This window comes from Lepeophtheirus salmonis, chromosome 13, assembly GCF_016086655.4.
Source record: "Lepeophtheirus salmonis chromosome 13, UVic_Lsal_1.4, whole genome shotgun sequence".
Lineage (NCBI taxonomy): Eukaryota > Metazoa > Arthropoda > Copepoda > Siphonostomatoida > Caligidae > Lepeophtheirus > Lepeophtheirus salmonis.
Window position 1 is genome coordinate 6541000 of NC_052143.2, and position 72089 is coordinate 6613088.

The 72089-nt window shown below is 30.7% G+C and overlaps 3 protein-coding genes across 16 annotated transcripts; 1 reads left to right on the top strand and 2 right to left on the bottom strand.

Annotated features, from left to right (window-relative positions):
• Positions 1–19900: 19900 nt before the first annotated feature.
• LOC121128748 (voltage-dependent calcium channel subunit alpha-2/delta-2) lies at positions 19901–38657 on the top strand. 14 transcript variants are annotated; one of them, XM_040724343.2, is made up of 16 exons: positions 19918–20186; positions 20783–20873; positions 20951–21067; positions 26960–27161; positions 30261–30371; positions 34023–34161; positions 34219–34323; positions 34380–34899; positions 35164–35250; positions 35508–35573; positions 35938–35994; positions 36056–36384; positions 36450–37484; positions 37566–37861; positions 37969–38045; positions 38111–38657. In XM_040724343.2, exons 1-16 carry the CDS (start codon positions 20035–20037, stop codon positions 38219–38221), a joined length of 3495 nt encoding a protein of 1164 aa, XP_040580277.1. In that variant the 5' UTR covers positions 19918–20034; the 3' UTR covers positions 38222–38657. The 14 variants fall into 14 exon arrangements, with proteins under 14 accessions (XP_040580280.1, XP_040580277.1, XP_040580276.1 ...); XM_040724342.2 differs by lacking the exon at positions 35508–35573 and adding an exon at positions 35637–35723; XM_040724344.2 differs by lacking the exons at positions 30261–30371; positions 35508–35573 and adding exons at positions 28921–28953; positions 35637–35723 and having other exon boundaries at positions 19935–20186.
• On the bottom strand, positions 21136–23145 carry LOC121128751 (PAT complex subunit CCDC47). Its single transcript, XM_040724352.2, has 2 exons — positions 22687–23145; positions 21136–22625 (listed from the first exon to the last, which is right to left on the bottom strand). The coding sequence occupies exons 1-2, from the start codon at positions 22841–22843 to the stop codon at positions 21358–21360; spliced, it is 1425 nt and encodes a 474-aa protein (XP_040580286.1). The 5' UTR covers positions 22844–23145; the 3' UTR covers positions 21136–21357.
• Positions 38528–41003, bottom strand: LOC121128750 (ABC transporter G family member 20). Its single transcript, XM_040724349.2, has one exon. It carries the CDS (start codon positions 40920–40922, stop codon positions 38718–38720), a length of 2205 nt encoding a protein of 734 aa, XP_040580283.1. The 5' UTR covers positions 40923–41003; the 3' UTR covers positions 38528–38717.
• Between the last annotated feature and the right edge of the window lie 31086 nt (positions 41004–72089).

Genomic DNA, 72089 nt, shown 5'->3' on the forward strand with positions numbered 1-72089 from the left:
ATTAGCCTGCTCCGAAATGATTGAGATAGGTTCGTTTGAAGGAAAAGGAGAAGAGTTAGATTCATAATTCCACCAGCATCGATTTTCTCAAGGAAAAACAATCAATTCAGAGACTAAATAGCTATTGCCTACATACCACATTTTCACATGTTTCTCTATTCATCTCTGAACCCTGATGCCTGACCTGGTTGTACAACCATCTTTTGGTGGGCTAGTAAGATCTGGGATGGCACTTTAAAACTCCAGAAAGGTGTCTCATCAGGACGTCCCCTTCTGACAAGGACACTCAACATCATCCCCAAGTGAAAGAACAAACCCTGATAGAGCGTTTGATAGGTGTCGGCGGAGCTTTCCCTACCACCCAACGCGGTTTTTGTAGAATCCTGACTATTGATCTCCGCTTCAAACCCCTCCTCATTGTGTGTGTACATTATTTTCTCTCTTAGGTTCACCTGGATGAGCGAGAGAAGCGCTGTTGGGGCCTGATTAAGCTCTTCCAGAACCTCGAATGCAGTTTTTGAAGTCCCACCTGTTTGTACAGGACGAGTCCTGGTTCTTCTGTGACAGGTGCGAGCGGAAGGATGTCTGGGGGGACCTCACACGCGGTGTTCAGCAGGTGATGAAGTTAGTGAACGAAGAGGACCTCTCTGGGCAGTTGTGGGAGTTGGAGAACCACTCCTACGACGTTTTCCAAGTCGGAGAATACTATGTGACATGATTGAGTACCTTTTTTAAACTGTTGAATGCCATTTCTTGTCTTACTAGGGCAATCTCAATCACTTCGAAACAACCTAATATGATATAACAATACAACCACTTGATAATGTTGTATTACCCTACATAGACATGATATCGACATTTTAGATCTTTCATAGAAAACATTTCATCATACTGTAAAATATGATACTTATTTGCTTGAAATTACAATATGTTACATTCAATATTACAACATAAATACGCCTCACTAACCAACATCTGCAATACATAACGATTTATTTTAGCATGGATTCTCATGCTAAAATAGAACCTCTACGTATTTGTGTAAGTAGAAAAAAATGCATCGTCTTTAACCTTGCCATACAGGGGAATTATTTTAATTTATTAATATAATTATTTACTCGTAATTACATTTAAATGCGTCATGAATGGAACCATGTGAAACAAATAATTAAAGTAGATAATAACTATGTATTCAGCCTCTTATTGATTGTGAGATAAATATCTTTGAATTTCATTGTTTCATTTTTCCATGGACCGACAGATGAATTGGATATTATGGTAGGATGAACAATCCCTCACTTTTGGCCGGGAATGCCCATTTTTACATACTGTCCGAAGTATTCAGGATTTTTTAAATTCATAAAATATCTGGTTTTTACGGGTTAAGACGATATTTTAATCGACTTAAGATAAAAGTTAATTTTGACAATAAATTTTGGCTGGGATAAAAGATAAATTATTAAAAAAAAAAATATATTAAACGAAAATCAAAATTCGTTAAGATTTTATTATTCAAATTTTACTATGTCATAATATTAAGACCAACACTGATATAATCAAACAGATGTTCTCTTTGTTATAAATCAAAAAATGTTCCTCCTCTTTCATTATTAATATTTTTTATACGTCCTTACGTTTATAGTATCACACAACCTTTCATATCAAAAGGAACCATTATTTTTAATGGATTGTTCCTTATTTTTTTTTCATCAAGGGTTATCTCCTTGACAATGAAAACAGTGCTTACATGACGATTGCACTTGTTTTCGCATTTTCGACAATTTTTCTTGAATCTGTTACATCAAAATTGTCGGCATGGAATCATCGAAGCCAAAATTACGTGTGATTGTCAGTATCAGGATATAAACTGCATTCAAATTTTCAACCACCTTTTTTGTGTTTTATCTTTATCGAAGAAAAAGTGTCAATATGGCGTATTTTCTCCTTCCCGGTGTCCAACGTCTTTAACGTGCGCTCAAAGAATTCTTTTTGATGTCACTATTAAAAAGCGTGGTGGAAGTCTAACATCAATCGTAAAAATGGCATGGTATGGTTCACACATATGATGTATTGATGTAATAAAACAAATTCATAAAACTAATTGAATTCAATGCAGCATGGTTGTGCCCGGTTCATATTCAGCAGTTCTATCAGTCTCGGTTCTTTCATTTCAACGGTATCGGTTCCAGTCTTTGGTCTAGGTTCTTTTTTATAAAGGCTCAGTTTTGTAGCAGCCACTTAAAACAAGGGGCGTCACTAGGAAATTTGGGCCAAAGAAATTATATTAGACACATACTGGGATGCAGCTACGAGCGCAAAGGGCCTTAAGTTCCAGCAGACGCGCCAAAATTTAACTCGGTTACTTAATACAATGGTTTTCAAAGCGGGGCCGTAAGAAGAACGTAGGGGGTTAGTGCAGGAAGATGATTGACTTTTTTTGGCTAAATACCAGATGATTTCGGGCCTTTTTTAGTTTCTTTTTGTAGGAAAGGTTGCGTGATACAATAAAGGTAACGACGTATTTTATTTACATAAAATTATTTAGATGGAAATTTAAAAAGTTATAAATATTCCAAAAATACAGCAAACGAAAATAAGCTCAAGAACCGAGACCAACAAGTAATATATTGTGGTCTCAGTTCGACTTTGTCGGTTCCAGTTCTTGTGGTTCAAGAACTGGGACTGCTTGAACCCTTAGAACCGCTAGACTGATAAAGATACAACCTTGGGAATAATTCGTACAAAAAATTATAAATAAATACCCTTTCTCCTATACACAAAGCTAATATAATTCATATTTTATATACTTAATGTCATATTAGGTATCAACATCCCATACGCCAATGATATATTAAGGTCATTGGATGGAGTAACTCATGTTAAAACTATTTGATAAATTATTTGGAATATGAGTTAAATGAATGTAGTAGCTATTTATAAATATGTATCCTGGTTATCTTCTTTCGAAATTTCCGGAATAATCATTAAATCTATTAAATTGGAAAATCAAATAATGATGCATATATGATGTGACTGAAAGAATGTGAAAAATATGGAGATCCACATCTGTCTTTATTTGAAAAAATAAAAATAATAACGTCTGCGCTTAATATTAATTGTCAAATCAAAGTATACAAGCCTTTGTACTATCTGTGAAACCATTGATCAATTATAGATTTGAAGTGAAAGAATGAAAATTTAGTGCATATGATGTATTTAATTAATTGATATTTTTTGTTGAAACAGAGAATTAAGAAGTTTTGTGTGTTTTTTTTTATGAATTGCTCTGTTCTTATTTCGTACAAGAAAACCAATGCAGGTACATTTAGTTATATTCTTTTGGTTTTAATGAAAATCCCTTCAAATAAAATGTAGCTAGTCAAGCAAATATAATACCTTTAAAGGATAAAAATGATCTCTATATTAATACTATGTTCTATTAGTGTTGATTTTGAGTCAACATTTTCGAGTTTGTGTCGAGTCTAGATCGTGTTAGAACAAATATATCTATTTTCGAATTGAATCAAGTTCAAGTTTTTGAGGATTTATACATAACAGGTCAATTATTAGTGGACCATCGGGCAAAGTAGAAGTCACTTGATACTAGAAATTTGATTAATCCTTATTCGAGTTCAATTAAGATCGTATTTTCGAGAAAAACAATATTTTCAACAAAAATTCGAGTTTTTTTTTCGACTTCAAGTATTAAATCCTACACTATTATGTACTATTTAAAATTTTTGTTACATATTCTTTCATCATATCCTTTCAACCCCAAAATACATGTACATAGTATATTAAATCTCTTCTAATATACTTACTACATATGAATATATAAATAGAAACATATTTCAAAATTATTAATATTGGATTGATCAATCTGCGATTGTATCTACATATATTAATATAGTAAAGTTTATCCAGATGTGTGTATGTACTTCATACAGTTCATTTTGAGTGTATTTTATGCCTCTGTAGTGTACTTATCTAAGAAAAGACAAGGCAATCGAGCGTGTGTGTCATATTAAAAAAGGAAAAGGCCTATACATTATGTCCAGAATTTGATGGTTTTTTAAAAGCTTCAAAAATTGGCAAAACACTTCTTAAAAAAATCAAAAGCATTTATTTACCGAGCGGTATATTAAAATTTAATATACACATTGAATTTAAACATGAACAAGATTTAATTTATTAATTAAAAATAGAAATTCAACAAAGTTAATACTATAAATAGATGTTTGTCTGAGATCTCTTAATCATTTATTTAGACGTCCATAGTGGAAAATATGACTTCCAGGTGGGGGTGAAAAAGCCTGGCACCCACTTTGAAGGTGGTAGTCAATCCTTTGTCATGATGTCCCAGTGCTGGCTGACAGTGGCTTTGAGGGCATAACTATTTGGATGACGACGGATGCTACAGGTCTTCTTTCCCTTGAAACTGTTTTCATAGTATGCTTGTCTCAAGGGTTGAAATTGGAGGAGGTCCGTGACCTTGTATCGGGGTTGCATATTTGAGAGCTTAGGAGATACCCTTGTTAAACACAATCATTTTATTAAGTTCAGGGGGCAGGGGTATCTGGAGTACCCATAGGTTGGTGCAAGGGGATCACAAAAATACTGCTTTAAGATTGTTAGTTACTGCATTATTAGGGATCTACTTCACTTGTTTGCAACGGTAGGAGTATATCGAGGAAAGGCATTCTTTTCTTTGGTACGAAGCAATGCTCACATCAGAGACCTATTTAGATTCTCTGTCACAGATTATTCACCTTCATAGCTTGTTTTCGAGGAATCAGGTGTAGTACTGATACTGCCTGATGGCTAATAACTGACCAAACCTGAGATTTCGATAAAAGTTTCATAGTTGGAGTTGTTTTAAACAGTATGTAAAAATCATTATAAATCTTGCAGGCGTTTAGGTAAATTCATATTTTGCACAACTCTACTTTGTATAGAGTTGTATAAAACATGAGTTGATATCTCATTTTTATCATTGCACATATATAGCTAAAACCAAGATATATAGAGACAATGTAGTACAGAGACGTTCCTTTCAACCTACCAGTGCAGAAAAGGCATAATGACGTCACAAAGTAGGTTTTTAGTATTAAAAAATAGTTTGGTTACTAAATAAACTAAATATATATATAAATTACTTTGAAAAAAGTGATTCATAAAAATTAATAATCAGGGAAAATATATCCTTCTTCCATTGAAATGAACGTCAGTAGGATAATCTTGTTGATAAGATTTTACAACTAATTTACAATCTTCTTTAGTATTGTTAATTCATTAGTGTAATAAGGTGTTCAAGGAATCAATAACAATGGATGAAAGTATAAATCTAATTTTGAATTCATTCCTATATGGCCGAAAAGGTTAAAAATAACTTTAAAAAAAAATTATGTGTTGTCTTGAATTGTCCAAGTTCTCATGAGTCATCCTACTATTCATTCCTATTTGATCCTCGTTTGAGAAGAAATTGGGCTCAATTCTGTATGAGGAAGGATCCATTTAATCTTGATACTTCATTTATATGCAGAATGTATTTCAGTGATGATTTTAAAGAATGTTAAAACCTCAATCCAAGCCAAATATCAATTCCCCAAAATCTATTGAAAATGAAAAGTCTTTAAGAACTCTTAGAGCAGAAGAAAATGAAAAAAGTGAGATGTTGAGTCATTTATTGGAGACCCCGACAGTACCTTCTGCAATTCGCCATAAGGTTAAGGATATAGAAAAGTAACTAAAAGACTACGGCTTACCAGTTACGGGTAATAAGATTAACCTTAGGAATAGACTTGAAAAAACCAATGAAAATAGTATTAAAAAGAAGGTGTCTATTGAAATTTTGAATTTTGTGGAAGAAACTCAAGAATCAAAATCTGCTGTAATTAATGAATCATCTGAGGAATTAGTGTCCGATATTTTAGTACCTCAATCGTCAAAGAAAAAATGTAAAATGTCGACAAGAAATAATTCAGTTGAAAGTTCAAATTCGCCGGCTCAAAAGAGCTTTAACGCTTGAGAAGAAAAAAAAAGATCTCATGCTTCTCAGTTAGTCAAAGATGCCCTTCATTATAAAGGCCACAGTAAAACCAAAGTTAACTTTTTATTGGGGGAAAAAATAGTCTTGGAAATTTCAAACAGGACGAAATCATATACTTAAGAGTTTATCAGGTATAAAAAACTTATTTGCCTTCCTGCTCCATCTACTCCCTCAAGTTGGATTAAAGACTTTAAGCTTAGCATATATTTTTTGTGGAATGGGCTTGAAGTTATGAAAAATACATTTTTAGTAATACTAGATACGAACAATTTTGAAGTAGCGGTTTCATCCTTCGATAAAGTTAAAATTTCTGAAACAATTGAGTACAGTCATTCATTATATCAAGTCTTTGGTCTATTTAAACAGTTACAAGTTATGTATGCACGTCGATTACTTTGTCCATGGAAGCCGCCCATATACTCGGGCTTCGACAAACCTATGGTAAAAAAACCTTTTATTTCAAGCCATAATAGAAATTAAGAAGAACGGCTGTAAAGTGATACAAATAGTAAGCGATATGGGTTCCACCAATCAAAGACTTTGGGCAGAATTGGGCATATCAAAAAATAAATCATATCTGCGGTAAGTTTAAGAGTTAAATGTCGGCAGAGTATTTAAGCTAAATGGGACACCTGAATACATACATGAAAAAGTAAAAATAAGAGGAAGGAAGATTACTTTTTTTTATATTTGTAGTGAACAGTGTTGGATCTGTCTAAAAAAACTAAAATGACCGCAGTCCCATCAGTCTGGTCCCAATAAAATTTGCCAGTCCTAGGACCGGTCCTCATTGGTCTTATGTAGAAACTACAACAGATGAAATTACGTAGTGACTACTAACTACGTCATTTGAGTCGCTGAAGTTACATCATAGTTGATAACCTCTTTCAAAGACACAAGATAAATTCAGGAGATGTGTCACTAAAACCTATTAATATACGTTTTAGCTATCATTAATTGTTATCTTCGTTCTTATATTCTTCAATCCTAGCTATGAGTGAAGACAATAAAAATATAGCTTGGACCGTAGGACTGAAAGACCGATGTCTCAGTCATTAGGACCGTCGAATGGTAAAAAAAAGATCGTACTGATAAAAAAAAAATACTGAAAGAGGCGGGGGAAAAGACGGTTAAGGCAATTAGTCCATGGACAGTTCCACACTAGCAGTGAGTAGAGTTCATCACCTGAAATTTAAATGCTAAAATGATTGTCAATTAAAAAGGATTAGTAATCAAATAATATATTTTTTCAACTAAATTAAATTTTATTTCAATTATACCGTTAAACACTATCATTTTCTATTATGAGTTATCGATCAAAGCTAGTCCCAAACATTGGTCCCAAGTTCACACAAAAAATTACCAAATTTTATATGGATATACATATTATGAAATGAGTCCTAAAGTTACATAGTGTTTTACACTTTGTAAAACGAATCACGTCTTAATATAATTTCTACATGGTGGCAATATGGGAATTTTGTACCAACTAGTCCCGCACTTCTTCTAATTTATGTATACACAGGAGTATTCATAGAATTTTTTTTTACTCTGCTTCCAACATGGATAAAAAACCTTCATTGTTCCACCGAAACAATATTATCTCTTGCATGGATTTGAGATTGTGTGCTTTTTAGTGGAATATGTATAACCAAAACCTGTCAACTTGTATGAGCTGTATCCAATCACTTTGATTTTAGAATGCACTGGATCGTTTTTATCGTAAATATTAGAACTACTACAAATCCATACAAGACTTTATTTAACTGTACATATTGCAGCATTGTTAATATTGGTCATTTTAAGGGACTGGACAGGCATGTTTTATAAGACTGAGAACAATTTTTTTCATTAATATCAAGGCATTATTGGATCTCAAAATGGGACCAACGAATAAAAGGACTTAAACATAAATTTTTATATCAAAAATGTATTGCTCTATAGCCTAGTTTTATTATTATATATCTGACCCTAAAATGCAGCTAAGATATATTGTTATATCGATTTACAATCTCACATAGATGGTATAGATAAAAATTAATTATTACTATCAAATGAATAAGATATTTCTCTCTAATTTTTTTACTTTTTTTTGTCTAAATCGATCACAAAATAATAATTGTAGAAATCCACCATTTTTAGGGATTTTAAGTACATAAAATTTTGATTAAATTCAAATATCAGGTGCTTATGATTGACATTTAGTAGTATTCCAATCAAGTGTAAAGTCTTTTTATTTTCATAAAGCAATTTAATGGAGTTTAATACAGATTCGTTGAAAAATTTTCCCTTTTATATGATTAAAAAAAATCCTTTTTGAGCTTCCAATATGGTGTTTCCTTCAATTATGATGGAATTCATGAAGTCAGTAAAACGCTTTATTACAAACAAAGGAAGAGAAAATATATACTACTCATAATTAACTAATACCTTTATTAACAATTATATAGAGTCTGATTCAATATCCTGCAGGAAACTTTCGATTTTTTAATAAATAAAAAAAATAATAGACAAATTCTGGTGATGTGAATTTTTTTATGAGTACAATAATAAAATTGACTATTATCAAAATACGAGTTGTTTTCATGATATGTACTCTCATATTTCATATTATATATATATATATTCTATAAAATATGGCATGATTAAATGAAAATTTATGAAATGAATCAAATATTTTTCTCCATTGTTTTAAGGAAATAGTTAATTATGTATGCAGTACAATGTGTTTTTTGTTCCAGGATTATAAACGCATTTCAAAGTTGTATTTATTAAATATATATGCACATAATATAAATACGATTATTTGAAATATATTTTCCCTTACGTACATAAATTACAAGACTAATCATCCTTCTCTCAATTCTGGTAACCTGGAAATAATTAAACATTTATCCTTATTTTTTAACAAACTACTTTTATTACTCATCAATCCAATATTTACATCATCTTCTGACTCACAACAATGCTATGAATTTCTAAATAAAATACCTACATTTTACATACTCATTCTAAAGCAGGGGCTGCACAATAGGATAGGCCTAGGGCGGACATGCCTTACCACTGCTATTTTATTATATATACAAGAAAATTGAAATTGATTTTTATTAATTTGCACTAAAAAAATATGTTTTTATACGTGGTGCGTCAACATAACAACAATTTTAAACAAAAATAAAGAAAAAGGATAAAATTCTTGTCTATTTTTGACTTCATATACACATACGAGTGGTCTATTAAAATCTGAACATTTAGAGTTTTAAACCACAAAAAGATATAATTTATTAATTAACAATAGTACTTAAACAATGTTAAAACTATAAATAGATGTGTGTTTGAGCTTTCTTTATCACTAATGTAGCCGCCCTTAGTGTCAATGATGGCTTTCATGTGGCAGAAGGTCTGGCTCCGTTGCAGATTTAGTCCTCTATCATGGTGTCCCATGACTGACTACAGTAGCTTTGAGGGCCTTGGTGTTTGGATGAGGGACACTGTAGGCCTACTACTCTAAATGTGTGGTCAAGGGTGTTGACATCCGGGATGTAGGGGTCCCAAAAGTGTCAAAAGAGTCTTGAAACGGAGGAGATGGCTTTCTTTCATTCCTGGTCTCATAAGTGGCCTCTCGAACCTGACAATTATACATGTAATTAACGTATTTTTTTGAAATTTTGTTCCTGTAAATAAAAAATGAACATATATGAATATGTTTATATAACTTTTTAAGTTTGAATCCAATATTTAATTACAAATATGTCTCCAAATCATATATATATATATATCTTCTTATATCTAAATGTTATTGATATTGCCTAAAACACCCAAGAGACAGACAAAAAATAAACGATAATTTCAAATTAAGGGAAAGAAATAAGCTTGTCATCGATGTATTCAGGGAGTACTATAAATTATCAGGCTTGTTGATCGTAGTATCACAATCAGTCCTTATCGTTATATCGCAACAGAAATAGCAAAAAGAATGCGATCTGATTAATTTGTAAAAAATTTCATATCAGGTAATAGTGCATTACTCAAGGTTGTGCCCTTAGCAGTCTTGCAGTTCCAGTTCTGGAACAAAGTCGAACCGAGACCGTAATATATTGCTTATCGGTCTTGGTTCTTGTGCTTTTGTTCCTACATAGAATATATAAAGAAAATATAATATATATTATAAAAAATAAATTAGTTTTAATCAATAGGTCAATTTTCAGAGTTTTTTTAATTTTTTTTTGCAATTGCACAAAGCCGTTTGCCAATTACTTTTTTTACATTGCTAGGATGATAAAGTTGTATCTGAGTTTCAAATAGCTAAGGACTTCTTATGGATCTGGAAAAGGGGTTTTAGGCACCATACAGTCTAAATGCAAGAGGGAAGGGTTTGCTTAGATTATGGATGCAGGTCGCTACTAAACTTGGCAGGACCCTATCATATGCTAACTAGAATACTTCTTAAGCCAGGGTTTCCCAAACTTCACTATACAAAGCTCCCCCCTACCATAATACATTTTAAACGTAGACCCCCTTTATACAAGTTTTCAGGGGCCTTGTTGGCACTTGGGGTACTACACACTCTGCGTATAAGGTAGCTGCATCCCTGTTTATATGGAATATCATTTACTGGGGCCAAATTGTCGCCCTTTTTTAAGTGCCTGTTACCAAACTGATCATGTATAATATAGAACCGAGACCGGAACCAATACCAATGAAGTTGTACCGAGACCCAAACCGTTGAAATGAAAGAACCTTTCTATATTTTTATTTACCATTCGCACCTTTTTAGGGGTCAGAATGCGTGATAGCTCAATTTTGGCCTACCATGATATCCCCTAATATACATAAAAATAAATGTTTAGTTATAGGTTCAAAGAAATTGTATATTTGAATATGATCGGAATTAAATTGATCGGATCGCTGATCCCAAATGGCACTGATTGTTTTATTGCTATATCGGAGTGAATTTCTGATTGCGATTTTTTGCTGATCACTCACAGGCAAGCCTATAAATTATTATATACATGAACAGGAGAGTTAACCATTTTCGGGAATATACAATGTGAACGAACAATAAGTCGTATTTTTTCACAGGAAAATTATTTTGATAATAATTATTTAAAAATTGTTATCATTTAAATTTTCATTGTCACTCTTAATTTTAGGGTTCAAAAATTTTCCTATCCATTTCTAATCAAAGATTTGAAGAACTTTTGGAATCCTCAACATCATTTTTCCGATGCACTTAATCTTTCTAAATTATAAAATTGTGTGCATGGTGTAGAAATAAAAACTAACTTCGATAACACTCTCCCTAAGTTTTCCTAATATTGAAACAAGTGATCGAATAAATTTGAAATTAGACACAACTCATAGATTCTATAATAAATAAGTGTAATTCTAACTTAATGAAAAAAATTATATATGCTCTAAATTTAAACAGATTTCATATACAAAATAAATTTAAAAGGACCATCTAGATATCATCATATACATATTAAATATCCGCATTCTATAAAGAAAAAAGTCAAATTGATATAAAATATGAGTCAAAAATGTTTTAAAATGAACGATAAATTAAAAATATCGACATTTCCTTTCATAGCACAAGGAATCAGAGGGCTCCAATAAATATATTCAAATTCAGATTTCCATAAACTGTATGTAGAGAAAATCTTGATAGACTAAAAAGTAGTCCTTCTTTAAAAGAAATTATCTTGACTTTCATGAGAAGAAATGTTAGTCCCTTTTCTCAAAGCTCCTCAAAATTACAATGCAAAGAACTCTATTTAAGTTAATCATCCGTGTCTACGTGTCAAGGAGTAACTCATTAATGGACTATATTCAGTGATATTTTCTAGAAAAAAACCTGATCCAAAACGATGTTCTTCGTTATCTTCGTGAGTCAGACCTTAGTCACAAAAGAGACAGATTCCGAGGACTGGACTTATTTCACATTACCATCTAAATGAGGATGAGAGTCAGTCGAAACTCATCTTTGAACTCTTTCTGAAGAAACATGAAGACTTAGGCAAGGAGACGAATATGTGAATTGGCAAATGAATGTTTGAATACATGAAATAGATTCCTGAATAAAAACGAGAGCTTTGGTTTTTCTATATCAAATAATGTTCAATACTAAGATATAATTGTATTATGTATCAAACTCCACTATCCTCCTGGATACTTCCTCCGACCCATTATTTTCAAAATGAACCTAAAGCAAATAATTCAATTACAAAAAATTAGAATATTAATCCCAGTGACATCCTTTAAAACAACAGATTAATTTAATTTTTATAACCCTCACATAGTAAAAAATTGTTGATTATATTATGTGGCATACTCTTGAGCCTTTGATTGAATTCCAATTACCACGGTGATGCATTTATCCACAATTTACTTTTATATATGTATTTTGGAAAGGTTCACATTTTCATGAACAAGAAGCCTAGATACTTTTTGTCTGTAGCTGATCTAGTTTTATAATAAACTGCACTTCACATTTGACATTACCATTATGAAAAATATATTACAATTATTGGCTAATTATAACAAATAATTAAATTAAGCCAATAAAATAATAAGTAAAAATTAAAACCCATTCAAGACCTTTCCAATGGATTTTATGACAGCTGGCAATTTCAAGCCAATCAGTAACGAGTAAGGAAAAAACGTGTTCTTCTTCTTCTAAGTGTCCATTCTTTCCCATGATTCCTTTAATAATTACAATAGGTTAGTTAATTAACCGGCTCCTATCGGTGTTACGGGGAACTTTTTTGATTTAAAAAAAAATATAATTTTCTTATTTGAGTTATAAATAGACAAAGTATATCCCCAAACTTTTTTCTAACTTTCCTAAATAATTATCACCTTTAATGTTTGAAGAATGGATAAATTTGTACCAGATCTACTTTGTGATTATAGAACAATACAAATGAAAGGTTGAGAGATGACTAACTATTCATTTTTCCGTTAAAATCTAATGATATTTTACCTGAAAATACCTAACATTTTACTGCCCGTATAATACCGTCTGGGTATTTTAAACATATTTACATATCACCATCTATTTACAGCTTCATCGCAAAACAAAGGTTTTAAAATAAATGTATCTTCCTTAACAAAGCATTATCTATCATCAAGTCATTTCATATATATATAGATGGATTAACCGATTAATAGCCAAACTAAAATATTAAAGATATTTATTTGAATATAAAATTACGATTTTCCTGTTAGTAGCTAATTACTTATTCGAGAAACAACATTGAAATTAGCATTTGTAGAATATTTGGACAAAAAGATTGAATTGCTTAACCTTTATTCTTTGTATATTTAGGAATTTCTATTACTGTACTATTTAAAAAAAGATTTTATCAATAATTGTATAAGCTGTTAACACTAGAATAACGATGTATCATTTTTGATACCCTTTTCGTTTGCCACAAACTATTATCTAATATTCAATATTCAAATTCTAGACTGTCAAATTTATTTTTATTTTATCAAAACTGTAAACATTACGTGTGGATGAAGTTTTTAGGCATATTCTCTTTAATTATCCTAAAACTGTTTATGTTATCTCGGCGGAAATTCGGAATTTATTATTTGGATGTTTTTGAGCAAGATAATAAATACAAATTTAGCCTATAGCAATCAGAACATACTCGATATCATTAATTTGTTAGACAGTATAGTTTTGAAACTTTAGCAGAATTCTTTTGGTTACCAGCAGTCCGCAAAAGGAGGAAGCACCACGGTATTTTGAGTGTGTATTTAGTATTTACTGTTATTAGTTACAAAGAAATTTAGAATGTTCATTAAACTTTTTTGAAAATTTCGAAATAACTTGATTTGCAAATTTACCCCCCAATTGTGTTGCTTAAGAACAGGTGGAATCATTTATATTTATGTGAAAAGAGGTACTATAACACCGTCTATTTAGTGTTAAAGGGTCAATTAGACCCATAAGTAATCTTGCTTGTGAGCAATCAGGAAAAAATTGTGATCTGATAAAAAAAAAGCGATCACAAATTCATAGTGATATCAAGATCATGGCCATTTGTCATCAGCAATCCGATCAATTTGATTGCCATCATTTTCAAATATACAATTTCTTTAAACTTATGTATTATATACATTTATACCCTTTTAACTTAAATAAACGATTTGTACACATTTTCAAATGTATTTATTTACAATATTTTACTAAAATACAAAAATAAAACATATGTAGAAAAAAACCGGAAATGAAGTCTTCCGGCTAACAATAAAATATATACATAAATAATTTCTCTTCTAGCTCTTTATTTGACATTCCCAAGAGCTACTTTCAAAATAATTTAATAATTAAAATTTTTCTTGAACATCTGTGGATTTTTGAAATTTTTTTCCTAAAAATTTAATTTTTTTGAGAATAGCTATGGGATTTGCGAATTTTTTTTACACAAAAAATCCAAAAGCCCAAAGCCCTTCCCAAAATATAATTCTGGGGAGGCTCCTCATGATTGACTTTAATTTTTTCTTGTAATTATTTATTCTGTAATTTTTTTTTGTCGGTTGATGTCCATCTCCTTGAAAATGTATACCTTTTTACACAAAAATAATTTTTAACACTCTGTTACTTCCCTAGTTTATTTATTCACCCAAGAGACATTCAAATATTATTGTAAAGTCTTGTGTGAGTCATATTTATACTCCACCTTCTTTACGTAAATTCTTAGTTTATTCAATACTTCAGGGACAAAGGAAAGGTTTTCCTTTGTCCCTGAAGATATATTTTTTTTTTTCCTTTCACCGTACAAAATAACTCAAATCAGGCGTAAAAATTGTTCATCTTGACTAAAAAAAATATCTAGTAATTATCAAAAAAAAACTTCATTTGGAGGGTGGGCTACATCCCCTACAAGCTCCCCCTCCGGACGCTCCTGGTATGCCATGGGATAGTACTTCATAAGTTTCTGAGTTTTTAACAAACTCTTTAATTAATTATGAGGAATTTAAGGAATGTTTTTTTTAGTTCCTATTATCTATTCACTATAAAGCTTTAATTCACTCTCACGATAAATATGAATAATGTTAAAATCCAATGTAGAATGGACATATTAAAAAACAAGAAACAAAAATCAACATGGTAACCATGACAATTCGAAGAATATTTTAAAGGAGAGAAAGAATAATGCTCATGACGTTTCATTAGATCAGCTACAATCAGCTGTGACAAGGAGGAAGGAGAAAAGGACATAAACAATTAAATTTGCTAGAATTACTCAGATGTCGATCCCAATTCTACTATGAGTCCAACAAGGACTTACAATTTTAAGTCCACAAAAAATCCTCAGTGTTACGTTCCTTCTTTTATGAGTACATACGAATGTTTAATCAGGTTTTGAATATAATTGTATCTATTTATGATAGGATGTTCACTACTCAGGAATTAAATAATAATGACAACTGCTTAGGAAAAGAAAATTCATTTTCAGTCTACCAATTTTAAAAAAATGGGCCAGCTAAAAAATACAACGGATTTTTATCACTGCATATAAGTAAGGTTGATAATTTTGGTAAGAATAGAAAAGCGTGCGAGGAGAAAAGAAGAAATACTTATGGCATCATTGATTAAATAATATACATCTTCTTCTATCAATCATGAACGTTATCATTCCCGCCTTTATTATTCAATATTAATATAATAATATTAGATGGGGATAGTCGATAGAGAACTGAATAAAATGCCTAAAATAACGTCGCCTTCTGTCTGGATTTCTGAAAATGGAGGCCTAGGAATTTGGAAAATATTCACCGGATGAGAAACAGATGGTTTGTCGGATTTGCCGATATAAATGTGCCTTTAGTCCCCCTGTCTAGAATTACACGCCACTCATTATCCTCATCTCATATCAAGAGTATGGATATTCATCTATAAAATCAATTTAACGATGAATACATCAAGTCAGACTTTAACTTTGATCATACAACGATGCTTATTGCATGTAATATAACCTTATCCATTGCTAATCATCCTACGTTCAAAAAATTTATGGAGAAATACACGGGTAAATTCTTCCCTTCCCGAGGAACCATAATTAATTAATGGAGGATGTTGGTAGTGATGTCATTTATAGAAATACCCCCATTGTAAATTGTGAAGTTAAGATAATTTCCAGCATGTTTAGAGTCATCCACACCAAATAAGTAAGTATTCATTTTTTTTTAAATCTAATCATCAAAATATGATTCTATTTTAGCTAAAATTATCAAGAATTATGATACACAACTCATTAAATGGCAAAAACAAGTGTTTAAATGGTCACAACAACGGGAACTCGTTTGGATGGTTCGCAACTAATTTGTCTGACATTAGTTTCTTCACTTAAAGACTTGGGTATGATCCTTAGGTTTTCCAATATTACATAGTCAATAAAAAATAAATAAAGATTGTCGACTCAAAAATGCACCAAAAAAAAAATTGAAATCCCAAATATGAATTATTGTACTAACGGGAAAAGAGAGAACATATATTAAATACGAACTAAAAAGAGGATTTTGATAAATTCAAGATACATAGAGAAAAGGTAGGTCAGTCATCATTTTTTTTTAACCTCGCCAGAGAGATATGACGTCAAGGCGATAAATAAAAGCACTCCCTAGCTTAATAAAACATAATATAGTCAGCTGTTTCTGTTTGCAAGTTCATTAATTATATTTATATATCCAGATATTTTTATATATATGACGTAACACAATTAGACGTGTATATCAATAAAATTTTCATGAAAATAGCGCCTCTGACCTACATTGTCTCTAAGTATCTTGGGTAAATTAAGGAAGAAGAGGATTAGCGAGTTAGTCGTAGTATGTATCCTCAACCTTCATTGTAGTGAAAGAAGGAACAGGGAATTGTTAGCAATGGTAATGACAATAAATAAATCCCAAGGTCAAACACTTAAAAATTGCTTCATATTTACCAAAATCACTATTTTCACATGGTCTATTCTATTATTTTATTACATATATGTTGAACTTTCAAGAGTGTCAAAATGGGGTGCAGGTTTGATTATATTTACATCAAAGGGACAGAAACCAACAAAAATGTTGTATACAAGGATGTATTATAATGGAAATTTACCTATTGTATATTAGTAGTATATAGTATATCTTTTTAGTTTAAAATTTTAACATAAACAAATTAAATATAAATAAAATCTTTTTAATTTTTCATTGCTTATCTATAAGATAGCGTGTTCGTGCTAGTTTGTATATAAGAAAAATACAGTTTTATAGGAATAATTTAAAGTAATTTTTGTTGTTTCATCTTTACCATAACTAATTAATAAATTTTTCTATTTTATATCGACAATTCAAAATTTTAAAAAGATTTTCATCCGTTATTTTTTGTATTCGATTAGTAATTGTAGTTTTAAACATACATAAAGAACGTTTAACGTACATTAGTAGTAATAGAAAATTTGAAATTTGTGAGATCTTCAAGAGTCTTGTTCAACGGAGACGCCTTATTATCGCCACCACGGATTATACGACCAACCTTTTGCAAAAATGGAAGATAAGGACTTCTGTGAATAAAATAGTAAAATATTTATCTCTGAAGTATTTTCTCTTTTTTTTCCAGAAGTTTGTTTATCTTTTTTCGGCTTCAAAAAGCAAATAATATATTCAGAGAACGATACTTTAGTTTTTCTTCTATTTCAAGATTTGTAATATTTCCCCGTAAAAGTTACAAATTAGCTTTGATGAAAGGCTTCCAAGGGGTGGATCTTCAATAACTTGCTGGCAATGTTAACTGGAAGTACATCTTTTTGATTCAATTAACATACAATTTTCTTTAACTTTTCAAAATAGGCTGTGTTGTGATGGTAGCTTTGACCCATGACTCCTAACAGATTCAAGGAAAAATTTGCCGTAAAACTATTATTCTTTTTTATGCTAGATTTAAGAGATATTATTGAATAGTAATTTTGTGCCAAATTTTCTATTTCTATCATTAGATGTTGTCGGAATCCGGCTTCCTCACATATCCAATCATGTAATCATAAACCTGATTTCATTTTCCATCCAAAAAGAGAGAGCGTTTTTGCAGGTGGAGTTTCTTTCCAAAAATATCATTGAAGAATCACCAAAGCTGTTGTGAAATCTAGCTAGAATCCAAAATTTCTCTATTTATTTCATACTAGGCATAATAAGCGATTTCTCCAGAAAAGGACAAAATGAATAATTTTTTGAGTGATTGAGCGATCGTTCATAAATCTTATGTCTAGTTATCAGCAATATAATATATATTAAGATGACAGAAAAATAAATAAACACGACAGCGGTTCAAATGGAATTAGTGCTAATCACTGAATTCTCCGTTATCAATTATAATATCGTATTATTCAAATTGAACAATACTCATGAAACCTTACCGTATTTCGGCCCCAAGCAAATGTACTACAATTGACCAAATTAGATAATTACATGAGTATCGAATAATTTTTTTAGAGACGTTTCTGTTGTCATTAAATATGTATTTATATCTATTCTATAAATACATATATTCATTGATGGAATGAAACATTGACAAAGGAATTTACATCAATATTTCTTTTACATGTTAATGAAGTTGGAGTTGGACTCTTATTTGGAATTGACATGAATGAATATATAGAGTTCTAATATCCATATTCTTTGATAAATATCACTGAAGACCATTATTAGAAACTTTGTTACATTACATATTCAAATGTCATTGTATCATTTAATTAGGCTCGTTGAAAGAGCCAATAAGTCAATTGTTATGGTAATCATAACTTGGCTTGATATCTATTGGAAATATGAATTTACAGTCTTAGATATACAACTTTGAGGATTCGAAACCTTTGAGTAACGACGTATTGCAGCCTGTTTCGTTCTCTTTGGACAATAAAGAATGTTTATGAAGATACAAAGACCATCTTTATATTGTAATTTCCGATTGCTCCATCTGGACTGAGCTGTACAGTTTTCCTCCCACTCTCCAACAATCTAACTTTTGACTGCTTCTCCGAATCTTCTCTGGTTTGTATCGCCACAGCCAACCGCATTTTCTTCTGACACATTCTGGATAGTCTTGGATCGGTCCTAGGACTTATTTTCTAATCAGTAGACCCCCCCCCTTTTCATACTTTTTTTCTTTTTTAATCAGTCGGATCTATTTTACCATGTATCGGTCCTAAGGCCGTTCTACTTCGCCTTTGTTTCAATAATTTGTTTAAGGATTTATCTTCTTTAAAAAAAAGTCATTCGATCAAATTTTGGCGGTGGAAAAAAGTTTCAAATACCAAGCCCTCTCCCCCAATTCCGACGTATAATTATTTTAATAAAATGCCAAATTTGACAATTTTTTTTTTTTAATTTAGAGCTAAAAATCTTTAAAAGAAACTAAATTTGAACTAATAACTTCTTTTTTAAAAAGGAAAATTGATTTTTTTTCTCTCGAAAATTATAACATTTAAAATCTTGTAGAAAAGATGAATTTTTTTTATTGTGATAACTATAAAAATTCTGCAAAATTGTGGGTTCGTCCACCACTGATCCACATGCAATAAAGAGGATTAAAAGATCTGGGATTTTGTGTTGTGTAACCATAAATGCTTCTTTTTTAATTTATTTTAACTTTTAAGAGAAATAAATGGTATACATTTCAATTATACAATTATTTGCTTTAATTGATTTTCACCTGTTTAGTCATTTAAAAATGAACATGTAATACTAATTCAGAATTGATAATGCACTCTATTAATTTTATTAAAACCATTGATAGGGAGCGCTATTTGATGGTATATTGCTCTTGCGCCACCTTTTGGAAAGAAGGCTAAGCTTAATAATCTGGGAGGCTTTTTAGTTTTACTATAGCTAGAAACTGTCTATATAGAGAAGACATCGCTCATTCATTACCTAACTAACTACTTCCTTTCCAGCGTACGAAAACATTGGAAGAAGAAAAAAATAATGTAAACATGGCAACATCAGTAGAGAAAAGTAGGCTTGCTAATTACAGCAAAAGTATCGGGATACAACGTTCCGTCTCATTCTTTATCATGTTTTACTATGTATTGATACTATTTTGTCTCCATTCCGTCGAATCTCAAACATTTCCAAGTGCTGAAACGTAAGTATCCCCTCCCTCACTTTTTTTCTTATTCAAAGTAATAGCCTAGATGATAGATCCAATCAATAATAGCGAACATTAACTTAGCTATTACATCTTTACACCAAGTCTTTCGCAAATTATAATATGAATTGTCATTTAGAAAAAAAATATATTATTTATGGTCAAGTTATTATTTAAAAATTCTTATGAAGTTATGTCAATATACAACAATTGATGTCTATTCAATGTTGGAAAACTAATTATATATGTATAATAGATATTGTGAGACATTGGATAGTGCAATGATTGTATGAAGGAACATAAGACTGACTATGCTTTCTTCAAGGAGTTCTTCCTAAAATGTAAACAACTAGTTAACTAACTTTATTATTTAAAAAAATGAACAAATAGACTCATAGAGTGTTTAAGCATAAAACTTTTAATATATAATATTTACATCTCATAATACTACTCGATATAACTTATAAATCCAGAAACGTCTTATGCATTCATTTCCAAAACACAACTCTTGTTTTTTTTTTTGATGAACTTGATTGAATGACTTACTTAATATTGGTGGAATTTGCGTCTTACTACTATTAATTCTTTTCTAGGGCCAAGTCATGGAGCTTACGAATTGATGAAGCTTTCAAAAAGATATCAAGTGGAGACGGAGACTTGACTGGAGCAGAGACTTTTCAAAAGGTAAACTAACCATCAAGTGTTCTTTGAAACGGAAAATTCATATCTACAAATCTATGTTAATCATCCTATTATTATAGAAATTTCAAGATAATATCGGAGAAAGTGTAATTGTTTCAACAGACGGGAAAAAAATTGCCGAAACTGTTTCCAAAGAAATCACGCGGATTTTTGACTATAACATCAAAGCGTTAAAAGTAAGACACTAAATATTTATAAATGAAATCATAATTTACTTTTATGTATATTCATAACATTCTCATAATTGAGTTTAAAATATTTTATTGGCTAATAATATGGGTAAACAATTGTAAAGTAGGGAAAATAACGATCTTGAAGAGCACAAGATCTCTTGATACTTCATTATGCGTTTGCGAAGTATAAATAACTTAATAATAATAATAATGATGAGTGGAGATCACAATAACTTTTTTTAGTATAAAAAAAAAATCAAAGCAAATAAACACTAGAATTGAATAATTATCAGTTACATTGCCTTTAGTTTTAACTGCTTCATTTTAGGTGCAGCCTTTTTACGATCACGACGATTTTCTCTATCTTCCAATTTCCTTTGTTTATCAGGGTCTTCAATTTCTCGAATTCTCTCCTTTAATTCTCTACGTCGCTTCTCCCGTTCTTCTTGGGCCTTTTCTGCTTTAATAGCATGAATGGATTTCCAAAAGGCCTCAGCCACTTTACTACGATTCTTGTTGGCCTTGTTCTTGGCCTCTTTACTCAACTTGAATCTCTTAACTTTATCAATGAAGTAGAACACCAATTGCATAAGGAGCTTGGTATCTTCAATAGCCTCATCTAAGCTCTTATTTTTGAGAAATAAATTAAAATTGAAGATTACAACAGGACGACCCTCCTTAAAAGTTGTAGGAGCTTGATCATCCGTAGGTTTAGGACCCGTGTATTGATCTGATATATGAATAGAGTCTATGGAGTCTGCAAAATTGGTGAGTACAGCAATAAGTTTCGAATCTAACATTGCAGTTGATACTTCAGGAATTTCTGACATAAGTTGATAGTTGCTTGGAACCCCATACTTATCCGCGGTTCGTCTTTCCGGACAATAAGTATTTATGTCATTCAATTCTTTCGACATTCTTGTGGCTGTTTTCTTGAGAGCCAGAGCAAAGACATAAGTGTCTACATCTTCTGGATTCATATCAACTTTGACTTGAAGTTGGTCATATGATTGTTTCATTAAGTTTGATATAACAGAAACAAGATCTTGCCTTTTGAGAAGTTTTAATTCGATTAACATTCCTTCACAACAAGTCCGCCCTGAGCACCAGAGAGTATATATATGTCCTGAGTCTTGTTGCAGTTGAGTTTTAATATCTTCTACATCCTTGGCTCCATCATCTCCTACCAGAGCGAAATTGGACTCAAGAAGAGATTTGTGGCTGTTGAACCAAGCCGCAGCAATTTTCTGATTTTTACTTTTCCCAGTAAAAAAGTTAATAAAATAAACGAGTATTCCACAAATCATGAGGATTTCTAAGTAATAATTTTCCCAATTAGTATGTAGATGGGCTGGAATCTTGGTGATCTGGATGGTTTTTGGTGGAGGAGCGTCGTTGGACTTTTTATTTTCAAATTCTTCAGCATCTTGTTTATAGCCTTCGAATTCTTCTTCATCTTCAAAATGGGAGAATTCTTCCTCCCTTCGTTCAATCTCCTCATCTATGGGATTTTCGTCCTCCTCGTCCGTCACTGTCGCCTCTTCTTCCTTCTCATCATCACCTAAATCAACACATTAAGCCTATTAAGACACATTCCAGAGTCAGAATCCTTCACAAATTACCTTTTCCCATATCTTTGGCTTCTTTCATCTTTTGGCCCGACTCATCCTCATCTTCGTCAAACTCGGAAAAGTCGTCATCCTCCTCTTGTTCCAGGCCGGAAGTCAAAGTGGACAAGAAGAGGGCACTGCACAGCAATAACAAGATCCAGGACTTCATACTTTTCAAGTATTCCTACGAGTTGTATTCCTTATCTATTTAATATAGCATGAGATGTCGTAAATGTGAGCTATCCAAGTATTCAACGAAGCCGCATTCCAAGGTGGAGGGAGAGCAAGGTTGGGAGGCTTGGAAATAGGATGAAGGGGATTTAAAGGGAAAAGAAAAGAGAAGAGAAGAGAGAGAGAAAAGGAAAGAGAGAGAGAGAGAGAGAGAAAACATACTTACTAACCGCTAGAGGAAACTGCTGACAGAATCAATGCGTCATCATATTTATGCGTGATCACTAATAACAAGTAACTAACAACACATTTGTGATACAACGGGTATATTTGATTCGATCATACCTACTTTTCATTTATACGGTTATATAATAAATTGGAGATCGTTGATAATAAATTATTATTATCGATGCCTTGTTCATGTAATAATATACCTATTATATATTCAAACACACATTTTATGAATTATTTTTATCCCTAAAGGCGGGTTACTACATCTAACGGGCGTGTACTTGCAATTTATGTTGGATTGTAATTATATGGACGGATATTGGGAGAAGAGTTGCTCTCATGGAGACTTTATTTAATCAACTATTAAGATATTGTATGTCAACATACACGTAGCTATGTTAGGATTCTAAAAAAATTAGATTTGAAGGCAATAACAAACATTATTTGATGTAGCATTTTCTTCTGATTTTAGTGATGTCAATATTACCTATATTTGTATGACAGAAACTACTACTTCATTTTCACAGCTTCTTTAATTTTATGTTATGATTTGCGAGATACAATATTACATTGATAGTTCATGTCAGATTCCTGAAATTTCGTCAAACGATAGTTGAAACATTTAAGTATGTGAGAAAATGTCAAAAAATTAAAATACTTTTAAAAAGTGACAGAAAATTATACCTATCACTTATAAATTCCCATATCTCCTGTGGAGAAATAAATTACATCTTCAAGGAGTATGTATAAATAACAAACTCCTTGATCCTAGGTATAACTTGCATTTATCCAGGCTTGTGAGCAATCAGGGAAAAAATTGCAATCCGATCAAAAATTGTGATCAGAAATTCACAGCGATATAACGATCAGGTCCATTTGTCATCAGTAATCCGATCAATTTAATCGCGATCGTGTTCAAATATACAATTTCTTTAAACTTATGTATATATAGCTATAAATATATTTTTTGAATTTAAATAATCAATTTTTAGACCTTTTTCAAATGTATTCATTTACAACATTTTACTATTGTAAAAAAATACATTATATTTAGAAAAAAAAACTAAATATAGTCTGCCTTTGAATAATAGAATATGTGTAGAAAAAAACTAAAATATAGTCTACCAGCGAATAATTAAACATCTACATTTACTATTATTATTAAAGCCGTAGAACAAGAAAGTTACCATAAAAAAATTCAACACCTACAGGTTTGCCCTATAAAGCCTTTAAACCAAAAGTTTTTAAGGTATACCCACGATTCAGTGTCATATTTTGACAGGAAATAACTTTATAAAAGAAAATCAAAGCAAATAACAAAAAGGTACTAACATTCAGCATTTGCAAATGAATTATTTATTATTTTATCTTGATCGTAATGAATAAAAAATGCATATAACTCCTAAAAAATCAAGTCAAGTGAAGGACTTTACTTAGAAGCGAATATATATATATATTTTCTTCAAATCGGCCGAATTCGGCACGACACATAAAAGAGCCAAGACCGAGTTTATAAAGTTCGAGACCAAGACTGAGTGTATTAGACTCAATCCCAAGACTTTGAAGTGTCGAGACCGAAACGAGACCAAAACTATAAAAAACATTCTCGAGAGTAGTCTCAAGACAAAGACCGGTACCGAGAACAACATCACAATTACATGATATGTAATTTTATTTAAATTGATTGGATAGCAATTTTTTTTTAAATGTTCCTTGAATTGGTTAGTTGGAGTTGGACTGTCAATTTTTTTGCTATTTCTGTTGCGATATAAAGATCAAGACCGATTGTGATAATACGATTAACGATCTAATATCACCATATGTCACTTGATTGCCGATCAGAAATACTCCGATCAACATGCCAGCATATATTGACATACACGTATACGTGTACACGCACGATAGACCTAGTCAGATACCTTTAATCGCATAATATTCATACATTGGATGGAATAATCAAAAGCTTAACCAATATAAGCTTAGTAGTAGGTTCTTTTTATCCGGCTTTGAAACATTCTGAATCATTGCTTAAAATGATTTGGTTAACCATGATTAATCATAATTAAATAAATAAATCAAATATTTGCTTACACTTGCTCAGTACTTAGCTTTCGAACACATTTCCTACAAATATAGGCTTCTTGATGCCATAACTAGCGGAAATGCCGGGTATTGCTCATAGTTATTAGGTATAGACAAAAGCCAGACAAATGTTGTTTGAATAATATTGTAGATATGACATAGTTTGAGATTCGACCCCGGTTTCACTGCCAAAATTGGGAAAATATGATGTTTTGAATTCTTATGTGTAATACATGTTTTCTATACCAAAAACTTTATTAAAATTCAAATTTGAAGTCAAAAATACGTAATATATAATATTTTTTTTTAGATAGAACCATTTTTGTAAAAGTATGTCTAATCTCAAGGAAATAAAATATATCTTCAGCATTTTTCAGTTCTACAAATGAATCAATTAGTCAAAAACCTGTAGCGGTAGATAAATTGGAGCTTGATCTAGTCAATATCAAGTAGCTACTGGTCATGTGATTGTGCAATATCACACGTTTCGAAACAAGAATATTTTTCTCAAAAATCAAGTTTCTGTTGCTTACTAAAAAAACAACAGAAATATTAAGTACTTTGAGACACATTGTGTATCACTTTCATAAAGAAGTATATCCTAGGAATAATCAATTAACTTTTCAAGAAAATCGCTCATTTTTTATTTTGTCACGCCCTCCCGTAATGCAAAATTTTGCATAAAATTTTAAATGCGTAAATCGTATAAAAATCGGTAATATTATACATCCTAAGAGAAAATTAAACAGTTCTGCCTAAAGGATACTACTATTTCAAGTAAAAACGGTTAAATTTTCAAATATAGCTCCCAACGTTTGTATGTACCAACTATTTTAATGACGGACGGTATTTTTTTCACACGTCAAGAAAATTAGGGAGTAGAGTTAATAGTTTAAAAAAAAAGTTTTTGTACAAGAAATAGTATAAATTAGGTATCAATTTAAAGGCTTTTTAATTACCACGAAAATGATTGGTAAATCAAGCCTGTAGGACTTTCCTATTAGTTGATAGGGCTACCTAGAGCCAGGCATTTATCGAAAAGTGTTAATTTTTTTATTACCGTTTGTCATTTGAGACATATTTTTTAAACGGCCATTGTACAAAAAATATGGCAGAAAAAAACTAAAGAGACAGTTTTCTTTTAAAGTTCTGGCCCCTTTGTATTATTATTACATACATAATGGTATTTTAAATATACATTGTAGATTGTATAGGTTTACAAAACTTGGATTTCAAAAATTTTGTCATTCAAAACCAGTCATTTTTGGGGAAAATTGGTCAATAATTCAAATATCTTGTCTAAACTACAAAAAATACAGGATTGAAACTTAAAAAACCATAATCTACTGACATTTTTACCCTAGAAAAGACTTATTAAACAATGCTTATGTTCTACCTTAAATATTCCCCCCTCCCCTACTTTTGGGCTGTGAAACCGGGGTCAAATCTCCAACCATGTCATATATACTCCCAAATTCTTTTCTTTTTTAATATGACACTCTAAACTTCATTAACACACGGTCGTTGCTACATTGTTACTTCTTTGATTTTGTAGTCACCAAGTTTCAAAATATTAAGGACACACTCAAAAATGAGACCTTGACAAACATCCAGACCGACAAAATTTGCTTTATTAGTAGTGAAGATAAACTATGGAATGAAATTTAAAATTGATAATACTATACCATCCTATCAATTTATTTCACAAATAAGTCAATCATCAGTTGTAATTAATTATAACATTTAAAAAAAATATATATTAATTCCTGGGATTTAACTAAATACATTTCCTTGCTTACAGAATTTAGTCTCCAATATTGAGGGCTTGGTAAAAAACTACAAATATAATGATGACTTAAGTATAGGCAATCTCAGCAATTACCTCAATATGGCCAAATCTCATGAAACAAACTCTGCTGACTTTGCTTATGACCCTAAATTTAAGCAAGACGTTAATTTAAAACAATCGGGAGTTCACATTCCATTAGAAATCTATGAAGGATGTAAGTATTTTTTATAATTTATTCATTAATTCGGATATGGAATTTCATAAATAACTAATAATTCAATTATTTTTCCACGAAAGTTTTTTTGTTTTTTCTTTGTTATATTATGTATCTAAGTATTATTAATGCAGTAATTTCAACATATATACATATATAAAGTTTTTAAGATCCCTTACACTTTATTGTTTTTAAATTTTAAAAAATTGAATGTAGGAACATGTTTTTAATTTTCAAATAGTTTTATGAAAGTAAGATTTCTTAAGACTTTCTAGCTAGGCTCGAAGGAAGCAATTTTTTGCTAGGGAGCGTGAAATAAAAAAAACTACAACAATAATTGAAGGAGTTTGTTCTATACACTATGCTTTCTATTACATCAACTAGACCTATTGATACCAAAAGAAGCCTTTGAACTTATAGAAGATTAAATCGAAATATATTATAGGATGAGAGATAGTTGGAAAAAATGCTTCATACTTATCAATACTCTAAAAAATTATGTGAAATGTCTTATTTAAGATATTACATTTGCGACTTATGTTTACATATCAATTTTGTAAAAAAAAAAAAAAAAATCAAAAATAGATTTCTGATCATAAAACTACATATTTTTTGACCAATTCAAATGACACTTTTTATTTTCATAGCAAAATGTATTATAAGCAGGGATCGACAACAATGCTAGCCTGTGGTTAGTAAAAAACCAGTAGGCCTAGTGTAGAGTTGTCTGTATCTAGTCTGTTTGTCTAGATAACTTAACCATTAGTACCAATGGGCTGTTCACCACCTCAGTATTCGAACTAGCTTAAACATTAAATATCTCCATGAATTTTTTTGTTGCTAGTGACACTCATGATGATCTAGATCAGGATTGCCCAACCCGTGGCTAGCGGACTGCATTGCACCCCGCTTAATGTTTAAGGGGGGTCCACTACTCATTCTCACTTGAATACGTATTTTTTATAGAAATTGTCAGAATATCATCAAAACGAGTAGAAAGCGCATTCATACGTACAAATATTGAAAAATATTCATTGATTGAATTAATTGAAAAAAGGTCATACAATTAAATTATGTAGAGGAGCAAAAGTTTTAATTTTTTGAAAAAATAAAACAAGCCTCCTCCTAGAAGAAAAATAAAATCCTGGTGACGCACCTAAACAGGGTTGCCAGATAAGCCTTTTTTGAAGCCGTTTGGCCTTTAAAAATTAGATTTGGCCTTGTTTTATATTTGCCTTAAATGTGTAATAAATATGCATTGAATAGCTTTGTTGTATGAAGTCCTTTTTCATGAAATTTAATTTAATAGGTTCTGTGGCCCATTAGAATATTTAAAGTGACAATACGGTCCATTATATTAAAAGGTTGGACATCCCTGATTTACATAATATCGTAGTACTTTGAACGTTGATATATGTAGCTTTATTTATGGCCTATGGGATTTAATTAAAAAATGACGTGTCTGAAAGCGTAAATGATACTTCTAATTATTTTTCCAATTTTTTTTTACGTTTTTTGTATATTACAAACTACTCAACTCTAATTATAAGTACATATGTACAGTATATACTCGTCATTCATTGGAATTCACATTCGCCAATAAGTGATTCTTAGGATCAAAATTCAATTTTCAAACTTTTATTGTACTATTTTTTTTTCCAAGATGAACATAACTTTTTTCATCCCAGTACTAACTTATAAATACACTCTACTATATTATGGAAGGGCTAGCTTTATATATTTATTTTAAATCTATCAGGGCTTTTTGATAAACTTCGAATTTGGCATTATGGTATGTTTAATTTTTTAACTAATTTAGCCGTTTTTTGGGCGTTTAAAGGACCATTAGAAAATAGAAGACCTGTAAATGTCATTCGTTACATATATATATTCATCGTATTCAGGGGCGTCTGCAGGGGATGGGCTGGAGGGGCTGTAGCCTCCCCCTCCCAAATTAAATGAAATTGCTTTTTATTAGAATTTTTATTGTCATTTGGGCAAATTACACCATGCAACAACATTTTGCGCGCAGCCTGAAACCCACATTTATTAATGTTATCAAAACCGTTGAATACAAAAATTACCATTTAAAATTTCAAACTCTACAACCTCAATCGTAGCTATACCTTGAAACTTTATTTTTCTTAAAAAAGACTTTAAAGTCGAAATCTTAAGTTAAAAGTTTTAATGGTCATATTCGTGTTCTGCGGCTTAATTAACAAAAATAATTTTAGGTTTAAGACTGCGGGCATTCCAAGACCTTCATTTTGTTGCATACTGTTATTCAGCGAGGGAAAAAATTAAAATATTTTTTGAATAGCTATGGATTTTTGATTTTTTTGTATGGCTATGGATTTTTGAATTCTTTTTTGTATAACTATGGATTTTTGAATTTTTTTTTCAGAAAAAATGAATATTTGAATTTTTTTTGTGAATAACTCTGGATTTTTGAAGTTTTTTTTCCAAAAAAAATTAATATTTTTTCCCGAAAAAAATTTTTTTGTATGAATAGCTATGGATTTTTGAATTTTTTTTATAAAAGTTAAAATTTTTGGATATTTTTTCGAAAAAATAAATTTTTTTGAGTTTTTAAAAATGCCAAAAAACCAAACCCCACCCTCCAGAAAAATATGTAATCCTGCGGACGCCCCCGGTATTAATTGTCATCCTTATAAATATTATAATGTATCATTGTTAGAGGTTTGAATATCATGGTCTAGAATGTGATCCTTTAGAACAGAGGTCGGCCAACCCTGGCATGCAAAACCTATTATGTGGTACGCAAACGTGATTTCAATATGATGATTTTTTTTTTTCTTTGGATCTAGAATTTGAAAGTCAATCATAATCAATATAGCAAATTTATTCAAACCAATAAAATTTTGGATAAAAATAATTATAAATTTTATATATTGATATGTAAGTACCTTATGGCTGCCGACTTCTACTTTAGAACCACTCTGTATTTTAGTTGATTTTTCCCTCTTTCTTAGTGTAATAACTTTTATTTGTGATAAAGGCTTTGAAAATATACATATTCAAAGTCATTAGAACCTTCTTTTGTTTGTAATTACTTTTTAATCCTTTCATTCTTTATAGACAATTCTAATCAAATGAGTAGAATTTGCATAGACTGTATAAGCGTTTGTGATCTATGCGATAATGGAATGTTCTGGCAAGATCATTCATCCAATCTTGGTGTTGTACAAGGTAGTTAAAAAGAAATGTATTGTTCAAAGCGTTTGATTTAAAAATTATAATTACTTGAAATCAATTCTTACGTTTACATGTATGTTTTTTTATTTATGGTTAATTAGTGAGGAAAATCCTGTGTATTTTAGGCATGTTAAAAAAATATATCGAAACTCAACACTTTTGTACAATTTGAAGACTGTTTTAGAGGAGAATAGCTTAGATCAGCTACAATTAGCTGTGATGAGGAGGAGAAATAAATAAACAAGGGCATTGGCAAGAATTACTCCGATGCCGATCCAATATTCTACTCGGAGTCCATCGAGGACTCATCAACATATCCTCGAGGTTACTCTCTGTCATTTATGAGCACACATAAATTTTCAGTCAGGTTTCGAATATAATTGAATGTTGTAGAAGAATAGGTTTATTACTCAGGATTTAGATAATAAGAGGGGCGTCAACAAGGGGTGGGCTGGAGGGGCTGTCCCCCTCCATATTAAGCAATTTATACTTTTACTATAGATTTTTTTCGTCATTCGGTCAAATTATGCAGCCAAGTCAAAAATTTAATTTTCTGTGAATAGCTATGGATTTTTGAAATTTTTTTCCAAAAACTTTAATTTTGGGATTTAAAAAAAAAACAATCTCCCCCTCCCCTCAAAAATAAATAAATATATAATCCAGCGGACGCCCTGAATAATGACAACAGCTGAGGAGTAGAAGATTCATACTTCAGATGAACATTCTGAAAATGCGGGCCAGCTAAAAAATACACACGATTTACATCACTAATTAAAATAACTCAACTGTTTGGGTGGTACATGTTATTTAAATCTGAGATTCATAGATAGACTGATGAAAAGTAATTGGGTTATATTATGTGATTTTATATATAGTATAATGGAATGCATTTTAATATACTTTATTTTATGATTTACATTTTTAGCGTATGTGAAATGTCAATTGTAGTTTAGCTTTGCATGTGTCATATAAGTGTACATTTTATAATTATAATAACCACCAATCTACATATTAATGAATGAGGAAAGTCTCCTTGTGGACGGAGTGTTCATGTTTGTAAATCTCTGGTTCAGTTCATTTCCTTAGAGGAGAAGATGACTCAAAATTCGTATTCGTTCAAATTGTGTAATTGTTGTATGCAGGTGTTACTTTCTTAACGGCTGCTTCTGCGATTTTTTTCCCAAAATTCATCATCGACTCCATTTAGTCATTAAGGGTCACAGAATTCAATTATTTTTCTATAGGCTACTCACTCCTGCATCAACTTTCTCTACAGATAATTGATATCGTGAAGGAGATAATAATCCTTGATTTATTAAGGAAATTGTTTGATGAATTGCGTGGCTTAGCAAAATGTTGTTATTAGAGCATGCTAGTAAACTTTATTTATTTGCTATAAGTGGCGTCCACAGAGTACGGCTGGAGGGGCTGTAGCTCCCCACAAATTAAGGATTTTTTTCTTTTTACTATAATTTTTTCCCTCCATTCTGGCAAATGGCAGACTAAAAATTTAATTTTTGAAATTTTTTTTCCAAAAAATTTAATAGTTGAAATTGAATTTTCAAAAAATTTAATATTTGAAATTTAATTTTCAAAAAATTTAGTATTTGAAATTTAATTTTCAAAAAATTTAATATTTGAACTTTAGTTTTCAAAAAATTTAATATTTTAAATTAAATTATTGAATTTTTTTGTGAATAGCTGTGGATTTTTGAACTTTTTTGTTTATAAGTTTGGATTTTTGAAAAGAAATTTCAAAAAATTTGATATTGGAAATTTTTTCCAAAAATTTTATATTTGAAATTAAATTTTGTAATTTTTTGTGAATAGCTGTGTATTTTTGAGCGTTTTGTAAATAACTTTGGATTTTTGAAATTTTTTCCAAAAAATTTGATATTTGATTTTTTTTCAAAAAAAATTGTAAATGTAATCCTGGGGACGCCCTGCCTTGATATACGTTTCAATGATGCACAATGGATGAGTTATCATCAAAGCCTGATATATACGTAATAATACATTACTATGATGGTTATTCTATAAAGCTGATTTGATTAGAATGTTTAATATCCATGCACATTTACTTAATTGTGCTCCACATCTACCTAAAAATTGACTAAAATAAACATATATAATTTACACATTATACATTTTATTGTTAGGCATTAACAATAAAAAAGCTATGAAATTACAACTTCCATGGTATTTTTTTACTGGGATACAGAATCCTTTGATTTGGTACTTATTAAAATTATTTACCTGCATTTATTTAACATTCCCTCATGGAACAAAACACATACATTTGTATAATATGTACAATGTAAATAGTAGTTAGATCATCTTAATTAGTTTTTAAAGGATTAACTTAATGAAATATTGCATCTTCACGCATTGACCTATTTGCAAAAAAAGAAAAAAAAATTGTTAATTCAATTCAATATTGAAATAAAGATTTTTGCAATAGGGTCATTTGCCTTGTACAAAACGACCAAATAATTTAACGGAATAAACTTGTTTTATGTATCCTTTTTTGGTTAGATAGTCGTAAATAGTGTTGTGTCGGTCCTGATTAATTCGGTCCCATACAGTCTTAGGAACGGTTCTATCAATCCTTAGGACTGCGAGTACTAGAACTGATTAAAAAAAGAAGAAATAAAGTTGATTGATGTTACCAAAGACGGAACTTAATAAGTTTTAGGACGGATATGCAGGACTGAACTAGACGGGACAGTCCTTCTGTCCTAAATAGTGTTAGATCGCTCTAAAAAAACCTAAAAAGACTGTAGTCCTATCGGTCCGGGTCTAATAAAATTTGTCAGTCCTAGGACCGGTCCTTATCGGTCTCTTTGAGATAGGTTATGAATTATGATGTAACTTTAGCGACTCAAATTACGTGATTAATAGTAACCAAGGTTAATAGAAATACATTAACATTGGTAGTAACTGCATAATTTCAGTTGTTAATGTATTTCTATTAACCTTGGTTACTACTAATCACGTAATTTGAGTCGCTAAAGTTACATCATAATTCATAATCTATCTCAAAGAGACACGACACCTGTAGGAGATGTGCGACTAGAACTTATTATTTTACGTTCTAGCACTCATTCATTTTTTTTTAGTTTTTATATTCTTCAATCCTAGCTATGAGTCAAGAATATAAAAAGATAGCTTGGACCGTATGACTGAAAGATCGATGTATAAGCTACTAGAACCGTTGAATGGTAAAAAAATGATCGGACTTATAAAAAAAAAAAGACTGAAAGGGGTGGGGGAAAAAAGACTGATCAGACAAGGCGATCAGTCCTAGGGCTGATCCAACACTAGTCCTAAATATTTAGTCCAATACAATACTAACCACAACACTTTTTGTAAAAACTGTAAAAAAATATGTAAGAAAGATTCCTGGCCAACGATATTACCTTCTGTTTGGCCCTTTTGAAGAAAAAAAAATGACCTGTTATCTGTAAGAGTTCTTTATTTTTGCCATTTCAAATAACTATTTAAGGGGTACAATTAGACTAACGATTTATTTATATAAATAAATGGTTTCTTTCGTTAATTAGTCGTCTTTGTAGAGGCTAAAATATAGCATAATGTATTCAAAACATTGCTAATGATATAGTTTCTCTTTTTCTTTTGATATAGATCCAGACATATTAAATGGAATAGAATGGTCAGGTGCATTAGATGATGTGCTTAAGGATAATTATAAAAAATATCCAGGTGTGTATTGGCAAAGTTTTGGATCACAAACAGGATTTTTGAGAGTATATCCGGCTGCAAGGTATTCATTAACTATCCAAATGAATGAATATAGTCTGATTTTATTTATATATAAAAGGTGGCAATCGAGTATTGAACACCCGGATTTATTTGATGTTCGACGACGTCCCTGGTATATTCATGGCTCTGTTACTCCTAAAGACATGATCATATTGCTTGATACGTAAGCCATTAATTTAAAGTTGATAACTGTTTGGTAGATAACTATATATATATTAGGAGTGGAAGTATGCATGGTCAGTCCTTTGACATTATGAAATTGGCTGCCAAAATGCTGATCAATACTCTTGGGGAGGACGACTATTTCAATGTAGCATCTTTTGACCGAAATGTATCATGGGTGACGCCGTGTTTAGATACCTTAGTGCAGGCCAATTCCCGTAATAAACGACTTATATTTGATGGAATTGATCAATTGGAGGCTCGATACATTGCCTCTTATACGGATGGTTTGAATTTTGCTTATGACAATTTTGAACAATTTGAAAGAACAAAAGAAGAGGAGGAAGGTGCAGAGTGTCATAAATTAGTTATGGTTTTTAGTGATGGAGGTACTATTTACCCCGAAAAGGTTATTAATTATTATAGAAACCAAACCTTGACTGAAAATGTAAGGATATTTAGCTATGCAGTTGGACCTCATCCCTTGCCCACAGTTGCTCTTAAAACCATGGCATGTCGAACTGGAGGGGCTTTTACTACAATTACAGCAATGGGAGCTATTCGTACCAAAGTTCAAGTATGTATCTAGGAGGCTTAAGGATTTTAAAAATGTGTCATACAATTTAGCCATAGCTCTTCATTTATCATAATTCCTCAAAAAATCCAGCTACACAAATATTGCAAATCAATAATTTCAATACAATTTTTTCCCCTTATATTCAATTAGTTACAATTTTCTACAAGATAAAAAAAAAGTGAATTTTGATTTTTTCATTTTAGTAGGAAATGAAAACTATTTTAGTATTGATGTTCCAACAATAAAGTTGTTTGATATTTTTAGGATTCCTATTTAAATGTTATCGCAAGGCCTCAAGTACTCAACAAGATCCATACTCTTCAATTTACATCGGTGTACGCCGATGCCTTGGTAGTAATTTAAATTTTTTGAATTTCAATAAAAAAATAACTGGGTTTGGTTACTTAATGAATATTGACTAATATTGGTGATGTTTTAAAATATTCTTTTTATTCATAACATACCTATCAACCTACTCTGTAGAAAATGTACTTTACAATCTTAAAAGATACTAAATATATAAATATTTTTTTAAAGTTAAATACATTTTCTTCGGGCTTTTGAGGTTTTGGGTTCTTGAATGATAACTTTGCTATTTTCATTACAAGATAGAAGAGATGAGTGAATTACCAATTGCATTGGCTGATTTTGGGAATGTTTTAAATGTTCAAAGTGTAAGTGTCTACTCTTTAATTAATGTCTTTTTCTTCTTCTTTCTCTAATGCTAACACGTAAAGGATTATGCTCGTGTCCTGAGTAAGCCTCTTATTCTAACTAACAGCAAAACCTATTATCAATCAACGCATTACAGTAGGGACTATTTGGTGTGTATTAAAATTTGTTTATTATTGTGCATAATAAATATGTTATTCGAATTATATTATTATGCTTGAAATGTACTTTACAATTAGTTAATTCATTATTTTAGACATGTTGAACTTATTTCTCTCTCTATGTATTCTATATATTTCAGCGTGCCAAATAAGATTGATCTGTTTAGTCATATCTTGATTGTAATTACTTTACTCTTTTCTCTAGGGCCTTGGACTCATAACAACCGTGACGTATCCTGTTTTCAATACATCAGATGGATCGGTAAAAATTATATTATGGATTTTGTACAAAATTTGAAACAATATATATTGTTTTATGTTAGGATAATCAAACACTTGCTGGAGTTGTAGGGATTGATATTCCTGTGAATGATTTAGAAGCTCTTATTCCAAGACGTCAATTGGGTGCATTGGGATATGGATTTGCTCTGAATCAAAATGGATTTTTAGTATTCCATCCTAAACTATGGTCTTTCATGAACTATTTCGAAGATCCATCGCATGTAGATTTTGCGGATGTTGTGGGCGAATCGGAGCCATTAAGGACTGTTAGGAAGCAGATGATAGATGAAATTCAAGGAAGTTCAACCATTGAAATTGATCATGAAGTCCTCGAGTTTAACTATTTCCATGTTCCTAATTCTAGCTTTAGGTTAGATAATTTTGTAATCTGACTTTTTGTTATTGCATGTAATTATTAATATTATTCTTTATTAGTGTGGGGATTGTAAATCCGGAAAATTGGAGTTACATTAAACCGGGAGCAGAGGATATAAACATTATATCTGATATGCTCAGTCTTATAGAAAATGCAGATATTGCTCCATGGATTTATTGCAACGAAAATGGTATAATAAAAAACCAGAATTTGACATGGCTAATAAAACAAATCAAGAAAGGAAAGTGTGAGTCTAAAGAATCCTTGCATCATTTATCATGGGATGTAAAAAATGCACTTCCTGTCTTTAAATCATTAATGGCTCAGAATCTATCACCTCATGATTTCCCTTCAAGATTTGTTCAAACTGAAGGGGGGTTCACCATTCATACTGGATTTGATGAATTATCTAATGATCCATATAATTCAACAATTTACAAAGTTATCACGAAGTATTCAAGGAAAAATTTCGATCAGCCTTTCTTATATCTTGATAAAAAACAAAACCAAATTAAAAATCGAATTTTGCCTAAGTACAAAATTGATCACGATGAATTTATTTTCAATGATGCTATTGAAATTGTGACTCGCCCAGAATTGGTTAAAAACAATCCTGTCGAAGATTTTGAAGAGCGTGCCCAATTACATTTGGTGAAACCATTTTTTGTTAAGCAAGGAAACAATCAGTTTATGGCTGGTATATCTGGAATAGAATTAAGTTATGAGTATTTAGCAAAGATTTTTTCGGATGCAACCAGCGAAATAAAAACAGATGAATATAATTGTTTCAATAACACTGAACTACGATGTGAAATCATTGACATCTCTGGATCAATATTACACTCCAATAGAGAGGATGTTGCTTTAGGAGATTTTTTGGGTTCTGTAGATCCTAATTTAATGAGGCATATGGTGGAAAAGCTCGAAATATTTGTGGATGAAAATCCTATAATTAATTATCAAGCACTCTGTCCTGATTCATTTGAATGTACTGCATCGGGTGTTAAAGTTTTGCCATTTTCTTTGGACCAAGCAGTGAAAGTTTGGTATTCATTTTTAGGAGTTTTTCAAGCACTTCAGATTGTAATTACCAGGTACAGAAGACTAATATTATCCAATTAAGTTACAGATTAAATTTAAATATATCTTTTACTCCAATTCTTGAAACCCAAAAGTTTTCTCACGACCATTTATTCGTTCTCTGAGGGATCGTTTGGACTGTCACAATTCAATCACAAAGTACAGGAAGGTATTCATCGTTGTACAACGAAGACTTCAGTTTGGACAATTAATCCCAATTTAAAGAAAAGTGAGTTTCACGATAGGATGACTTCAACTTGTAGGTCAGAAACTGAATGTAAAAGGGACTTGCATATGTTCAAACTTAAAAATATAAATGGTCTCTTTGTTGTCTCAAATCCAGAATGCGCTCATTGTAATGCACCGCCTTTTCCGAAGGGCCCAGTCGAAAGTAAGACTTAACATACTCTTTTTTTTTTTTAATATCCCGTAATACTTTTTATTACAAGTGAGTAGTAATTATTTTCAATTTTATTTAATCTCATTATTATTTTTAAGTTATGGCAACAGAAAATTGTCTTCTTCCGCATCGATATCGAAAGAGACAATCAGGCTGTTTTGCTCAAAGTGATATGGTAAACTTGGATTGATTTTTTTTTTTTTTTTTGTATGTATAATAAAGTTTAATTTTGTTTTTCAGGAAACATCAGAATGTAGCAAAGGTTCCATAAATTTACCGGGGCTTTGGAAAACTCTAATTCTGATGTATTTGTCATTATTGTCACCTATTTTCCTGCGAAAACTATTGTAATACAATGCAACGTCAATACCGTTCCTATCTGAGGCGATTTATTTAATGATTGATTGTCTCGAAACAGAAACTAGATATATAAATATCTCATAATTTTAGATGAGAAAAAAAACTTGTCTTGAAAAATATTTGTGTAATTGATTAGGTTTTAATTAGTCTTCCATTTCTATTACATTGAGCTGAATTTTGAAATGGTCTCTCAATTACAAAACATGTACTGTCCAATTCGAATACTGATTTTATTTGTACTACAAGGTGCAATTATTTAGTCAAATGTGTTGTGATTAAAACTATTAGTATTAGTAGTATTCTTTATATAAATATTTTTAATTTTCAGTCTCTATTACATATTATATTAATTAATTTGTCATATTAAAAAGTTGTGCCCGTTGAATAAAAATAATAAAATATTCTAATTAGAACAATAATAAGATAAGACTGCTTTCTATTACGTATTATCATTTATAAATAAATTTACATATAAAAGCTATAATTCTTATCTTTTAAAACGAAGGATTAACGCACCCAGAATTTGGAAAATAAATATCCAAATGGTTGTTGCAACAAATCCTAGAAAAACTACTTTCCATCTTGGGTCCCATCCCCTCGAGAGAATTCCTCTCATTGCTTCACAAGCGATAGTCTGAGGAAATATATAGCTGACGTATTTGAGACTATTAGGCATTCCCTCTATGGGCCAAACAATTCCAGATAATAGTAACGTCGGATAGAACAGCCCCAGAGCAACTTGTATCGCATCTTGTTCGTGATTACAAAGAGCACTTATCAATAAACCTAAAGACATACCACAAACTCCTTGGAAAGTGGTTAAGAGACCCAATAACCACAAAGAACCTACAGATGGTATCTGAAAAACATAAATCAAGAAAACTATGGCAAAAGTGACTTGGAAAATCACGACAACGAATTGGGCTATCATATAAGCCAACATATTTTCTGCTGAGGTTACACCAGCGACCCACGCTCTTTCTAGAAGACCATCATTTCTCTCTAAAATAAAGCTCTGTGCCGTCAATCCTACTGCCATAAAGAATGCAATTGACAAAATGATACCAGGTGCCATAAATTCAGTGAAGGTCGGGTTTATTGATCCATAAATTGGTTTTTCATATTTTGCTGGATAGCCTTCTACATTTTTAATGTCGTAACATTCAGTTAGTAATTCTTTACTGAAGGAACGGAAAGTTTCGTATAAACTTCTTTTTAATGAATACATGACTTGCTGATTAGTTGTATCCAAGTCAATATATATGTATGAAGTATTGATTTTTTTTATATCCACATCCTCCTTTTGAAAAAGGGCACCTAATCTCCAACGAAATGCATCTGAAAATCCGTTTAAAAAGTGAATAACTCCCCAATGTTTTCCAGCAATTACCGCGTCTTTGGCAGTCTTATATTCTTCATAGTGTACTAAATCAATTATGGCTTCATCAACTTTTTGCAAAAAAAGACAACTAATATTTTTTGGTTGGTCATTCCCAGCAAAAGAAATAAATGGTATAGATTGATGATAGCATTCCTTTGCATATCCGTTGCATTCTTTACCAACAATGTCATCATTTACTACAGCCATACTTAATCCTTTGATATCTCGACCAATTGCAATGCAAAAGAGTGTGACTTGAATCGTGGGAATAATGAATTGAAATAGAAGAAATGTAATATTTCTCCACATGCGAACAAAGTTTTTCAGAACAAGTGCTTTCAATCGATGGAAAGCAAGTAGTGAACTTAAACGTGGACAATTTTTTTTTGATGGGTATGGAATTGTTACTTTTGAATAATTTTCGCGAAAATCAGATACTTTTAGATTTAAGACTTCATCACTTTCACAAGTTTCACATGAGTAAATAGATATTTCTGATTCATCCCTCACGCATAAGTTGAAAAATACAGCCTCAAGAGTAGGCTTATTATAAATTTTGAGTAATCTAGACGGACAATTTTGAGCTAAAATTCTTCCAAATCGCATCATGCCAACCATATTTGCCTGTCTAGCCTCATCCACATAATGAGTTGTAACAACAATTGTAGTTTTTCTAATAGGGTTATTGCAAATGTCAACCAAATGACCCCATATATTACGTCTTAACACTGGATCTACTCCCACTGTAGGTTCATCCAAAATTAATAAATCTGGTTCGTGTAAAAGAGCTACAGCTAGAGAGGCTCTTCTTTGATGGCCACCACTAAGTTTTTGGATTAATATTTTTTTCTTCGGAAGCTCCAGTAATTCAACTAGAAATTTTGCCCTTTTTTTTATTTTTGCCTTCGGCATATTGAAAATACGCCCGTAAAATTCTAATGTTTCCATAATCGTCAACTCCATGTACATTGCTAAATCCTGAGGCATATATCCAACTCTCTTCCCTGGCACACCTAAGTCTTTTGTACCAGGATATTCTCCGAAAACTAAAATACTACCAGAGTCTAAACTTTGCTTTCCTATTACACATTGAAGTAGTGTAGTTTTTCCACTTCCAGAAGGACCTAATAGTCCATATATATGACCTTTTGTTATTCTAATACTTAAATTCACAAGAACATTAACTTTCTTTTTACCCCAGCCAAAGCTCTTGTATGCTCCTTTGACAGAAATGGCAGCACGAGGATCATGTTCGTTATCATTCTTCATGATTTGTAATTGATCCATTTCACTTCCTTCAAAGTCAGTCATTTTTAATAGTTATACTTAATTGATGAATCATGGTTAAAGATTAAAATTATTTATTTTTAATTTTTTGTATTTAAAAATGACTTTTTATTGGCACATTTTTTAATCAGATGTTTTATGATTGAGATGGAATTGAAAAAAGGAATAACAGAATGTAAATTCAGAGTTTTTTAATATAAAAAGTTACTTCTTTGAGCTTATTTCAATTCCAAAGTGAAACAATATTGATTTCTTACTTTCATCAAATCTATGAATACAGAATGAATACTATGATTCTATTGACATACAAGCAAGATTGTACCCTTATCAGCCTATCAATTTTGGTTCTTGAACCTCTACAACCGGAACCGACAAAGTCGAACCGAGACTGCAATGTATTACTTATCGGCTTGGGTGCTTTTTTCCCTATATAGAATAGATAAAGAAATACCCTATGTTATAAAAAATAAATTAGCTTTGATCAATAAGTCAATTTTCTGATATTTTTAAAGAAGACAGACTTGACTCAACCAACACAATAAAAAATTGATGTTTAGAGGATCAGTAACATTTAATCGATTTTGTCTCCGTTGGAGACCTCTTCAGAAATAATAATATAACAATATTTATATTCCTAAGTTTTTACGAAAATCTAAAACATTAAAATTTAAAACTAGGAATATATAAAATAATATATCAATAATATTAATGAGTGCATTAATATATCAATAATAAAATTTTCTAATATTTTCCCTTTACAGGATCGTAACCACACATAAATTCAAGATTATATTTTAAAAACAGTGATTAAAAAAACCCCCCACCGAAACTGTTTTATAGTAAATTTAATGAACGCCCAATTCAATGTCTATTCATTCCAGTGGATGTTTTTGACTGAAATGGTTTGATCCACGATTTTTTTTGAACCAAAAACAACTGTATCATATGAGCATCGGATTTTATAGGACAGACTTGTTCTAGCAATTTTATTTTCATATTATATTTTTTATGTCCTCTCGAATTGAAGTGTTCTCCTGTGGCTTCAAAACATTTATCAACCTATCTCATGTGATCACTTATCCGATCTTTTAATTCCTTTTTTGGTTTGGCCGACATATTGCTTTCAGCATTTCGTACAACCAAATGTGTAGAATTAATTGTAATCACATGAGACAGTTTCAGTGTTTTTCCAATGATTTTTTTACGTCGCCAGGGTGATACAGTTATATCTATTTTCCAAATAGCTAAGGACTTCTTATGGATCTGAAAAAGGATTTTTAGCACCAGACGGTGTAAATAAAAGAGGGAAAGAGTGGGGTTTATTATGGATCCAGGTTCACTACTAAGGCTTGTCGGACCCTATAATATGGGAACTATAATATTTCTTAAGCCAGGGTTTCCCAACTTTACTATGCCAAGCCCCCACTGCACTAATATATTTTTTGCTGAGGCCCCCTTTATACAAAAAATGTGTACTATGTATGTGTAGACTGAAAGCAATCCTCAATTATCCATCCAATGAGAAATAACTTTAAAAAAATAAGCTATAATTAGCTCTCGGGTCCTGTCACTAAAATCTCGACCACCTCTCAAAATGTTAGTGTAAATGTAATTCATGGTACAGACAAATGTTTATATAATTTTTTTTACTATTGATGGACTACATATGTATGTATCTCAGATCTAAAATGAACAAGTAAAATTTTGTTGCCTTCTACTTGTATTTTGCCTTGACTTATAGCTAATCGTATACTAGTATATTAAGGCAAGGAATAAAATGACTCGGTAATTGAGCTATGTTAATTGACACTGCTAAATTTAATGAGAGGTACTTGTTTTAATACAATGAATAATAACAAGAGACATGTTATACCTGAGTTAAGTGTTTTTAAACTTTAAAATCTACTATTCCACGTAAACTCAAATCCACAATTCAATTTTGTGAATTTTTGTCTTTTCATTATGTTATGAATGAACTGAATACCAGAAGTTGGGCCATTGAAGACAAATTTGAGATAATATCTCAAATTTTTATTCAATAAATGTAATTATATCAGCAAATAGGCGTCTGCATAATTATTTTTTTCCCATTAAATTTTTGGGATCATTTTTGCTGATAAGGGCAACAAGAGAGCGTGAAATTTGATTATCCTTCTTCAAAGTGTGGACAAATGAATTTTGATATTTGTCTTTAAAAATTATTTTGAATATTTTTCCAATTATGTACCATATTAAAAATGACATAAATACTGGAATTAAATTTAGAAGGGTTAATAAAAAATGTATTTTTTTGTCCTTTTAATATAAAGTTTTCCTCATTGATCTATTTGTACGATGATTTTCAAAAAATATACTAACTATAAAAAATCCTATCTGGGCTAATTCTTTGATGGTATTTTCTAAAATATTCCATTAAAATTCTGAAGAAATTTTATTAACAAGGAAGTAAGTTTATAATGTCTTCAACATGGCGTTACATCGCTAAGACAAAAATATATGTATCCTATGTTGTCCAATTGTCAGGGTTACCATGTTGATTTTCGTTTTTTTTGACATGCCCACAATACACGCGATTTTCATCACCCATAATGAGTTATTATAGCCTCTCAAGTCTCATGCCAGTTATACTGAAGTTGAAATCCAATCTTAAGTCCCTCGATATTTTGGCAATCCATTTTAAGAAATCAAACTTATGAGGAGTTTTCCTAATTGTGATGGAAAGTAGTTATATATATATATATATAAACTTACTTTGATTTTTCTTTTCTTCATTCTAATTGCTAAAAATTTGCCGGAAGTTAAAAATAAATAAATATTCATATTGATTTTTTTTTTCAATTTGCTTCATTGATTATGAAGATATAAAGATTCTGAGTTCTTATAATAATAAAACTCACGCTGTAAAAAACAACAACAACCCCATACCATGATAAAGCCCGTTTTAAAATGTGTAAATTTTAAGGAAACGTAAATTTGAACTATTTGTTGAAACCTCAAAATACCCATACATGAGGTACAGTTGATATAAATCAGGCTTTTTACAAATCAAAGCTATCATCAATAACAATACTTTGTTACAAGTTTAAATATGAATTAATTTTATTAATTTGAAGAAAAAACCCTACCACTCTATTTCCTACCTTTTGAAAAAGTGATTTTTGTCTATGTAATGATTAATGAAGAAAAGTTTGTCGGTCTGTATGAATGTATGTATTTAAAAAGTTACTTGGGTGTACTGTATAAAGCACTAATGATCAATATTCTAAACATATTTTGATCTAAGAGTTAACAATCCAGTTGTATTAATGAAATTTTGCAGACGAGTCCATATAGCATCGAATGTTTATAGAGATCCCTCATGTATATCATATAAAGGGTTGAACATATCTAATGATATACATTTTATTATTTTCAATCCGGAATAACATTGGTGTAAAATTATGGAGAAGGACAACAAGACATTTTATCTCTGAAAAGAGCAAGCTGAGACGGTTGGAACGAGCAAAGAAGACTCTAAAGTTTCTCAAGGCGAACCAAAATTCAGGCAAAGTTTTGCTCTTTTTTTTCACCGTTGATGTCATTGTGAATCAGAAGAACAGACGCTACATCACAACCATTTATCCAGAGAATGTCTCATTTTTAGTAAGACATGCCTTCATAATAAAAAATCCAGCCGGAACTATGGTCTTGGGCGTAGTGGAGTCTGCCCTCCTATTTTGTGGAGAGGAAGGGAGCGGCTCGGGGGCAATTTTGTTTTCAATCAAAACGGAGCTCCCTTTCATTGCACAATTAAGATCCAGGCATTCCTACAAGACAACTTTAAGGACTTTTGGGATCTCAACATGTGGCCTCCCTCCTTTCCCTTGGATTACTCCATCTAGGCGCCCATGGAGGAGAGGGTATGTGTTACTCCTCACAAAAATGTCCAGTCTCAAGTCTGAGTACATAGTCAAGGCATGCAAGGAATTTAGGGCTCGTATTGAAGCAATTATTAGAGCTGAGGGCTAACATATTGAATAAAAACACTACTGAACACTATTTTCAGATGATGAATGTCCTCGCAAAATCTCTCATTTAAATTTTACTCTTGAAAATTTGGAAAAAATAAAATGTGTACCACTAGATAGGATCAACCCTGTATATATGTAGTCGTATTAATGAAATATAGCAGACGAATACGAAGCACTGTTTCTATTTGTTTTTGTTAATTCGGCCAAAATAATTCATATGAGGTTTATATACGAACATAATAAAAATCCATTTTTTAGCTATATATATATTTATTTATTCCCTTTTTTTAGCAATACATTTATATGTTATGGAATTGAAAAAAATTAAAGCACTTAACCTCATAAATTTTCTACTTAAAAAATCAAATAAGTATTGCTGCTGAACTAGACCTTCTAGAAGCAAGTACTCTTTTGTAAATAAATCCAAGTTAGTTACGCTTCATAAAACCTCTCTTGACGTGGAAACAAAGGAAAAACGAAGACGTTATTCTATTTTTAACAAGACCCTAAAAATATGGTGGTTTTTTAGTTTTTAAATTGCATTTTCTCGTAATTGAATGATCGTTAATAAACTATAAGCACATATTTGATACCCAACTAAGAAGAACCCAAGGGGTTCAGTGATATTTTTTTAATGTTTCCTCTCAATGTCGATTTCCTGGAAGTGAGAAACCCGGATATCGATGAATGTACTGTAAAAATTCGAAAAAAAAATCCGATTTTTTTTTTCATTGATTCAATTAGCACATTGAGACAATGCCCTCAGAATCAATTAGGGACACATTGAACATAAAAAAGCTCAGAAGTTGGAGAGTGCTACATCAATTGGTAAAAGGAGGTGCAGTAGACTGGTTATCTTAGGTTTTAACCGGGATCCTAAAAACAATATGGGAGAACCCTTTTACTTCTAATTAACATAAAATGTTTAGATATTAAATGGCTACGTCCTCATTCAACATTAATAGATCAAAGGTGGGAAATAAATACTGCACTTTCTGTGCCTTACCAATTATACACATAATTAAGTGTTTTTCGTTAGGAACGCTTCAATTAAAAAAAAAAAAACACACACAAAAACGGTGAAAGATTTTGCCATGTTTATTTTTTCAGTACAAATTATAAATATATTCATTCATGTATGAAAATCGATTTCTCAAGCGTGACCACCACGAGTACGTTTACAAATCGCTGAACCCCATTTTCCACTACTTTTTTCAATAAATTGACTGAGATTTTAGCAATTTTGCGTTTGTAAGAACCCAATGCTCTTTTCCTCATTTGTGGCTGGGCTAACCTCTTTTCACAGTTGAAACAAACGTGTATTAATGATAAAGTTTTTATTAACAATGGTTCATTGTAAAATGATTGTGGTAAAAAGGTTGCAGACAAAAAGTTGTTGTAATATCGTTGTGTACATTATCATTGTGAGACAAAAACGCTGTGGGTAATTTCATCGTGAAGAAATATAAATGCAAGTCAATATTATCTTGTGCAATTTTGTTGCAATTTATATTATCTTCAGACAATAAAACCAGTGAATGATGAAGAACCATGCCAGGATAGAGCCCTTCGAATATGTTATTATACACCCTGGCTCACAGGTTGTGTAGGTGAAATGCTTGGTCCCATGGCAAGTTAAATTTATCCGCTCTGCTTCCTTGAGCATCAAGGAAGCCTTGTAATATCTCAAAATACAGCGTGGTTGTCAGGTTTTACAGGTGAAGCGCTGAGCCTCAAGTAGTTTAAACTCCCCCACCTCCGTATTTTTAAGCTCCAAAAAAAACCTTATAATACACCCCGGCCCACAAGTTATGTAGGTAAACTGCTGGGCCCGATAGCAAGTTAAATTTATCCCCCGCTGCTACCCTGAGCACCAAGAAACTCTTTTAAAATTTTTTGAAAATTCTTTTTGAAACCACATGTTTACCAAGTTCTTACTTTGGAATTGGGGGAAAAATAAATCAGTTATCAAATTTGCAACAGCGATTTCCATTTACCATAACGTCGCGATTATCATCATCAACCAAAAAAAATGTTCCAATTATCCCTCAATCATGAAGTCCACACTAAATAGTTATTTTTTTCGGGATGCAATGATATCTTGTGTAGCACTAGTGGATTGCTGCCTGACCAATAACGTATATTTTGCTTATAAACAAAGCCATTAAGCAAAAATTAGATTCATTACTCAAGATAATTTTGCAATGAAAATCAGCATTAGTATTGAACGGATATTTTGATAATAAATGTAGATAATTTGCAATCGCCGATCCTGTGTACATCGTTCCATGATGAAATATATACTAATGAAGTTTTTAAATGTCAAAGGAAGAATAGAAAGATGGCGTCGTTTTTCCCTAATGGAAAGAATAATTAAAGCTTCCCTAATAAAAAACTCTTTATAATAGAAGTCAAGCGGTGTAATAGTCGTGTCCATCCATTATAAAATCACACAACTCTGGTGTGAAAGGTGTTAATATTCTGGATCAAAAGACTGCTACTTATTTTGTGGATTAAAAGTCTAGAGGCATTATTTCTTGAGCAACTTTTTTACCCTTGGGATATTTGTGTTGTTAATTTGCATATTCTTTTGAAAAAAAAGTCCAAACTGAATGAAAATCCAATGAAACATTAGAATTCAAAATTATTTTAGCAAAGTCACTGATAGGTAAAGGCAAAAGTTGAATGCAAAGTTTATAAACAAGCCATTCCTCAATCTATTCCACTCCACCTACCCCTAATCATATCGACAAGAAGGAAATGTAGAAATTGTATTAAGAAAAAGTTAAAGGATAACCTAAATAAAAAAACTAATATTCAATGTTGTACTTGCAAAGTACTTATGTATGTTGTTTCCAAGGTTGTGTACTAGGTGGTCTAGTGGTTCTAGAGGTTCAATCGATTCCAGTTCTAGAACCGCTAGAACTGGAACCGTAAAAGCCGAACCGAGACCTCTATATATTGCTTATCGGCTTCAATTCTTGTGTTTTTGTTCTCATATATGTAGAATATATAATTTATTAATAAAATAATATATATATATTATAAAATATAAATTATATTTAATCAATAAGTCAATTTTCATTTTTTTTTTTTTTGGAGAGAAATGCAGCCTTTTTTCCAATGATTTTTTACGTCACCAGGGTGATACAGCTGATTTGATAATCAAACCTGTTTGAACATATGAACAGGTTCTAAATCCATTTTTAAGCACTTTTTCAAACCCACTTCATTGACATTAAGTGATGACCTACTTGGAGTATCTGGAAAAACTGTAAAATTTTGAGATTTTCTTTTTGCTTATAGGCAATCATAGCTGGCTTTGGAAACATTCTTTCCATTCTTGGATCCAGCGTTAATGCTCTCCGATGATGGTGAAGTAGGGTTGCAATTTGCTTGAGCTGCAGATAATAAGTTATAACAACACTCGGCGATCATTAGATTTGGATTCGATTTTCTTGGGTGCTTCTCCGATGACTTTTTACGTTGCACGGGTGATTTTCTTAGAACTATAATATAAAATAAATAATAATTGATAAAAAAAACATTCCAAAATTCAAAAGAAGAAATATTCATTAAGGTATCTTAAACAAATCCCTTTCAAAATGAGTATCTATACTCTTACAATAATAAACTTTTGTAATAATACAAAAATCAAATAAAATGAAGGTTTTTGAATAGAAACAATTATTATTATTTATTTTTTTTCATATTTTTTTAAATTGTATTATTATATAAAACTTAGCTAAAAATAAACTTTGGCTTTAAAATCCTAACCTTCTACAATTGAAATTTTTTTACAGATAATTTTCGTGTTCTATGGCTTAAATACAAATTATATACATAGACCCCAAACCTGAATTTTGTTGCATAGTGTAATCTGATCAATTGAAGATAAAACGATTTAATATAAAAAATATCCATAGCACAAATACTAAAAAACTGGCCAAAAATCCATAAATTTTTTCTATTCATAAAGGGTTATTAACTAACAAGTGACGAGTTTATTTTCTCTCTCATTATGGAAGAAAGTTTAAAGGGCACAATAAGGACAAAGATGAAAATCTAGTGTATAATGCGCATATTCAAAAATCGGCATGGTAACCCTCACAATTTGAATAATGTTTTAGAGGAGCGAAAGAATAATACCCATTACGTTTCATTAGATCAGCTGCAATCGGTTGTGACAAGAGAGGAAGGATAAAAGGATATAAACAAGGACATTTGCTGGCATTACTCCGATGTCGATCATCCATTCAACTCTGATCCCAACAAGGACCTACAATTATAACTCCGCAACAAACCCTCAGGGTCTTTCATGAGCACATACACATTTTTAAACAGGTTTTGAATATAATTGAATCTATTTAGAAAAGGATGTTCACTACTCAGGAATTAAATAATAATGCCAACTGCTAAGGAAAAGCAAATTCATTCTTTTTACTATCAATTACAAATTAGTGGGCCAGCTAAAAAATACACTGGAATTATATAATTGAATAAGGATCTCATTGTGTTGACAATCCCCAGAAATGTCTACTTTTTTATGTACCTTTGACTACGGCCACTACGTTTTTGCAGTAGTTCGAACTTAAGGATTCTACTATAAAGAATTTGATTACTCAGACTCTATATTATGAATTTTTTGAAATCTTTGTACAGAGCAAGACAAAGGTAACCTTAGTAGGCTATATAGAATATGTAAGGAAAATGAAGAATCAGTTTGATTTAAAAGCTTGAGGGAGGATCCTTGGAAGAAATATGAAGTAAAGGATTTTTTTTATTGTTCTAGAAAAAAAAAAAATGAAAGAACAAAAAATAAAAAAAGTAAAGAAAAAAGTAAGAATGTCCAATTGAAATAGACAAAAATGTAAAAAATATTATTGACTTGTAATGGGGCATGATGAAATCAAAAACAACAGATCTGACATTCTATTTTTTCCGATTATAATATAAAATTTGACTCGAAAGATTGTCTTCTAAAGTATCCGTCCCTTGGAAAAGAAAAAAGGATAATCCCATCAGCTCCAGAATGATTCCTGCAATCCAATACAGGACAATTATGTTAACAATATATGTTCCCTTTGTAAAGTTCTAAAATATAATAATACATTTTGAAAATTTTGGGATGAGACTGAAATATATGAGGAAGTCAGCTATCGTCAAAGCGGATAACCCGATGACGCATCCCTACTTATCGACCTCTAGTAAAAATAAATCCATTATTTGTATGAGTGTGACGTTAGATGGCGTTAAACAGATAAGATTTTGTAATAAAAAACTTTATAAGCATTTTTGTGATAGTTAAACTCGGTCTTGTTTGAGTTCACGTCAAAAATGAGCAAAACAAAGAAAAAACCCGCCATATTTTATACTTTTACTTCAATAAAGGCAAAACGATAGCCAGGCAGATAAATTAAATTGGACGTGTGTTGAGGCAAGGTAATCCATAGAGGTCATACTTATTTACATCTCAAGGGTATATTATCAACTTTTCTAACGATGATTATATTTTTACTAACTTCTGTAAAGAAGTTTGGAAATCATCTTTCCCTTAGCAGTTGTCATTATTATTTAACTCATGTGTAGTGAACATCCTTTCCTAAATAGATTCCATTATATTCAAAACTTGTTTGAACCTTCTTGTGTGCTCATAAAAGTAACCCTGAGGATTTGTTGCAGATTTATAATTGTAAGTCTTTATTGAACTAAATGTGGAATTGGGATGGACAGTGGAATAATTCTAGAAATTGTCCTTGTTTATTTCATTTTCTCCTTCCTCCCTTGTCACAGCTGATTGTTACTGATCTCATCAAACGTGATGAGCATTATTCTTTTTCTCCTCTAAAACATTTTTCAAATTGTCAGGGTTACCATGTTGATTTCTTTTTTTAACATGCCCATTCTACAGTGGATTTTCATTATTAATTATGTATGATCCTTCTTTTTTTCAACGATTCTTTCAAATTAATGAAACTTCAAGACGAGTTACCAGTACCTGACCGTGTACAAATATATACGAGGGTCGTTTGACCAGTCCATGCAAAGTCGGAGATATGGCACTACTGCGCGTATTGAGGTTATATTTAGTTAGTAGTATCTCTTGGAAGAACACCCACCTACTTTTACCAGATCGGTCTATTTCTTTTTTTTTGGCATTCCTTTGAATCGAGGAAGTTGCGTGATTTTCAAAAACTGGACGAAAAATAATTTCGCGTGTTGATTAATCATTACTTTATGAAAGGCAATATTCCAGAGGAGACTAAAAAGAAGCTTGATAAACATTCTGGGGACTCTGCAACTTCGATTAGAACAGTTTATAAGTGGTTTCAAAGGATTCAGAGTCGCCATATGGGCAGAAGTGACGCTGAACGTTCTGGACGCTCTGTTGAGGTTACTACTCCAGAAATGATATGGGGATGGATGACAGAAGAGTAAAGGTGCGTGAGGTTGTTAGTGCTCTGAGCATCTTGAATTGGAATCCTATTTCCATTAGTTTTGGGACTACAACTGCTGAGGTGCATTGCCATGATGGAAAATGACTTTTTGTGGGCCAATCGTGGGCTTTTATCTTGTAGCTCGTTTTTCAAGAAGTCCAATAACGATGAATAATATGCACCTATTTTTTCTAATAGTCGATGAGGATTATTCCTTGCAAATCCAAAAGAGGCCGATTCCTCGATTCAAACGAATCCCAATAGAAGAAATAAATATGCAACACTAATATTTACATAGGTATATATAATAGCGGGAGAAGAGTTGCTCTCACGGAAACTTCTGATAATCAACTAACAAGAGTTAAAATATATATATATACATATACGTGTACACTGAAGACTCAGGATAGATGTGGTAACCCTCTTAACCCTTTGTTATTGAATTAATATTAATGAGTATTATGAAATATCAATAAATAATATATTAATCTACAGATTATCATGTCATATAAACTATTCAATACTAATTTGCGATATTAATATTGCTTAGTAACCTTTAAAGGAAACCCCGCATCATCAAGCAAGTACCTAACCTCTGCTTGGAATATAAACAATGACTTTATTCATAATAAAAAATAAAAACACGGAAAAGTCTGCAAGGAAATGCTTAGAACTAAATGAAAAACTTTGTTATTTTGTAATCTATTTATTAGTCTACAACAATAGAACTAGGTATTGAGAAATAACATAAAAGTATTGTATTTATAAGCACCGATCATAAATTATCGAGTTCTACTCAAATAAACTTTGTTCTTTCTAGGAACTTCCATTAATTTCCAGGATGATATAAAACATAAGATTTAATAGTTAAGAACAATGTATGTATAATGTATATCAGTAGAATTAGGAAGCATTAACAATAAAATATACATTGGATTGATAAATGATATTTATATATTAGGGTGGGCCGAAAACCAAAACGGTAAAAAATCGAATATGGCAAGTTACATTTCAATGCTATGCATAAAAATAAGCGTACATGCCAAATTTCAAATGCCTGAGAAAACGCTACCAGCTACCGAAATGGGATTGAAATATAAATGTCTCATATTATTTTATTATACCTCATTTTTTAGTATATATTGTATGGTAATTAGAAAAATTCAAGTTTAATAGTGAATAAATTATTATATCATTCATTCGTATCTAAATTAACAGTATTTCAAAAGTATAAATCAGTAGTTTTTAAACTTTCTTAATGGACTTAACGCTTTCAAAATATGTTTTCAGCCTCATAGTCCCTACCAAACACAAACTTTTTATGTTGTAAATTAATATATGTATATTCTTTAAATCTCACCTACCTCATGGAGATTATCTACGTACCCCCATTAGAAATTCACTTGACAATAGGCAATTAAAATTGGTTTTACATATTTTATAACCCCAACAACAATAAATAAAGAAAAATAGAGCAAAATCGAATGGAGACCATTCTTAGTTATGTTGTTTTTCAAGATATTTGATACCTCTCCAAGTATACCTATGTTAAGACAAATACTGTGAAGATACATTTAAAAAGTCAGAAGAAAATACAAAATAATATATAAATAATCACCTAATATTTTTATATTATTATAATTCCATCGCATATTCAACAAATCCTAATAATACACTTATAAAACTAGCTTTTAAGAGATTATAATTTGAAAATTAAACGATGAATATACTATTAATTAAAAGAAACAAGGTGTAACAATATAATTACGCATTTTAAAAATCAGTTACTTTTAAAAAACTGACTATCAAGAGATTATTTATTTTAAGATTTGTATTAGTATAGAGTGGCTTCAACAACTTGTGCAAAATACAATTTTCTTCTTTTTGAAAGTATTTGTGATTTAAGAAAAACTCAACAGCCAAGATGTGCGCTTCATGGTTTAAGTTGGAATCTAAATCCTTAACTAAAAAAAATCTACTGCGAAAGAAATAAGTCAAATTTTAGCTATTAAAGTGATAAATATTTACAAGACTGCTTTAATCAATACTGTTTGTGCAAAAAAAATGTGGCAGATTCAGATAGTATTATATATCAGTTACCAGGTTACCGAGAAAATATTGATTATTTATGGATGATTCACATTCTTTATTAGATATTTCATTTTGTAAATGTTGAAATTTTTCATCATGTAAGTGTCCATCAACTAAGAAAATTCCTGTTATGGAACAAAACTTCCTCTTTGATCTAAGAAATGAAAGATACATGTTTATTGATGCCCTAGACAAGAAAGCAACTATATTTTTGTTTTGATGTTTAACTAGACTATCTGTCATTTTCGGAATAATTTTTCATTTTTTTTCAATTTTGATCATTTTTCGTTTTTTTTTCATCAAACGTCAATGTTCAATTTTTGAGAAAAAATGCCACAAAACAATGATGAATTTTTACATACATTTTTAAAATGTATTTTCTGGTTCCAGAACATATTATTAAATAATTTTTGCAATATTTGCAAAAATGAACCCGTTATCGTAGGTTATTTTTGCAAGAACATTATTCTTCATAACTTTTTTGTTTTTTTCAAGTACAGAAAAAATATCAGTAGGTTTGTATTTCTCTTTACAATTCTATTAAATCGTATTTTCTACTTTTTTGCCTAACTATTGCAACATAGTTTTTTGCAATTTTCTTAGCAAATTTTGATTTGAAATTTTTTTAACAAGAATAAAAAATTTAATTTTCATCTAGGCAATTTTTTTGATGCATGCACGTTGGCATGTTATTTGATGTTTATAACTCAATATTTAAAAATTAAAATTGAGATACGACATATATTGTGATACTTGCCCGCGTCCAGGGGGTTTAAAACAAGCCTGTGGCTGTATAAATATTTTTATTATTCAATTTCAATAAACAACTTACAAAAATATTTTAAAAATACACAAAATATCATAACATATGAAATATGATATATTCAATAGAATAATATATATTTTTACCTTAATGAGACACCTGAAACTGGATGGATTCAAATACTTTATCATTATCAGGTCAGTAAGAGATTGTCGCAAGTCTAAGACAGGCTAGTAAATAGTAATCTGTCATGTTGGATCTGTATTTAGATTTTATGATTATGTTCTGGAAAAATATTATTCTTTTTTGCAGATTCCAATAAACCCATTATTTATGCCAAACATCGTTTGGCATAGAAAAAAGCTAAACAATTGGCATTTATCTCTTTAAAAAAAACTCCATCAACACTTTAAATATGGCTTTAAATTTCTTAGATCAAAGATGAAGTTTTGTTCCATAACAGGAATGAATTTGCTTAGTTTATGGACATTTACATGATGAAAAATTTCCACATTTACAATATGAAATATCAAATAAAGAATGTGAATCATCCATAAATAATCAATATTTTCTCAGTAACCTGGTGACTGCTATATAATACTAACTGAATTTGCCACATTTTTTTTTGCACACATTAGTGATGAAAACAGTTTTGTGGATATTTATCACTTTAATAGCTAAAATTTTACTTATTTCTTTCACAGTAAGTTTTTTTAGTTAAAGATTTAGATTCCAACTTAAACCATGAAGTGCACATCTTGGCTGTTGAGTTTCTCCAAAATCACAAATACTTTCAAAAAGAAGAAAATTGTATTTTGCACAAGTTGTTGAAGCCACTCTATACTAATACAAATCTTAAAATAAATTATCTCTTGATTGTCAGTTTTTTAAAAGTAACTGATTTTTCTAAAATGCGTAATTATATTGTTACACCTTACTTTTGTTAATTAATAGTATGTTCATCGTTTAATGTTCAAATTATAATCGCTTAAAAGCTGGTTTTATAAGTTTATTATTTGGCTTTGTTGAATATGCGATAAAATTAAAATAAAATAAAATTATTAGGTTACTTTATTCTGACACTTTAAATAAATCTTCTTCGTATTTGTCTTAACACAGGTATACATGGAGAGATATATAAATATACAATAGCTATATATGAAATATATTTAAAAGCAAAATAAGCAAGAATGAAAAAGTAAAGTGTAAATTGTCTAATTTCTACTAATACACCTTTTTTTTCTTTATTTGCTGTTGGGGTTATAAAAATATGCAAAACGAATTTTAATTCTCTATAGTCCAGTGGTTCTCAAACGGAGATACGTGGAGAATCTCCAGGGTAGGTCAAATTAAAAAGAAAAAAAAATTATTTACGACATAAAAAAGTTTGTGCTGGGTAAGGAATATGTGGCTGAAAATATATTTCGAAAGGGTTAAGTCAAGACCAGCAAATAAATACACCGGATTTTCATTCTAATATATGGAATTTTTTTTATAAGATCAGTTCTAAAATGAGTTTTAGCCTTGAAATATTGTCGTGGCCTTATCTCAAATCGGCAATGCTATGGAGCGTTTTTGGAGAAGCTCTTTAAAAAAAATCAGCTATCAAATAAGATATTTTAAACTTTTTGAATATTAGATATATTTTATTTATTTCAAACAGCGGTGGTAAACAAAGGCTATAAAGGTCGACTTATTTTATAAAATATAAAAAAGAGTCGAATATATTTGTCTTGAAAAAATGAACCTCTGAATAAAAATAACTTATTTTCAGCTTTCAACACAGATAATTCGAGTTATAAACATGTTACAGAAATTTGAAAAATGGTTTTTGAATTTTTTAACATTAGGCTTTAAAATATACACATATTATATCTATGTCTTCAACACTTAACCCTTAAAAAAGCTTTAAAACTAAAAAATAAGAAAAAAATGTATGTCTGTTCATTGAAAGCCACGATGCTAAAAGAGAAAGATGAGGCCATATGTGGAATCAGGGAATCAGACACTACTAAGTTGAGCATATTCTCTTCTTGATCTATTTTTGCTTTTGAACAGTGTAATCATTGATGTTATGACTTTAATTGACTTCTAATGGAAAATATGAATTTTTGCTTACTATATTTCAAAAGTTAGTGAGCTGGGAGTCATTATTACAGATTTGTTTCGGTATTCCATGATAATAAAGGAATGATTAAATGCCTTGACACTTTTGTATTTATTTTGTCCTAATTGTTTAGGCTTATAATATATTTAAAAAAGGATTAATATAACATTAATAACAGAGTATTACAATTATATACTTCTAGATATGTAGTAAGAAGTAAAATACTCTGTTGACTACTCTCATTGGTGTAAGGTTGATTGATAAGTGCCTTTTATTAAAATCCATCGATATGGTTAATAATTGTTTCCTTCTAGTAGATACAAGGCAACAAAGTCTAAAAAAAATACTGTAGTGCTTATTTTTCTTTGTGTGCAGGTTTTGCTATTCAATATTTTCTGAAATTAAAAACAACAGGCTCATATTCAAGAAAATTATATTTGTAAGAAACAAAATCCAAAAAAATATTTACACTGATTTTAATATTTTAGAACTAATTGCAAAATACCTATACTTTCTGGAAAAACTTGACGTTGAATGTGATGAAGGTCGTTTTATATTTCGGTCAAATTTTCAAGTGGATGACAAAACAATTAATTTCTGAAGTAAACAATAATATTCCAAACGATATAAAAAAAACTTTTACTCAAATGAAAACTAAAGAGTAAAAAATTATCAAAAATTGAATGGCAGGGATTGAAATGATGATTTATTTCATCAGGAATACTAATAATGTTCGATATCTTTTAAAAAAAATCTTGTTTGTCTAACTATATTATACAATATTGCTATTTATATGATGATTAAATAAATATATAAATTGACTAAAATCTACTCTTATTTACTACTATGAACCTATCAATGAAGTAAAAACAACAGAATACCCATTATCGTATTTTCTATTGCACAAATTACAGGAACGGAAATTTGAAAAAAAAAAATATATATTACTGAGGACAATTATTCTTGATACATAATCAAAGAAAGAATCCTAGGGGGATCAACAATCGAAGGCCCCTCACTATGCTGAACCATACCTATAAAATATATAATGGAGTTCTATAAATATATAAAAGAATTCAAAAGGTGTATGGATCAATCATACATCCTTACCAAAATTTTTTTTATAAGGGGTCGATATTTGGAAGATATTCCACAAGGAATCAAAGATTCAATACATACTGCGAAGAATGGGGGCTTAGATTTAGCAATTATTGTAATAGATTTCAAAAAGCGTTTGATTCAATAGCACATCAATGGAAAAGATTATGTCTTAGGAAAGATGGTTTTAGAGATCTTTTTCCAGAGATAATAGAAATTCGTAAAAGTGACCTTTACATATTCTATGAAATGAGTAGCAATAGATTACAAGTCAGTACAGGGTGTCGTCAAGACGACCCAATTTCACTTTGTCTTTTCATAAATGTATTTAACCATCTAATGATATAAATTGAAAATTATTCTGTCATCAAAGGTATTAAAGTAGAAATCTTAGAAAGTAAATTGGGAGCGTTTGCAGACGACCTGACTACTTTATACTCCTGATACGCAAAACAATTTGAAAGATCATATAACTGTACCTACAAACTCCTTACAAAACTCTGATTCATTTCTGGCTTAGAAGATAATTTTCAGAAGTCAAAATTTATATCAATCTGCTCGATTAGAATAGACTTTCAAAAGTTAAAAATTGTACAAGTTGTTAAAATATTAGGATTGTTGCACCGGAAAGAATGTAAGAGTTTAGAAATTATTATTTTCAGTACGCTACCTTTACAATTAGAAATGTTCCCTCCAGAACGTTTATCTGAAACATAAACAGTAACTTAACATAAACGTGAAGATTAATATATTATTTCAAGAAATTAGGGTGGCTTGGGACGATATTTTTCAGGGATTTTTGTCATAATTTTTGAGGAGGACTCTATGTAGCCAGATTTAATGAAGATGCAACTGGAGGAGAAAACAGGGCAAGACAGAGATAATGAAAGGTAAAAGTACATCTAAGTTGCTCCAAATCCCAAAGGACAGGTATCTTTTGGTTGGAAAACAATTGAATTAATTGTTAAATTTAAAAAAGTTTTATCAACTATGAAGCGGCAAGGAAATTTGGTTGAGAATGCAAGACTTGATTACATGCCGAATTCATTAATTAGAAGAAAACTACATTGAATGGACGTAGTTTAAAAAAAACAGCTTTTTACCTTTTGTGAAGAGTTTAAAAGGAGGGGAATTTTGACAAAAAACAAAAAAATTAATAAGAGGAAATTTGGCCCAAGAGATAGTTTTTTTTAATTACGTGAAAGGAATAAAGGACAAAACAATTCGATAATTACTAATTGGAGGAAGTGATAAAAATACTTCTGAAGGTTGATTGAGAGAAAGATATAACAATTAGAATCCAATCCAATAGATGTGTTGAGGCCCTTCCGGAATGTAGGGTTTGATTTTTCCTTATATTGGGGTAAAATATCGACTTATAACGAGAACTCTCCCTTTTGGTAGTCTAGTGAAGAACAGTTTTGCTGTTTCTGTGAGAACAATATAAAGACATCCAGCTATTTTTTATTTGAGTTTAAAATAATGAGGAATATATGGGACAACATAACCCGCGAATTTTTTTCAAGATCCTGCATGGTTTTAAGACCCAAAGATTTCTGTTTTATTTATATTGGTCTTGGGTAAATTTTTTTTCCATGGTTACCATAATAGAGCTTCATTTATATAAATTAAGAAGGGCAAGAACCCCCCTGTCTCCTAGTTTGTTAATGCGTGTATTTAACATGATTGAAGTTTTTATTATATAGATGTATGAATTATGTTAGTGATGGCAATCCTGTGTATAATGGGTATGTTTAAAAGAAGAAACAAAAATCAATATGGTAACTCTGACAATTTGAGGAATGTTTTGGAGGAGATTACCAACAATCAGCTGTGGCAAGGGGGAGGGGAAAAGTGAATTAACATGGACATTGTCAAGAATACTCTGATATCGATACCCAATTCCTCTCTGTGCCCAACAAGGGCTTACTAACTCTGTAACAAATCCTCAAGGTTACGCTCTGTCTTTTATGAGTACACCCGAACGGTTAATCAGGTTTGAAATATAATTTAATTTATTTACGAAAGGGTGTTACACTACTCAGGAATTAAACCAAATTAAGAAAAGCTAAGGAAAAGAAAATTCATTCTTAAGATTACCAGTTCCAAAAATAAAACCAAAACGGGACAACTAAAAAAATGGTAGGATATGCATCATTATCAATCATCCTGTTAATGTAATTTAACAATCTTTTTACTAATGAAGGCGTGGAGTTGGTACTAATCTGTTTATGTGAATAAATTAAAATTTATAGTAAATAATCTGTTATTATGCAATCGAACTCCATATTTCCATCCCTTGCCGTGTTCATCATCAGCTTATTGCATTGTATGATTCGATAGACCTAGAAACATAATTTATTAGACCACACAGAACGTGACTAAGCCTAACCCTGGCATAATAAAATAAACCCTTTACTTCGAATATAAGGCCCTCAATCGTGCTTTACTCGATGCAATGCTATTGCAGCAATCTCGCAAAAAGGCCAAACTGGATCCGGAAGAGTTAAACAAAACAGCACAGCCCAATGCTCTGAAGTTTCACAATAGACTGTCAAGAGAACTTTAAAAAAAGTGCCAACCCCTTGACTTCACCTTATTAGTGCATGTCTAGGGGAAGGCCTGCAGTGCCAAACCTTCCGTCTCCTCTGTTTAGCCATCATTGCCGCCAAGGGTGACTACATCAATGATTAAAGAGCTCAGACACACATCTATTAATTAATATATTATATCTTGTTGAAGTTTAAAATTTAAAGTGTTCAGATTTTAATGGACCACTCGGTTCATATATAAAATGCCCATACATAAATATTAGCTATTTTATTTTATTCTAAATTACTAACTATTTGCTTATAATGGAAAAGTAAAAACAAGTATAATATAAATATAATATTGTTATATATTAGGTGCATTCAAAAAGCTTAATATTAACATCTCTTCAATTTTTTTCTCACGCCTCATTTTTTGTTGAACAAATGGAAAAATTATTTACTTTATTTTTTTATGGGGATGAAGAAACTCAAAAAATAAAAGAGTTCCATTATACATTTATTCGAAATAAGTTTTATTCATATTGTAATAAAATCAAATACTTTAGAATACCCAATCATAATTGCATTTAATAAATTAAACATAGAACTTTAATTAGCGTTCAAGTAATTTAGCTTGAAAAAACTGCAGATATATGTGCAATAGAAACAGGGTGTCCAAAAGTATTAAGCCTCCATGATTTGATACGTAATATTTTTGCGCCAATCTTTTCACATGCAATCTGGATCTAATGCACCTCTTCTGATATAAAAAGTCATTTACGCTCACCTTATCAGACTAGAAATACCGCATAAGGAAACAGTCAAAAATTTATATAATACTGGTGAATCACCCTTTCAAACATTGTGGATTCCGAAAAAGATAATTTAAAGACAATAAAACATTTAGTCTAAGTCAAGAAGTTGACAAACAAGATCGGCATGTAATTAGGTGAACGCCCAGAAAGTTAAATCTAAAATATTAAAAAACGACTCCAGATCTATGGCAAAAATGGCCGAGAAGATCTGTGTTTCCAGAGCTTTGATTAATCGAATTATACAAAAGAAATCAAATATAATTTTCCTCAAGTTTCGTTATAGTCAGAATCTCACAGATGATGCACCAACCAAGCATTTTCGAATATGTCAAAATTCATTGGAATTTTGCACACAAAGAGGCTCTTATTTATTTTTGCATGAGAAGGAATATGACATTGAACACAAATTCAACTGGTAAAATGATCAAATTCCGGACTGATTATTAAAATATGTCCCCTTGTATAATGGACTGTTCCAAAGTGGTTAATTGTCGGCCCTTTAGGGGATGAATAGGGGTTTCAAGTGAAGAAGAAAAGGTCCTCTTGGTTTTTATTTTGAGGGCCTCTGTATGAAGAACAGGAGTTCTTGTCTAGATTGAAGCCAACTCTTTCAATAAAATGAAGCTCACTTTAAAAAAAGAAAAGAAAAATAGATTATTGAAGATTAAAACCCACTAATACTCAAATTGGGACATATTCGTGCTTGTGGTCAAATTGACCAAATTTCCCAAAACTATGATTGGTGCACTCTGCACCGTGTGTGTCATTTCAAAGTTGCCAAAAATGAAGACTATTTCTTAAAATGTAGGACGAATTGAATGTCACATTGTATGTATATAACGATATATTTAGAGAGATGCATAAATTATAAATTGGTTCTGTGGTATAATATAATTCTACAAATGTCACAGCGCTCTGCTCTTAATTACACAATTGATACAAGAATTAATTATACATTAAAATTGAAGTTATATTTACATATACTATGTAATTTTGATAGTCTGATTTTTGAATAAATCTATAATCAATGAATAATGCTGATATAAAACCTCAAACTTTCTTTAAAAAAAATAAATAAATAAGAATCAAGCTATATTTTCTTTATAACTACCATTTATTTAGGTACATCTTTAACTTTATATATAGCAATTACATTAAATTAATAATTATAAAATAAGAAAGAACTATTATAAATATATTAAAAGTGGAAACACAATTACAATTTAATACGTCATTACTTTAAAAACTTCAAAGACTCCTGTGCGAGATAATAACAATAAAAAAAACATATGTAAGAAACAACAGGCAGCACACGAGAAGCCTAGCGCGTGTATGTAAAATAAGTATTATAAAATTAATCAGACGATATAACAAGGGGTCAAATTACCGGGTTATTTAGCCTTTAACTATTTTGGCTCAGGACATTTTGCCTTAAAGCCAGTATCTACGTCGTTATTGTTTATTTTGCTCCGTGTCCAAAAGGCAGGAATACAATTTGTTGTTGGTGCCTTTTCATATATATATATATATATTGGCTATTTTATACTATGAAAATGATAGACGTAGAATACTTAAAGTATTAATAGTCGGTAGTTGGTATGATTCACTTATTTGGCGAAGTGTAAGGTGATTTGGATTCTTTTTTTTAAAGAAAGGTTGTGTAATACAATAAAGGTAACAACGTGCTCCCAAAAATTCTTCAAATTGTCATGGTTACCATGTAATTTTTCAGCTTCTTTTTGTTTTAAATAACGTTTGTACATATTTTGTATAATGCTTTATATTCCAATCTAATAGTCTTTCCTGTTGTAAAAATGATGAATAGACATATTTGGGTTTACTTAAATGTGTTGGTTGGTTTCAACTTCACCATAATTAAAATATAAGTAATAATATCATAAAGATATTATCATTGTATCGCTCAACATTTTTCCCGAAAGAAAAAAACCCAAAATTAAGAAAACGTTTACGACATTTTCTTCAATTACAGGGTTGATCTTATCTAGTGGTACACATCTTATTATTTTCAATCGGGAACAACATTGGTGCAAAGTCACGGTGGAGGATAAAAAGACAAGTTATCTCTGAAGAGACCAAGCTGAGACAGTTGTAAAGAGCAAATATATTTTTGCAAATATTTATCAAATGTTTTTCTTATATTTAAAAAGAGTGTTTTATTTTATTTTTTTAAAAAGAAAAGAAACCTTCTTTTTGCCTTTTTAAAAATGGTTTCCCTATTTAATTTAATGACTTTTTTCCAGTCATTAAATAAATTATCCTAATTTTCCAACTGACTTCACCCTCCCCCGTGGCAACAGCTCCGACTATGATTTATACAGTCTACATTCTATAGAGGAAACCCCATCCTCTTTTCCACAGCCTGTCTGGAGTATTTGGAGAATTTTTAACAGTAAATTCAGAAAATATCCGGTTTTACATGGTAACCTTAACAGATGTAGAAAATCTATGAAAGTAAAAGCTAAAATAAAGAAGGATAAAATTAATTTTTTAATAAAAACCTTTCTAAAATGAATCAAAATTGATGATTACATTATTTTTAAGTTCCTTAATTTCAATATATGAACCCCTACTCTGTATAAAATCAAGAATGATATGATATCATTGTAATTAATTCAAAATACATGTATTTATATTGTAGTGGTAACACTCTTTTAATTTACACTAAAGAGGATATAAATGTGTCAGGAGGATTCGCCAGGAACATTTTTGCCTTGTACGAATTTGCCTTTTAACGATTTCGCCGTGAGACATTTTTGCCTTGTTACACTCTCGCCTTATGACGTTTTTGCCTTGCTCCACTCTCACCTTGTGAAGTTTTTGCCGTGTACTGTTTTTCATTGCAACGTTTTCCGCTTTGAGACTTTTTTGCCTTGGATAATAATAGAAGGAATACTTCTTCTTCTTAGTTATATATTTGTTATTTGAATTTTTACTGTTGTATTCCAGCTTTGAGAAATTAGAAACAAAAAGGTAAACAAGCTAGACAATCACAATCCTTCAAACTTTTATTTTAATACGTAGGCTTAAAAATGGGAGCATGATTTATAATAATCTATTCGTTCCAGTTTATTTATATTAAACACTCAATGTACAGGAGGAAGATAGCCTAAAAAACAATTGTCAACTTCATTTTTCTAATCTTATCTGTAAAAAGAGGTAATTATTTAATTGTTTTTAAGATTAATTTTACTCTAATTAGTAAAAGTAGACCATTTTAGGGATTCAAATATTTTATCATACATAAATATTGGTACTGAGTGGAATAACCAGCATGTTAATTTTGAATAAATCCACTTAAACTAGAAGTTTTCTTTATAAATAACAAAATAACTTTCCCATAATACAGGCAACTAGGTTTTAATTGACTCGAAAGTACTTTTTGGAAACATAGTTTGTCCGATCTACATAATTTAGTATCACTTTTCGCCACAAAAGATAAAAAACGCAAAAAAAACAAAAACAACAACAACATCAATATAGATTTCTACATTCAAAAAATATTTCAGCTTTATTAATTCCTGAATTAGAGATAATACAAAAAATTGAAAAAAATGACGCTTTCTTTGCCAGTTTCAAAAATTTCTCATTTTAGATAACAATGATAAAAAGTATAATTTTTCGTAATGTGAAAACTTTTACATTATTAATACCACAAAGGCTCTGAAACTATTAATTGGTTTAGTTTTTAATCATTTTCAAAAAAAAAAAAAAAAAAAAAAAAAAATGAAGCATTTGATCATAAGGTTAACATTCTCTAAACATTGATATAAAAAGGTGTGGAGTACAGAAAATATTATTAAGAGGCTCAAGATACTCTTGAGCAATTAAGTTGTTAATTGCCTTTGTTGTTAAAGTTGTTAAATTCCACTTAACCTATGCGAGAGTGGAGTGGGTCTGATTCAAAAGTATAGTGGGTTATTAATATCTGATAAATCCCAATTTTAATTCCTCCTCCATTAAGTTGAAGATCATAGACGTGTTTGTATTCCGATTCTATGAAACAAATTGTAAACAAAAAAAAAAAAAAAAAATACAAGGATTTTAAGTATTATTTTGTTAATGGTTATCGAATAACAATCAGAAGTGATATGCAAGGAAATATGTAATATATATACATATAGAATTACATTATTTTTCTTGTAAACACATATCTTTGCTGTTTTTTTTGTAGTTAGTAGTATTAAAATAAAATGATTACATTATGGGCCCATTCTTGCCCTTGGATATCATTTTTATGTAGGAGTCACTCCTACTAAATTCACCTTAGAAATATTTGGAGATAAAAAAAGTTTATTTCTGACTTATTTAATAAAATAGTTATTTGTTCACAATTCTTTGCAATTATATATAGCGGAAGTTATTCTTAATTATATATTCATTCTTTTAATTTCGAATAATCCTGTTGAGTGATGAGATCAGTCCAGAATAACAAGACTTTGTTGCAGAACAAACTAAATGTTATATCAAATTCTCAAAAGAAAGTGTAATAAGTTTAGTTTTTATTTAAACATTTATATAAGTTTTAAAACTGAAAATTCATTTTTTTATTGCATCGAAATCCTTATTGCATCCGTTTTTCATGAAAACACTCACACGTAGTTACTCAATACTTAGATGTTCTCTCCACAAGAATCAAAACATAATGACTACATATTGAGAAAATACGAAAATAACTTTGTTCAGGTTTTCTTTTCTTATTTAATATGAGGTGCTGATTGTATAGATGCTCGTTGACAAGCCTCATCTAAAGCCACATTCATTATATATATTTTAAATCTGAGTTCGTTGTTAAAAATGAATCTTCATTCGACAAATAAATATAGAAGGAAACGGAAAGATAGACAAACAAACTTTGCTTTAATATAGATGTGTTCAGATACCGAGTTGTCAATTAAAATCTGGACACTTTGAATCTTAAACTTCAACAAGATATAATTTATTAATTAACAATATAATTTCAACAAAATCATCAATGTTATAAATAGAAGAGTGTCTGAGCTTCCTTAATCATTAATGTAGTCGTCTTTAGTGGAAATAATGGCTTCCAGGCGGTGGCGGAAGGCGTAATAAGGTCTCAGTTATGGCGTCCCAGTTCTGGCTGGAAGTGACTTTTAGGGCTTCGGTGTTTAGATGAAGGACACTAAATAAAGACAAAAGACCAAAATAAATATAAATTATAGAACAAAACTTCAAGGGTCGAGAACAAGACAAGAACAAAACTTTGAGGGTTCGAGGAAACAAAAGATGCATAAAAATAGTCCTCCAGAGTACGATACCAGAGTACACACAAAATGTTATTCATCTCATATTATGATCCAGCTTTCCAATCTAAAAAAATAGTATATTGTTGGAAAATGTGAATAAATAAAATCATTTTCAATTTGAAACCCTTTTTTATTAAGACTCTGTTTGAGTCATAAACATATGATTCGTTATTTGGTCTCAATTTCAACACACCGAATAAAACACATTGTATTGTACCTAGAATGTAGATTGTAAAAGATATTATAACTTTGAAGATAATAATATTATATTTTGTAGTGTATACAGTTAAAAGCGTTGATGTGGATATTGAAATTGATATTTTCAATAAGACTGGGAACAAAGAAAACATATTCCATTCTTTACCTTGAATGTTCGAACATATAACTTTATATGTATATATATCACTATATCATAATAATACAATAAACATTTATTTTGACATGTAATGTAACAGTGCAGTATATATTTGAAAATTAAAGCATCACTAGACCCCTAAAACATCTCTCAAAACGACATTTGAAGGCTTTCTAAAAGACACAATGGGTTATTTAGTCGTTGTACTATAAATGGACTTATGGTATACGTTAATATACAATAAAAGTCATTAAAAACAGATAAAACATGACCATTAAATTGTTTGTTTATTCCCAAATAGCTTTATTTTTGGTATCTGTAATAATATTTAATTTCAATACAAATCCTAATCTTCCCAGAATTTTTTTTTGTGATAAATAAGATTATATCCGTCCTTGTTATGGGATTTAAAATAGACTCAATCCCTGATATTGTTTCTAAAAGAAACTCTCGCATCATATTCATTTAAGTAAAGTACACAATAGTTTCCCATTTGAATATTTTGTTATACTCTAACCTATTTTTTTTTAAGCACCAGATGTTTATACCAAGTCATGAAATCACTGAAAATATTGACTTTTGACATTGTTCAGAAGACTTTTTCAATATTTTCTTTTTAAAATAATTGTTCCTGATATTTTGATTTTATAAATTCTTTGTGAGTAAATTGGGAGTTTCGTTCTACTGAATTATAAAAATATCTGTATCTATTTCCATTCATGTAACTTTTTAAACTCATAACCAGAATATGTGAAAATTTATGTTGTTGAAAAATGTATTTTTCAGGAATTATTTGTATATTTTGTAATTTTAATAAAAATTCAGGGAATTTATTTATTTGATTGCTTAAAGTCATTGTTTTGTTTTTCATTTTTACCATTGAGAGGCGTAAATATTAGGGATATACCCATATATATTTTTCAAGCGACTCCGATACCATCTTTATGGACAATTTGATTCCTTAGTCTATATTAATGAATTTCATAAAAAATAACAAATGTTCACTTTTCTTAATGTTTAACTTTTTATTAATTACAGATATGGGGAAAAATCATGATTTTAAATTTAAAACAGTTAGTTCCTCTCCGTGCTCAGGAATCAATTTATTTCCAGTCGTCTCATATTAGGGAATTTGAAGCCCTTCCTTTGGTAAATATTTAAAGTCAGCCTCTTCGCCCCTCGGTCTTTGATCTAGTTTCAAATGCCTAACGGATAAAAAAAAATACTTGCGAAACTCAGAATAGGCTATTTTTCTATTATTTTTATACCTTTGTATATGCTTATATGCTTACCCTAGGTATTTATATATGTATAAACCAGTTCTTGAGTGCGAAATCGTTTCTTTTTTTAATGGGTACTGATCACTTGCACTTAACTCCGAAAATATGTACTTGACTTCAGCTTCGATAATATTAATATTATTCAACAAATACACAAAAAAGAAATATCTACAGAAAAGGTTATCAGGGTAAATCCCTAAACCCAACTCCTACCGTTACAGATATGTACTTCCCCCCTCCCTTTTTGTTTCTTTTTTGGAATTTGTCTGACGTTTAGTCTAGCTATTTTATTGATTTGTAACCGTCATTTACTCTACAAAATTAAGCTTCAAATAAGTCTTATTATCCTCATTAATAATTATCTATAGGTATCAGTGGAATCGGCATTATTGAGCCGATTTCGATACTTCAAAAAGGCATATTCTTGCCGATTCTGTTTGCTACTTCTGATGCATCGATAAGCCCCTACTAAATATTTATAGTAATTTAATATGAGCTGTTTTTTAGTCTATATCTCACGTTATCTCATAATTGATGAGTACTTATTTGGTACCCGAAATTCGCTTATTGAAGTTTTATTGGATTACCTGATGCTATTCAGATTAATTCAAAAATGTTATTTGTATCATTTTAATTTATATTTATTAGGGCAAAGAAATAATTCAGAAAATATTACAAATTTGAATAGTGCTATTTTGAGTCTATCTTGAGTGTGTATTGTGTAAACAATTTCTTTCATTTTTGGGATCACATTCTATCCTAGTTTACTAATTATGTTAAAAATGGAGAATTCATAAAAATATACACATATTGAAAAAATAAGCCTGTATTTTTTTATAGGCAAATACAGAAAGGCAATATCTGTTCAGCAGGAAAATAACACGCATATATTTATTAAATCTCTGATTGTATACTTACATATACAACAAGAGGTAGAAAAGTCGTGAAAACCATTGGGAAATTAACATAATGTGAAAAAGAAAAAAAAAAGAAAAAGAAGGAGATATGTGGATCTCCAAAAAAAAAGAAGTTAAACATCCCATGCTCTGCATAAATTGCTTTATTTACTTTAATATTGCCTCACTGATTAAAATGAAACTACTTTAAAAGAAAGAATAAATCTTTTAATAAAAAGTTTTAATATTTTTGAATAATATTTAATTATGTCAAATTTATTCGTAATTAAGACGAATGCTTTACATGAGCTTATTCAGCATTAAATGATGCCCATCCTTGCCCTCAGCCTCTAATGTAATTTCAACTGCGTCATTGTAACACTGGGAATAGGCTATTATATATTATTTCATTGGTTCGGCTCACACGAGATCAAATGGTCTTGAACTGTCTTCAGTTGCTAACTGAGTTTTATATGCTTACTCTAGGAACTGACTTATGGATAAACTAGTGTTGGAGTCCAGACTCGAATATTTTTTAATGGACCTGGTAAGGATACTCATGATTCGAACTTGACTCAGAAAATATAAACTCGACTTCAATTCAATAATATTGTTCAATAAACATACAAAAAAGAAAATGTTTAGTGAAAAAGTGTCTGAAGGCTTTCAGAGTAAACCGATCAACACAGCTCCTATCTTTTTGAACTTTTCATGATATAATTCTCTTGTATGGGGTACGAATAATGTCTCCATTTCTAAATTCATTCTTTCAAGTAAATTTCCTGTACAAACCTCCAAATTGGTAAAATCTTTCTATATACTTTCCTCCTTCTCTTACCTTCCCTTCATTTTTTTTTTTTTTTTTTTTTTTTTGAATTTGTGTAAACGAGGTTGTCTAGTCTAGCTATTTTATTGATTTTTAACCGTAATTTTGTCTACAAAAAGAAGCTCAAATGAGTGGTAAGTAATTATCAATAAGTATCGGTGGAATCGGTATTATTGAGCCGATTCCGATACTTCAAAAAGGTTAATTTTTTTCCAATTCCAATACATTGGTACGCCCCTATACAGGGAGCGGGGATCAAATTGTCGCCAAAATATTTTTCTACAAAAAACAACACAAAATATACATTTTTTAACTTTTTTATTGAAAATCAAAACTATGACGAGCATAAAGGTATAGAGTAGCCATTCATTTGATATAATCACCGTTGCCATCAATTACGGCCTCTGAACCGGCCGCAGGCTCTTCTGACCATCTCATTGTCCATGTTGCCAAATACCTCCTTGATGGAGTCCATCAGACAAAATAGTCCAAAGGATTAAGGTCGGGAGAGTTAAGAGGCCACAAATCCTTGGTTACGACGTTATAACAGTTCTCGGTTAACCACTGCATGGAGATTTTGGACACATGGCAGGGTGCTGAGTCCAGTTGCAACACCCAGGGCCTGTCTCCAGCCACCCCTTGGATCCAATGCAGAACCACCTTCTCTATAACATCCAGGTATACCTCTGTATTGACCTTTAGACCCGTTTCAAACATGTGGGGAGGCATAACATGACCTTCACTGCTGACCACCCCGAACACCATTACCATTGCAGGGAACTTGGTCTTCATTACCTTCCTCACATGGCTGCTGCAGGTGGCTATCCACCTGTTGTTCTGCTTGTTGACCTTCTGATCTTGACAGAAATTCTTTTCATCAGAGAAAACCCACAGCATCCCGGCTGCTTTGGGTGCTTGAGCTTGTTGAGCAATTTTGTTGACTTCATCAGCCTGTTGTCCTTTGCCTTCTGGGTCAAGATCTGGCCCACCTGCATCTTGTAGCTCCTGCACCTTAAATCCTCAGATACACAGTCCTTTATTGTTTTCTCATGGCACCCCAGATCCCTCGCCATGGCCTTCATGGACCTGGTAGGGTCATCCTAAACCATCTTCTTCACCTTGTCGACAAAGTCGGTGTCCCTGACCTTCCTGTCGGCGCCCTCCTCCTTGGGTGCCCTCTTTATGGTGGCATCAACATCCTAGGTGTCCTCTAGCTTCTTACAGATACGCTGAACAGTCCGTAAATTTACTCCTAAGGTTGAAGCAATCGTTCAATTAGAGATTTCACCTCCATTATTAACCAATGCCATGACTACGGTGGACCTCAAAAGCTCCTCGTTCCACTTATAGCTCTTTATCTCCTCATATGATGATGGCATGATGCTAACTGAACTACGTATCGTCAGCTGACGAGAATAGCTTTCCTATTTGGTAACCGGTTTTTTATTTGATAATGTCGTCTTCAAGTTATCAAGGTTTAAAGTAGGCGACAATTTGATCCCCGCTTCCTGTATATTATATATCACTTGTAACTATTCTTATAGAATATAAAATGTTATTTTATCACTTCATGTATATCATTTTTAAATTATGAAATAACAAGTGAAATATAAATATTGCTCTCTGAGGTCAATTAAATGACATTATTAATGTTATATTTCATCAAATTTTTAAATTTAGTGATAGAGTTAACAACCAGGTATGAATCCTGGATAATGGAGAATTTTAAGGTTCAGAATGTGAATTCTTCCTCCTCCTTTCAGATGAACATGAGTACTGCATGTTTTATGTTTTATTTCATTGGATTTTAAAGTAATAATTAACTAACCTGCTTAATTCACATTATTAACTAAAGATGGATTATGATGTCAAAACACATTTTATTTGAAACTTTATGAATATCCGGAATAATTGGTGTTTTACTTTATAATAAAAATAATACTAAAATATATTCTGTTCTAGTTTAAGTGAAGTTATACTTCAATACAAATATGTACTAAAAATTTTGTATTGTTCCCATTACAATGAAAATAACCATAGAAAAATTAAATGTATTATTCATCTTTCCTTCATGTAAAATAATATATCCCAAATTACTACAATTTCCTTAAAATATTAACCTCACAATGGATTTAAGTAATAAATCATTCATAAAATTAAAAAAAATATATAGATTAACTATTTATTTTCTCCGATATTCATTATTTAATGTTATTTTCCTTTTGATATTTGCTATTGTAAACAATAAAATTAATATAAATTTATCAATTATGGGGGTAATTAGGATCTTATGAACTGTTAAAGCAAATTTAGGGGTAATTTTCCCTGTATTAACAATGGCAATAAAAAAAGCTTAAGCCCTATTTCAATATTCTAAACTACTTCATACCTAATCCAGTAATATCATCGATCCCAATATGTCTAAACGACGTATAAAACGTAGACGAAGACAAAAAAACAACTAACACGCTGATGTGGAGGGACAAATGGCCTTTGTTGAAAATTCAAAATATAGAAGTATTTCCTTGAAAATAGTTTTCAAAGGGCAAATTATTAAAAATTTCGTTCAATAAAAGAAAAAAACATCTCTACATAATATAGAAGTTAATTCCATCCTGAGATTATCAGTTTTATTTCCTTCATATGTATACACCTTTTGCAAGATTTATTAAAATATTTTTTTCTACAATATTTACA

What these genes read in the sequence shown, in the direction of transcription:
- LOC121128751 (XM_040724352.2), bottom strand. Translation starts at nt 22,843, where the DNA reads ATGAAGTCCTGGATCTTGTTATTGCTGTGCAGTGCCCTCTTCTTGTCC. An exon ending in AGCCAAAGATATGGGAAAAG is followed by an intron (nt 22,626 to 22,686) that starts GTAATTTGTGAA and finishes GTGTTGATTTAG; the next exon opens with GTGATGATGAGAAGGAAGAA.
- LOC121128750 (XM_040724349.2), bottom strand. Translation starts at nt 40,922, where the DNA reads ATGACTGACTTTGAAGGAAGTGAAATGGATCAATTACAAATCATGAAG.
- LOC121128748 (XM_040724342.2), top strand. Translation starts at nt 20,035, where the DNA reads ATGGCAACATCAGTAGAGAAAAGTAGGCTTGCTAATTACAGCAAAAGT. An exon ending in GAGCAGAGACTTTTCAAAAG is followed by an intron (nt 20,874 to 20,950) that starts GTAAACTAACCA and finishes CTATTATTATAG; the next exon opens with AAATTTCAAGATAATATCGG. An exon ending in AGAGTATATCCGGCTGCAAG is followed by an intron (nt 34,162 to 34,218) that starts GTATTCATTAAC and finishes TATATATAAAAG; the next exon opens with GTGGCAATCGAGTATTGAAC.